Below are 54011 nucleotides of genomic sequence, written 5' to 3'. Positions count from 1 at the left end.
GCGACAGGAAGTGTTTAATGAATCCTTACAAGAGCCTGATTCAATCATTATTGGACTATGGTGCCGTGATCTACCATTCTGCCGCCCCGAGCACGCTAAAAATGCTAGATGCCGTTCACCATTTAAGGATCCGACTGGCCACTGGCGCTTTCAGAAGTCCCATTAAAAGTTTATATGTTGAATCAAATGAGTGGTCACTCTATCTTCTGAGAACATACATCAGCCAAACTTATTTTCTGAAAGTTCACTCTAATCATCAACATCCGTGTTTTAATACCGTTAACGATATGGCATGTGCTGCACTCTTTTGTAAGCGTCCCTCTGTATGACAGCCCATTTCACTGAGTGTGAGGGAGCTTAGCATTGAAATGGATGTCCCACTCCTCAACATAGCTTAATGCCTCCAGCTAAGCTGCTACCCCCTTGGAAGTGGCAGCTGATACTGTGACATATCTTTCCTACAAGTTACAAAGCACGCTCAGAGATTGAAGTCCACATGCATTTCCTGGAACTCCAGTACAAGCACTCCTGCACAGAGTTCTACACAGACGCACCGAAGTCGCACGACGAGGCGTCCTATGCAGCCGTCGGTCCATCCTTCTTGGAATTTGATGTACTGCATCCCAAAACAAGTATCTTTACGGCTGAGACCTACGTACTATTGTCTGCTGTGAAGCGTATAAGGAAATAAAAAATAAGTTATATATACGGACTCCCCAAGTGTTGTGAAGGCCTTGACGTCATTCCGTAAGCACAAAGATCCAGTAATTAATGAACTCTATTCCGTCCTGTGTAAAACGTATATATCTAACCATGTGATTATATGCTGGGTGCCTGGCCATAGGGACATCGAGGGTAACTTTCTAGTGGACCAGATGGCCATGTCAATTGCATCGCATGCTCTTAATCCTACTGCTGCAGTCCCTGTCACATATCTGAAGCCCTTCTTATGAAGGAAACTGCGAAACTAGTGGCAGCGCTTGTGGGATGTGGAAACAAATAATAAACTGCACGTAATAAAGCTGCAATTAGGTTTCTAGCCTTCTGCAACAAAGTCACGCCAAACAGATGTCCTATTCTGTCGTCTAAGAATAGGACACACATTTCGCACCCATAATGTTTTACTTACTGGAAATGAACCTCCAACTTGTGGTAAATGTGGGGAGGAGCTGACCGTCCTCCTGGAGTGTTGGAAAGCTGAATCTGAGAGAAAGAAACATTTTCTCTTAGCTTACCGGCAGCACATCCCCCTTCATCCTTTAATGTTACTTGGCCCAGAATGGCTTTTTGACACCAACGCTGTCCTAGGTTTCCTGAAAGATGTTGCGTTACATGTTATTAGCCCCACACATTCGTAGCACCTCCTCTCTCCAGAAGATGTCGCTGTGATAGTTGTTTCATATAGCACATGCCTCTAGGCGCTTGTGTTTCAAGGGCTCTGGTGAGGCAGTAATGCTTTAGGCAATTTTAGAATCTCGCATATTTTGTATATTGCATCATTCTTTCCCAATGCATTTTAGTGTTCATAGTGCACGACATTAGTCATTGCCATAATTTTATTACGCATAGATTTTATGCAATTTACACCAACTCTTTTAGGCCCCTTCACAGCCACGTCACATTAACTTGACACAACCCATCAGTCCACTACGAACTTATTAACACTAGCATGGCACTCTTTGACCATACCTGGCCCTTGCGCCATTAAACATCAAGCATTCATTCAGATTAAGACGAATCTGTTCATCTTCATTACAATGCATGTGCAGTTGAAAAGCAGGACTTGCCAGCAACTTATCTGTAGTGACAATTCAGGCTTGGCACACATTGAGATGGTTGCAATGCTGCTGAAATGTTCACATCTAGAAAACATTTTGCTGCACTGCATTTCTTAGATACAGTTAAACTTAGACATAATGAAATTATCGATATAACGAAGTAAGCTTTTTATAACCTCCATTGGGCAGCGTTTTTAGAGCCTCAATATAACGAAGTGCGTTTGTATGTGATTTCGATATAACGAACTTTCACTGCCACCGCAAAGGAATGCTGAGACTATAAATGGAAATTTCCGCCGGCACAGGTGGTCAAATGATTGAATTACTAGTGGCTGCTTGCAAATGCACCTGTCAAATCACGTGCCGCGACAAGAGCGACCGCCGAAGTGGAGCTGCATCATGTTCCGCATAAAGTCCAAGTGCGATGAGCTTGTATCGCGCCCTGCGCACTATGTGCTTTAGGCACAAGTGAAAGGGTGCGCCAGTGAGGCACAAAATATAGTGGCTTTATGAGTGCCGCCTTCCTGCTCGAGCAAAGGGGAAAATGGGTAGGGGAGCGAGCTGGCGCGCGAAGGGGACGGGTGTAAGTTGGCACGCGTCTCGGCTGTGGCTGCGCTTGGCTGTAAGCGCGGTTGAGCGCATACGCAACTGTGCATCCTGCTTTAGAGGTAATCTGTCATGCCTGCAGAAAGAGGTATGCCAAGATGGCATGGCACCATGTAAGCTGTATAACCGGCGCGATTAGGTTTTAGAAGCTGCATAATATCAGGTTTTGGTGACCCGTTGGAGCGAAATCGAGGCATGCGAAACATTCGCTCCCCGCTGCCGGTGCTTTTCCTGATAGTATCGCCTGCACTAGGATAACTCTATCAGACGTGGGAGCGGAGTGCATGCGATAGTGTGGCTGGCTTCGTGTAATTCGTACCGCCGAAGTGACGGTATCGTTGACGTACGTGGCACGAAGCCGTATGATTCATCGTCAACTCGCAAATTTACCAAAATGAATTTTCTCATTCTAGTTTACTTTTTCAATTGCCCAGTAATCCCAAAAATTTTGCGACCCCTTTCTCTGTGATAAAATTCGATCGGCAACTGCGCTGATTTGCAAAAAAGGTCAAATTTCAATGCAACGAAATTTCGATGTGACGAAGCAAATTGCCGTTCTTACCGGCTTCATTTTTTGAGGTTTAATTGTATATGTTATTGCATACGTAGCGAAGCGATACAGATTTTGTCATAACTAAAGAATGCTCAGTGTGGAAGCAGTGCATTTAACACTTGCATAAATATGTATCTAATGCAAATGCATAAACCGGTTGTTTCGCTAGCGTGAAAGCGCCGGTGGGAATTCACAGGGCACTAAATAACCAAGCATGCAGCTCAGTAAAATGTGAAATACACTAAAGGCGGGCTTCATTGTGTTTGCACTTGCACTGCGTTCTGTAGCGTTGATCAGGTGTAGTTCAGTGTTTGTCGACAGCTAGCTGTGAAACGCTATGCCTTGCAGCATATGGTGTACTTACAACTGTAAAACTGATGAAAACTATTACCTATAATTCGCACTCATGTAAGGAAACCCAGCAGAAATTTGTTTTGCCCTTTGCAGCCAAACACGAAAAAGCTACTCTGGAGGTATCCAATTCCTGACAATTTGCCTAATTCATTTGGTTCATCAAGAAACAGCAAAAGAGTGCTGCGAAAAGTTGGTTAGTAGTAAATAAAACCCAGGGAAGTTCAAAATATGCATTTTGAAAATTTTGCTACTCGTTTCAGTGCTGCCTTTCCTGCCTTAAAAAGGCAAAAATTGTGCGGATCCCAAGCACAGTGGCAATGACCTTATGAGAAGCATCTTGCAGGCAGCTGGCTATTCAGCATTGTTTAGGGTTCGGCAAAGTGTTGCCAGGTTGACCAGTATGCATGTCATTCATATTGCTACATGCTTATTGCGTGCTTATTTTGGAAGATGCGCACAGGCGCCCCGACGAAGAAGACAAACTGCTCCTGGATGTTGAGCTGCTGGCTGAACAGGCCAATGCTGCAGTTGTTTTTGTAAATATATACATTGTAAATAGTCTTCAATGTTTCATCTCTCGTTTATGTAACATATTGTTGGAGGTTCACAGGTGCGATATATGTACTAGAGTTAAAGATATGACCACAACAGCATCATGTAATTTACGCCATTTCTTTCATGACGTACCTGCCGTGACAAATATGTCATCTCATTGATGCCGTCACTTGTCATTGTTATGTATGCTTGCATAGGCCATGCCTGCTTGCCTATTCTGGTATATACCCAGTTGAAGAAACGATCGTGACGGCATTATGGCATAGGAGGCTAGATAGATGCACTCACACCGCCTGAAGTTTGTAAAGAATGCTTCGCGCATCAAAAGATTCAGGGCTGGGGATACAAAAAGACTGGGATATGGTGACTGTGGGAAATCTAGTGCTGGTGAATTCCATAGGAATGATGCGCACCAGGTGCTTCAGGTAGAGGAACAATGTGACATGCGTTTTAAACGCACAACTTTCATGATGCATCCCTTTATAGGAGGTGCGCCACATGTAGTTTCCACCTGGTGGCTTTGTGTTTGTCTCACTTTGTCTGTACCAATTTTTTGTAGCAACTTAATGTTGAAGCCACTATCTGTTTTCTTGCAATATCCCACATTTGTACACTGAAACAGCTCTGACAGGCAAATTGTCACCTCTTTCTCTTCCTGAAATACGGCAATTTTCCATTCGGCAGAGGCTGATAATCATATGGCTGGTTCACAAACAAACCACATGGTGGCGCCACCATCTGTGAAAGTTGAGGATATTTCATAAAAAATAAGGACTGTTATAAGGACTTCACCAAGACCTCATGTTTGTAGTGTATTGAAATCGAAGCATACGAGTTACAAGCCAAGTAGCAACAAGAGTAGAAAACATAAAATATTTAACAGAGCAAGATACAACATAACTATAGCAATATAACAATTAATGTATATGCAAAATCTAAATACTGCAATAGTCTAGCTCACTTGTAGTGATCCCAGTTATAATGAATATGCTCAGTTATTGTGACATAGTGCCCCTGCCACCAGAATTTTCACTGAAAGATGGGCATGAAATCTCTCCTCTCATTGCTTTGGGCTACTGGAAGAACACATTAGGTTGGTAAAACATTAGAAGGGACACCTGGTCAAAGAAAGTAGGAACATGACAAAGGCAGTGTTCCAGAAAAATCGAGAAAGGAGCAAGACAGGGGCTGAGGAAGTGGCCACTGGAATGCACCAATGAGTGTCTTAATAGGCAACAAGCAATGTCATCTGAGCGCTCCAAGTATACCTTGCAAGCCAGTCATTCCTCGCGAAAAACCCTGCCGCATTCTCATGTTCAGACCTATCAAACATTCGAGGAAATGGATACATTTTTGATAAGGTTTATTGTTGTCTGGTGTCTGCTATAGGAATTGAATTTTGAGCATCTTTTTTAAAATTTTGGCAAGCATTTATTGGCAATTATTTTCCTCTGAATATTTGGTACTTATTGGCACCTATTTTTTATGGTACCGCCCTCGTCATTTTTGGCCCTTTAAGAAATCACACATCTATAATTGCAAGGAAACAGCAAAATGGGAAAGTGTTATCGTCATGAAGGCATGGAGGCAGATTAAGTACCTAACTGATTTACTGTTTCTGTCCACCAGTTAGCATGTACTGATGATGTCTCAAGGATGTGCGGGAAGAGCAGGAAGGAATGAACGTGGCACAATTGGCTCCCTCATCCAATCCCTTTTGTTGTGATGCGGGTGGTGAGGCTCCCGGTATTTGCACACTTAAGGTTTGGGCGAGGCGGGCAAAAAGAGAGCCTGCCTGTCCAGAGAACCCATTCTCATCCTCACATTCGTGGAAGTTTATGTGTGAGAACCCAACCCATTAGGTGGGAAATGGTTTGAGAAACTGGTTAGCTACCAGAAAGTGTGTGAAGTACCATCGGTATGCTAATCTTATCTTTAAATAAGGAGACTGTAGCTAACATGCTATTCCATGTGCTAAGTGAAAGATTTGGTGCGCAATGTGAACACACATCCAGATACATTTTATTTTAATTGTACTGCCCAGTTGGCCGGTCACCCAATGTGGTTAGTGCCACAGGTTAGAAATTACTATCATTCATAGACTCTGCTAGTGCCACTGGGGCGCCATATATTCCACTGAACTACCGCTAATTCTTGCAAGCATAGGAAGCACTGGTGATGTATGGCACATGGCATGTGAAACTGTGACAAAGCCTGTAACGTTTGGTCAAGCTCATGTAGGCATTTCACAGCATGGAGTTTCATGAAGCTGAGTTATTTCTGCCTGTTGGGCATACAGTAAATTACAATCTATTTGCTCTATTTGCTACTATATATTTGGCAGTATGTGCTAGGAGTGGTTTCATTTTTGAATAAATTTAACGATCGCTTCCATTGCTTTGCTTTCCTTTGAAAATTAAGATGAAAAATTATGCGGGTCTCACACCGTGGGAACGGACATAATTAAATGAAGGTTCTTTTGCTGTTTGCCTTGATTGATAATCATTAGTGATGATGTTGACGGGGAATGTATAATTTCAGCGTTTAGTGCAAGGAGAGAGGGGCGAGTTGATGGTAAATGTTACCGTGCATTACAGCTGTTCGTACTCTCAATACACAGAATGCGCAGCGAGACGTGTTTGCTTGAGGCGTTGTGCACCATTGTTCATAACCTCCGAGATGGTTATTATTGTCATTGCCTCACATGGTACATCACATCGTGGAAGAAGTGTTAAAATAGAATTATGGGACTGCACATGCCAAAACCACAATTGGATAATAAGGTACGCCGTAGTGGCAGATTTTTGACGAATTTTGACCCCCTGGGGTTCTTTTGAGTACATAAACCTAAATACACGAGTGTTCTTGTATTTCTCCCCCGACGAAATGTGGCTGCCACGGTGAGATCGAACCTGCGACCTCGAGCAATGCCATAGCTGCAAAACTACAGAGAAGGCACAGAAGTGTTGAAGTGCGACACCTAGACTCTACGGTGCTACGATGTTGCCTAGACGCTACGGTGCTTTAATGCGGCGTTGAGTCTGCATGTTGTGCGTCACTTGCCCGCTTGACAAATTTGCATGGTGTTTATCTTTCAGAAATAGCAGAAACGTGCCGTACCGTACCTTGAACATAACTTTATTCAGTTTGTCCGCAATCGCTGCCGTGTCTAGTAGTAGCTGGAGTTACAGCAACTCTTGTAGTAGCTAGGGTGCCTCGTGGCGTCGCCACCTCTAGATAGAGGAGACATTGCTCGGGGGCATGTGCATCGAGGCACCTAATGTCCCTTGATAATTTGAAAGTACCACCCTTTGAACTCTGCCGCCACCGCGCGACCTCCTCGCCACTTACGCATCCCCTCCGCGGGAACCAGTTGTGAGTCCGTTTTTCTGCACGACGATTGATCTCCTTGCCATTGCCCTTGGAAACGTGCAGATCTTGTGTTTTGCTTGCATTTTTCTTTTCCGTTGGCGCCATTTTTCTCCTTAGCTCGGCTGGCTCGGTGCAGCGAATGTCGCACGCTGTGTTCCCCGCAGTGTTGTGCTAGCACTACACCGTGCTGTAGCGCATAACTGCAGCAGGAAGCCTGAAGATCGTTATGCAGTTTTTACGATACAACAAAGAAAGCGTGACGGATTGTGCAAGAAGCAGTGGCTACACAACTCTGGCCAAAAGAACTTTCTTCCGACAAAGAACAGTGTTGTTTGCGAGCTAAGGCGCCTTTCTTATTGCTCGTATCAAAGCATCCCCTAATGCTTCATTTTATTTTTATTCTTCTGGCCTGCTCATCAGCAGTATTGCTGCGAGAATTTGTATGTTGCATAAAATTGGGGGTGACCTTAGTACGCTGAATAATATGCAAGGACTCATCACCTTGCACGTCTTCAACTGTTTAGTAGAAAATGCAGCACTATGGGTTCTGTTTTCTGCTGGGAACAATTGTGTGCAAAGATACAGCCTATTGATTGCACTTTTCGTGATTGTCAGGATCCGTTGCCTGTTTTACTGAAAATTAAAATAGCGGCTTGTAGAGGAGCTTTTTTTCAGCTTACTTTGATGTGTGCGTCATTCACTTAGATACAATAAATGCAGGCCTTGAAAAAATAATGTCATGTACACCTGCGGTATTGCAGGTTACGAACGCTAGCTGGTCTACATTGCGTTTTTAATGTGTAAGCATTCTTTGGCGAGTACCCCAACCCCGTCCTGAGGAAAGTGTAATGCCTTTTTCTGCACAAAACATGTAATTTGCATACTTAGGACATTTGATCATTGTCATAGTGTAAATGTAGATGATTGATAGCTTTATAAGCGATAAGGGACAATTTAACCCCCCCCCCCCTTCCCTCCATAGAAGAAAGAATGCCCATAGAGATACATAGGGCTCCTTAAACAATGCACGGGGAAAAGTATAGTAGGGGTGAGCTAACTAAAATCTGGAGTTCGGTCAGCTTGAAATTTGGTAGTGGGCCAACTGAAATTTGCAGTTGGGCCAGCTTAAAATTTCGGGGTGAGCCAGCTTGAAATTTTGGGGTGGGCCAACTTAAATTTAGGGGTGTGCCAACCTAAATTTAGAGGTGGGCCAAATAGAAACCTGGGGGCGGGACAACTTAAATTTGGGTATGGGCCAACTTGAAATTTGGGGGCGGGCCAACTTAAGTTTGGGGATATGCTTACGCATACCTAGACAACTCCAGTGGAATGTCTGCATTATTTTCAGTTCTTGAATTCGTGTTGAATTGGGCTGCCATGCACTTATGAGTGGCTGACGATTATTACTTTTTCTTACGGATACAGGCAATGTGCAGGGGTGTTCACATGATGGCGCACGCTTGCTCGCACTGAAATTGCGCAACCGTCATATTCAGTTTAGCGACCACAGCGCAAGAGCTACTTTCACATTGAGAAGACAAATACACGGACGGACGATGCACTTGCGACTAATTCATTATACGACGGCACGCTGAGTATAAGACCTGCGGCACAGATGCGCGCACAGGCAAGAAGAAAAGCCAAACACAGAGGGATGTGCCACAAGCAATACTAGGCCAGATGCACAAAGTCGGGCATCTTGCCATGTGGCAGAAAAAAATGTCTGGAGTATAGAACTCGTCTCAAGCCTCCTTTTAGATCAGTATGCCGCATTCATGCGGTTTTAAGAAGAAACCGACTTCCTCGTAAACGTTACCTTCAGCATTGTCGGTGCTGTTATCACCATTTTTCAAACATTTCTACACCACTGGGACGCACAACTGGCCCAAAATCATGCGCCTCCATCGAATACTGCGGCCCCTCAGCAGGAGCCAAGGAGAAAGAGCGCGCCGTGCGCGCAGATTTCGCGCGATTTAGCGAGAACCGAGAAGGAAAGAACCTCGGGGAGGAGAGTATCTTCAATCTCGCGTCTCCTTTTGCCTCTCCCGCCCTCCCCCTATGTGTGGGAGTTGCGAGCGAAAAACGCCAAGATCTCCATGGCTGCGTCGCTTCTACCCAAAGCCCTTCCACCGCCAATTTCCTTCTTTCCTTCCCTCCTCTCTCCCTGTCGTCCTTGCTTTCCCCTTTCCCATTCCCCCGGTGTAGGGTAGCCAACCGGACATTATTCTCGTTAACCTCCCTGCCTTCTGTTTTTCTTTTTCCTCCCCGAAGCCCCCTCCCCCCCCCCCCCATAACGTTTTCGCCAGAATGCGGCGCTGGCGCGTGCATGGAGGGTGTATGGGCTGGACAAGTTTTGAAGTAAAGGAAGCCCAGAGTAAAATTGATTAGGAAGAACGACTGAGGAGAATGGAACAAAGTGAATGGGCTGGGAGAGTGTTCAGATGTTTTTACATGAAAAACATAGATTCACAATGGAGAAAAAGAACTGGGAAGCTTACCAGCAAGTATGCGACCGGTGAGAAACATGGCAACAAAGAATGTCAAGCAGAAAATCAGAGAAGCTGAGATAATCTCACGGGTGGCGGCAGTGGAATAGAAACCTGCTATGAGTAACTACTTAAGGGAAGAAAATCAGGAAAGAAACAATTTATGATAACTCGGAAGGAAGCTCATTACTTAGCGAAGCAAGATCAAGATGCCTTAGAACACGCACTTATAAATCGAGATATAAGAAGGAAGAAGGAGCATGTGCTTGCTGTGGAACAGCTAGGAAAACGATGGAGCATGTTTTATAAGAATGTGAATATATCAGCCCAGTGGTCGATTTAGGCATGCACCTCCGGCCTCCTTGAAGCCCTTGGGTTCAGTGAGAACAGCGAGAAATTAAACATGTTCGCAGTAGCGATTGGTAAGAGGCGATTGGAAGATTGATGGAAGTAGGCAAACGACAAACAATGGAGGCGTACAAAATCAAAGTTCCCAATAGGGGTTCAGAAAGTTTGGTGATGGGAATTCTTCGTGAGTTTTTCCTTTTTTTTCTTTTTATTAACACACGTAGTACATTAGGGAATAAGAGCTTGCTGGCGCAATCCACTGCCCCTTTAAAAAGAGGACGCTCATAGCATCCATCTATTTATTTTATTTATTTACAATACCCCTAAAGGCCCTCGAAGGAGGGTATTACATAGGGGGGGGGGGGGCTACAAGAAAAGCATATGTACATTCAGGTACAGCATACATAAAGAGAAAAACATTTACAAGACGTGTTTTTTTGTTTTCGTTCAACAATTCAGTGTAGTCAACATAAAGAACAAAAAAAAAAAGAAAAGTTACATAAGAACGTCAGGAGCAAGCAGCAAATCACAAAGCATAAAAATTATCAGGAAAACACACTTAATAAGAGAACAACGTTTTAGCAGTTTCTCACAGTAGTGCAAATTGTTTCCTTAAATTTGGTTATGTCAGTTTCCATGGCTATGTCTGAGGGTAAATCGTTCCAATCGATGATAGTGCGTGGTACGAAGGATTGAGCGAAAGTTAATGACCGACACAAAATGCGTTTCACTTTGTTAGGGTGATCGCGGCGAGGAAAGATAATCGGCGGTGACTGAAAGCAATCATCACGAAGTGAGGAATGGTGGAAAATTTTATGAAATAGTGATAAGCGAGAATGTTTTCGACGAAGGCTCAAGGATTGCAAACCGGCACGATTTTTTAAAGATGTAACGCTGGTGAATGTAGAATAATCTGAAAAAATAAATCGAGCAGCATGGTTCTGCAGGGCTTCAAGGTTAGAGGCTAGATATACCTGATGGGGATCCCAAATTGCCGCAGCACATTCAATTTTCGGGCGAATGATTGTGGTATATGCCTGTTTTCGTACGAGTGGTGGCGCTTGCTTGAGGGTTCGTTTAAGTATTCCAAGAGTACGGTTAGCAGCTGCCAGGGTTAAATTTATATGGTGATGCCACGTTAGGTCAGACTGGAAATGAAGGCCAAGATATTTGTAGGAAGTGGAATACTCAATCGTGCTGTTATTAATGAAGTAAGCGTTTTCAATTCGAGACTTTCGGCCGTTAAATGTCATGAACTTGGTTTTAGAGATATTAAGCGACATTAGCCATTTGGAGCACCATAAGGCAATTGCATCAAGGTCAGATTGCAAGCATTGGCGATCGATATCAGAGGAAATTGTGCGGTAAATTACGACATCATCGGCAAAGAGACGAACCCGGGACTTTACGCAAGAAGGAAGATCGTTAATATATATTAAGAAAAGTAAAGCACCTAGCACGCTGCCCTGGGGGACACCGGAAGTAACGTGGCCAAAAGAAGAATTGTAGTTGTTAGCGCAAGTGAACTGGAGCCTGGAGGAAAGAAAATCTTTAACCCATGCGAGGACGTTAGGGTGAATGTTTAGGCATGCAAGTTTGAGAAGTAATCTGTGGTGCGGAACGCAATCAAAAGCTTTGGAGAAATCAAGGAAAACTGCATCAACTTGTAAACCAGCGTCAATGGATAAGTGTAAGTCATGAACAAACCCTGCAAGTTGTGTTTCACAAGAGTAGCCCTTGCGGAAACCGTGTTGATACTGGTATATTATGTTGTGGCTTTCTAAGTATTTGGCAGTTTGGGAGTGAATGACGTGTTCCATGACCTTGCATATGGTACTTGTTAGCGAAATAGGTCTGTAGTTGCATGGGGAAGAACGGTCGCCTGACTTGAAAAAGGGTGCTACCTTGGCTATTCGCCAATCATCGGGGATAGTGCCTGTCGCGAGAGATTGTGAAAAAAGGGCCGTCAGAATACTACAGATGCCATGACGTGTATTTTTCAGTATAGTGTTATTGATACCATTATGGTCACATGTAGAAGAAATTTTCAGTTTACTTAAAAGGGAAAATATGCCCGCTTCGGTTACATCAATTTCTGGCATGTCAATGTCAGATATACAATCCTTCATAGGTGCGGTAGTAATGTCCTCGCAGGTAAAAACAGCCGTGAATGTCTCGTTTAGAAGTTCTGCGCATTGTGATTCTGGAAGTGAAATGTTGTTGCTATTATGAAGAGTGATACCAGGATGTTGTTTGGGATTCACGATGCGCCAGAATCTTCGAGGATCTATGCCTCCTCTCCCCCTTGTCTCTACCATTTTATATATCTCCCCTCTGGATGGTTGCACGTTAACAGAAAGGTAAGCGCTGCAGTTCCTGCTATGCTTTAGCGGTGCGTTGCGGATTAAGCCTTCAAGATGGCATTGTGGTTACGCCCAGGGAGCTCCAGAGGGCATTGTGCACATTTGACGCGATGCAAAGATCCGAACAAGTTTATCCCGTCGCCTGCCCTCTCCGCCACTCATGCCATCTATATACATGCTCTGAACCAAATCCACGGAGCATCGTGCTAGGAAACGATAAGCAGCAGCACAAAATTCGAAGGAAGAGCGAAAAAAGAAGGTTCGCTTTAAAATGCAGCCTTTGCCCAGAAGCATTTTTTCCCATCTAGCTACCAGTCATGAATAAGTTATGCCTGTCATTGCAGCTTAACATTGAGCCTATTCACGTAACCTTTAGCTTGGGGCCTCCTATCTAAATACATGGGAAAAGAGAAATGGTTTTTCTCGGCGACCGCTGCACCAAATTTGATGAAGTTTGTTGCATTCAACAAAAGTCAAAATCTAGTGACTGTTCGTTGCGAATTTTCAATTCAGGTCGTCAATTTCTAATAAATATTGAAAAAAATCGCACATTTCAAGAAAACGAAACTATCAAATTTACATCCCTGTGACTCAATAATGAAACATATCCCAATTATGTAAATGGCGCCTAATAGTACATCTAAAGCGTACAAAATTGATATACATGGCTCTAAAATAGGCCACTAATGTTTGAGTAGAACTGTTGTTTGCAAAATCCATGTATACAATGTAGCAATATCACGTAAAATATGAATTGACGTATCAAATTGGTCCGCTTTGGATGCTCTAATGTACGCAGTTTACAGAACCGCGATATCTATTCTAGGTGCAGAGCTACGAATTCGTAAACTTCGTGCTGCTGCTTTTGCCGAACTTACCTATTTTTGAAGATATTATTTAAAATATTCAGGCCATAAATGAAAATGACGCCTCCAACAGTCACTAGAATTTAACTGTCTCTCTCAAATGCAACAAATTTCATTGAAATCAGCCCAGTGGTTATCTCAGAAAAGTGTTTCTGCCTTTTGCATGTGTCTGAATAGACGGCATCGGAGTTGGGCTCGAGCTAATTAAAGCTTCTTCTTAAGAGGAAGCTTTAGCTCGGGCCCTAACTCCGACGCGGCCTATTCAAATACATGTAAAACGCAGAAACGTTTTTTTAGATAACCCCTGGACTGATTTTAATAAAATTTGTTGCATTTGAGAGAGACAGTTAAATTCTAGTGACTGTTGGAATCGGAATATTGATTTAGGACCTGAATTTTATTAAAAAGATTTTCAAAAATTCGAAAGTTCGAAAAAGATAGTAGCGCGAAGTTTACAAATTCATAGCTTTGCATCAAGAAGAGATATCGCGGTTCTGTCAACGGTATCCATTAGACCATTCAAAGCGGACAAATTTGATACGTCATCTTATATCTTACGTGAATTTGTTACATTGTTCACAAGGGCTCTGCAAAAGCTTTATTTACGTATTGCTAAATATTTTTAGATTCATGTGTAACATATCAATTTTCTCCGCTTTAGGTGTGCTATTAATGCAATTCACAGAATTGTGATGTCATTTTTCCTTCCTAAGTTAGAGTTGTAAACTTGATAGTTGCGTTTTTTGAAAATTTTCGATATTTGCCAATTTTTAATCAAGAATTTACAGTGTACATCAAGAATTCCAAACGAACAGTCACTAGATTTTAAGTTTTTCTTTTAAATGCAACAGACCTAATCAAATTTGGTGCAGTGGTTGCCGAGAAAAATGAGTACTCCTCTTACATGTATGCCCGCCGTGGTTGCTCAGTGGCTATGGTGTTGGGCTGCTGAGCACGAAGTCGCGGGATCGAATCCCGGCTAAGGCGGCCGCATTTCGATGGGGGCGCAATGCGAAAACACCCGTGTACTTATATTTAATTTAGGTGCACGTTAAAGAACCCCGGTGGTCGAAATTTACGGAGTCCTCCACTACGGCGTGCCTCATAATCAGAAAGTGGTTTTGGCGCGTAAAACCCCATAATTTATTTTTTTTTACATGTATTTAGATAGGAGCACCCTGGCTAAAGCTTCCTCTTAAGTCGACGCAAAGACCAATTTCCACAGCTGTACTCATAACTGGACAGTATAATAGCTCAGGGTGGTCCTTCAATGCAAGCAACACTTTATTTATTTCCTAATGTAAAGAAACGAGACAAAACATTTCCGAAGATCAGCCATCGAACTGTCGTGTGATACGTCACGTCTACGAAAGAAGAGCTAAGGTCCGGTCTAATTTGTTGTACATATTTTTATAGTTAGTGCTTGTCCAGTGTCGGCCGTGTCTTTTCCTTGCTTCCTTGAATCTTATTTCATAGTAGCGCGCCCCAATCATCCAATACGTCTACGAATTCCAATTTTGTTGCCTTTAGAAATTGACGGATCTGGTGGTGATTGAATCCATGCTACTTCACATTACAGCTGAGGTTTCAGAACACAGGACATGGCCACGTATTTTGCACAGGGGACCCGTTTATGAATCACGCAGTGTAAAAACCTTGACTTTGATAATCTGCCAAGTTCAGCAGCTTTTTAAAACTGGTACAGCGCAACACGGAAAGGAAGAAACAAGCCGAGCCGGCGCGGCTTCTTTCTGCCTTTCCATGTTGCGCTGTACATGCTTTAGAGTGCAACACCAACTCGCCCAATCCTCAACCATACTGATCAGCAGCTTTTATTATTTGCCCCTGCGAGTGTTTTTTTTGTTTAGCTTTGTTTTTTAAACTCCAGACATGTTCTCCTCCATCAAAATAGTGACTGTTTTTGCTTTGCCCCACTACAAAGTGTGTACGCGGACACTGCCTCTTCCGATTCTTTAAAGACGCCCTCCCGGGTCCCTTTTTGCTGCACCACGCATGTTATAGACTGACGACAAGAGCTTGAGCTATTTACAGGCTGTAGTTTAGCGGGCGAACAGCTGGATAAAGCTTCCTGGGCACAGCCGCCCAGCGCGCCTAGGCGAAGTCGAGATGGCTTCTGCACGTTTTGTGTCGCGGTGGCCACAGGACCGGCCAATGGGAGCGTCACGTGCTCCTCACACGACGGTCGCACGCGTCTACTTATTAGTCGGCGCTGCCTGTAAAGTGAGCTGGTATCGTGGCGTAATCCTGTAATTGCAGTAAAGCCGGCTTCGTGAAAGAAGCGCAATAGCGCAAGGTCCTGTGGACAAGCCACGCTCGCAGGTGGAGGCGCTGTGGAGAAAACGACCTGCCACCGGCCGCGGGCCTGTGAGCGGGCCTCCGCTTGCCGGGTCTGGTCCGTGGAACGTAGTACGGAGATCCCCTGCTCTAGACCACCACGAGCGATACCAGCAAGGCCATAACTCGTAACAGTGATTAACGAGCAAGCACATTTATTGTTTTCGACGCCAGTTGAGTCCGCTCCAGCGCTTTCTCGTAGTCAACCTTTACTAGGAGTCGTAGGCCGCGGCGGATAAGCTGTAGAAATGGTAGGCGTCGTGGAGTCGCAGTCGCAACGACACTCCGTGGTGCCGTCAGTAGTGGGCGTTTTTGTCGCTTCTGGTGTTGTGCTCTCGGTGGCCGGTGCTTGCGGCACTGTGAGCGTGCTGCCCCCGCACACGCCTCTGACGCAAACCTGAAGGCAAGAAATCTACATTTGGCCCGAGTTTGATGCCACCGGTGCACATCGAAATCAACCACGTCATACAATCAGTATAATTGGCGTAAGAAGCATTACGACACTTCGTCGATAGGTGAACGCCAAAACTAACTAAACAGCAATGAGATCGGACATATATGGGGGGGGGGGATTAGATCACGCAGAATTTTAATAACTCGGTTGTTTCAGATAGCGTAATTTTAGTCCTTGAGTTGGATTACTTGAAGCTATGGACATAACTCGCGCTAGAAACCGAAATCAATAATCGACTAATTGAGAGGAATTAACTAACTAACTTGATAAATAATTGCTTTATGGCACCTATTGCAAATTACGAATTGTAGCCATGAGTTTGCTGTGCACATCCAATTGGGACGACGTACTTCTGTGAGGATCGCACGGGTTTCGAGATATGTGCCGTGAAACTTGCTGTAAAAAAGGCACTATTCTATTTTTTTACAAAGCAATGTTTCATGCATTGAAGCACAAAGTAACTGGTACGCCCATGTATTTCGTCGCACACTTTGGGAATGAATGTGCTGAAGATGTAATCCTGGAAATTGGTTTTCAGTGGATAGCCTTGCGAACTCACTGACTGCATAGCGTAAGTTAGCATATTTTCATTTATTTATTTACACCTTACGGCAGGCCGTGGGGCCCAAGCAGGAGGGTCAAGGTAACACATAAAGAACATACGCGTACAAAAGGCAAAATGTGAAACTTAAGAAATGAAAGTAGATGAAAAAGAAAACTGGCCGCACGGGGGGGGGGAGGGGTGAGCACAAACCCGCGTCTTGGCGTTACGCGTGCGATGCTCTTACCAGTTGAGCTACCGCGGCGCTGTTTTCCCATCCACTTTCTGGGGTATTCGTGTTTATCTGCTAGAACTAACCCTGGGAGCGTTAGCCAGCGCACCACTTACACACACACACACACACACACACACACACACACACACACACACATACACACACACACACACACACACACACACACACACACACACACACACACACACACACACACACACACACACACACACGCACGCGCGCACGCACACGCACACGCACACACACACACACACACACACACACACACACACACACACACACACACGCACACACACACACACACACGCACGCGCTCACGCACGCACACGAACACACGCACGCACGCACGCACGCACGCACGCACGCACGCACGCACGCACGCACGCGCGCGCAGCCACGCAGCCGTCTGCAACGTATTAGGTTTGGTGTACGAGTGCTGCCTTCATTTACCACCAAGTGCCTGCGCTGCCTTAATAAGTGTTATTAAAGGACTGGTACGTACTTTCAGAAAATTCGATTACGAGCTCTCTAGCTTTGCCTATATCACTGCGATATATAGCAGTACTGCTGATTTATAGCGAATTTAACCGTAGCGAACTTATGCTGCAGTAGGCTTTTAAATGAGGTATAGTGTGCGTGTGGGCGTGTGTGCAGGCAGGCCAGTTGGTGATTCATGATTTGGGAAGTTACCGCAAGGTATATCGCCCTCTGTTTTTATTTGTCTTTATTGGTTTTTCTATTTGTTATTTTCATTTCATTACTGGGGGACATGTGTGCCTGATCTATATAAGCTAGGCGTTCGTTTCATTAAAGGGACACTAAAGTGAAAAACGATTTCTTCTGCATCAGTAAATTACCGTTCTACAACACCAAAAACACCACTCTTACAACATAAGGCGTTTCGTAAGCCAGGAAAAGCGCAAGAACGAAATACGGGTGGCGACGCCTACTTAAGTTCCCGCACCTGTGGGCTGTGACGTCTTGGATTTTGATGGCATCTTCTAGGGCCTGCTAATTAAATATAGCGGTACAGATTGACTACATTGCGTTCTAAAGGAACCAAATATTAAACATGGCAAGTTTCTGGAACCTCTATTCAGCCAACGCGGCCCAAATGCGAAAACATACTTTGGAATCCCTGACGTCACACTGACGTAGTGGCGCTGGGGTTTCGGCGCGAAATTCAAGTAGTGATACTTGGACCTTCATTTTCTCATCTAATAATCAAACAATTTTTTTAAATGACGGCCTGCAGGGTTCTCAAACAATGGTTCATTAGTTTAAACTGATTTATTGTTTCGCTTTAGTGACCCTTTAAATCATCAGTTGTCAGCCCGGCTTCGTTTTGTCCTTGCGTGCGTTCCTTGCGGTAACTTCCCAAATCCAAATCAAAATTTTGAATGAGTACTGACACTTATTTTGAAATATGCAGAAAGTCTACCACACGCTGAATTATGAATTCTGAAAACTGAATTCTGTGGTTTTACGTGCCAAAACCACGATTTGATTATGAGGCACGTCGTAGTGGGGGACTTCCGATTAATTTCAACTACCTGGGGTTCTTTAACGTGCACCCAAAGCACAGTACACGGGTGTTTATGCATTTCGCCCTCATCTAAATGCGGTCGCCGCGGCTGGGATTTGACTCCGCGACCTCGTGCGCAACAACATAGCCATTCATGGCGGGCATGAACAAGCATGAACATTGGGAAAGGCGAACTGTTTTAATTTCATACTGAAGTCAGTTTCATTAGCGTCAGCGGCATTATTGTGACGTCACGACACAAATCAATCTTTCTGACATCTACAAATTTTTTGTAGCGCAGTCACAATGTCATGGACACAGAAGGTACATCGAGACAACACGAAGCACTGGCTTTCAAGCAGAGATTTATTGCTAGTTCTCCCTGCCACTAGAAACACAGCAATTATTGGTGTCCCATGCGTTAGCAAACCCTAGATATCGTTATCACCACAAGAGCTCCAATATCTTCAAGCACCTTAAACAGCACACCTTCCAATAATTAATTTCTCGCCCCCCCCCCCCATGCAAACATAAAAAAAAGCATTTGTTCGCAATAAACTTCAGTTGTAAAAAGCGTTTTTCTGTGCGTTTCTTTTTTCAAAGTGCTCGCGTCTCTACCCGTTGGAACCATACCACACTGTTATCATGTACGAACTGGCCTAGAAAACCATCCTGCTCAACTATAGGACGGTCACCCATTACACGGGACTGAAAGAGTCTACACAATTCTCTCCATACAAATGTACATAAGGGCAAATACACTTTTAGATTAGCTCGCCTTATAGGGAGGCACGGGGTGTCCGGGAGGATGGCGTGGCCGTAAACACAGCTGGTCGTTCCCCAGAAAACCTGTCACTGCAATGTGAGCCGAGCGTGCCAGTTAAATTTTTGCGCGGAGTTCATCTAATGGGCTGACCACACCTTACGTTGTTGCGATGCCATTTATCAGCGACATTATTTCGTATACAAATCATTTTTACTGTCTTTGAAAGAATTGAATAATCTCCTGATGTTTGGGATGTAACACCCACTGCAATGTTTCGAAGGCTGAGAAAACTTATAAGACGTTGATTTGCAGCAGTTTCCTGGGTTCACTTAGCCTCTTACCTTGTCTACTGCACAGGGCATGTAGTCCAGTGCGTGTTTGTACAAGTATTTAATCGTCGTATGCGTATAACATCGTTGGCGACCATATTTATTACTGCAGTACTGTTTAAATATCGGATATTGGCACTTCACCATGCAATATTTCATACGGTCCGAATCCTGAAGGAAAAAAAAAAGAAAAGAAAGATTAAATTGTGCTTTGCGGGGAGGAGAGGCAGCGTTGCGAATTTTATCTGGTAACAGTGCTGACAAAACTTTCAAATCTCGCGAATGTAATTTCGCGAAGGTCTCATGCACTCGGCAGTTATTGAGCCTCTATCGGTGACAGAGTGCAGCCTTTATGTTGACACATCTCCCAGTAAATGACCTCGACAAAAGGAGATGCTTCACTCACCATGTCAGCGGTCACGTTGTCTTTGTCCGGAAAGACGCTTTTGCAGAACTGGTTGGGTGCTACTTCCATACCGGGGTACCTGCCCTTGTTCGTGTGTCCAGTGTTACTCACTCGCCAGCAAGCCGATCCTCGCAATCTGTAATGTATATCTCCTGTTTAGGCAACGACGGTCTCCACTTACACCAAGTGTTCTTTTTTTCTGTATTTTCCTTCTTTTTTCTTTACTATACAGAGAAAAAAATGCCTGTCGCAGATATAGCACAATTTAGTACTTGAGCTGGCTTACTCAACGAGAAGGAAACTACTTGAACAAGAGATGGAGATGCGTAATAGACTAATTAACAAATTTTCTCCAATTGCAACACACATCGACATTTGTGAGTTGCACCCGGTGACTTCGAAATTCATATCCACTAGGAATGAATTTTTCGTATGAACCTAGTTTCGAGATACGTGCCTCATACTCGCGGTAAAAATCCACTGTTGTTCCACTTCGATTTAAAGGAAGCGCCGTTTAATGCAGTAAAACACAAAAATAATGGGAACGCCAATCTACTTCGCCGCAGTCATTGCGAATGAATATTTTGACACGGGTGTCTTCCTCAGAATTAGTCCTCGGCAGATGTGCAAACTCGCCGTCTTGTGAACTGACTTGCGAACTGACCGTCTAGAATTCGTGAACATCAATATTAATAAAATAGTAATTAGGTAAAGCTTAAATAGTGAAAATTATTTAATTAGTCAGTCATGATTTTGAATATCTTGTGCAAGTAATGTCCGCCTCTCCGAGCTATGAGTTTCAAGGATTAAAATTGTGCTATCTACCACAACTATTTTTTAAAATCTATGCAAAGTGTGAAAAGGAAACACGTGGCATAAAAATAGAGCATTTGAACCAAATTATAACTTGCGCGGACTATGCTTCCCCCGCAGTGGCGAACAGCAGAATTTGTGTAACAATTGTTAATACAATATTAGTTAACAAAATTCCGCTAATCAACATCTCAAATGATGACTTAAGAGGGTATGTTGTGATTGCAGAATGCAAATAAACGACTGCCCAAATAATTATTGCTTTGCCCTTTAAATTAATGTTTCCGGACTTCAGAAGATATGCAGCATGAAGAAATGTTAACTGGAACAGCGATGCATTTCGCAGCTAACTTCTGCGCATTCTTTGCAAGAACGGCCTGCTCTATCTGATAACTTTGCTTCGGGGTGCTCGCCTATCATTCGCGAGTTTATATAATTGTAGGCTCTCTCTGTAGCGTTTAGACGACACTACTTTTTGTTTGAGAGTCAGCTTGCGTGAGCGCTTCCGGAGACAGCGAGAATGGCACATGTATCGTAATCGAATGCCAGAAAAAGCTGTATTCGCCCAAGATCTCCACTCATGCCGAATAAAATGTAACTTCATCGTCGACTACGACGCTCCCTAATGCGTATTTCGAGCGCTGCTCTACACGTGTTTTCATTTCGCTTGTCAATATTTGGTACTATGTTTATATAGGTACACGGTTTACATTAGGAAGAGAACGCTGTGAATAACTATCCGGCAACTCTGTTCTTGACGCCTTTTATGCGCGTCCCCCCACCTCCTCGTGTCCATCACCCTACTCCCCTTCTTAAAATTCTTTTTCGTTAGTCAGACTCCTCAGCATTCACCGTGTTGCTGAACGGCGCGGCGGTCCCTAACATTCCCATATTTCTGTTTCTGCGTGGAATTCGAGGCTATTCACCCACCTGCCTTCCCGTATGTTTGTTGTGGCGGTTTCTTAGCTTCGCTGGCCCAGCATCCCCTTCCTTGATATATATTTTGCCGTGCGCAAGCAAATCAGCGTTCTCTAGGTCTTTCTTTCTTGTCCCGTTTTTCGCCATGTTTTTATTCTTAACAGCGTGTAAACTAGCCTTAAGAGCAAGCCCTTCTCAAGTTTATTAATATAATGAAAGTCAGAGACAAAGGAAACAAAAGGAAGGAAAAAAAGAAAGGGGTGAGGGGACGGTGCTTATTACGAATATCCTAGACAAGCAAGTCGCAATATTCTCGAAATGCTTCCGCGCAGCGTGGTCGACGATTTGTACCAGAAAGGCCTGGTGAGGAGCAACAATGCCTTCTAGTTTTATGCACGTGCCCGTCTCCTCTTTATCTGTGTGTGGAATATTTGGCGCTGATCCCCCTCAGCAGTCATGGTTAACACGATCCAGAGTGAGGTGGAGGCTCGCCGCGAGTGAGGTCGCAATGTTCTATGCATAGGAGAGGAGATAAACCCCATGACATCCCCCCCCCCCTCCTTCGGACCGTCGCTAGCCCTTATCTTACTTTCACATTCAATATTGTCCTTTCATCCACGTCACTCACTCGGAGCCTCTCTCCTGGAACATTATGTTCCATGGGAAAGGGGGGATTCGTCAGAAAATTTCAGGGAGAGTTCGACCCTCTAACTAGAATATCAACTAGAATGTCAACTAGAATATCGGCTATCCCTGTTTGTTCTCTGATCCACACTACTTTAACCCTGTCTCTTGACGTTACACCTAACATTTTTCGTTCCATCGCTGTTTGCGTGGTACTTAACTTGTTCTCGTAATTCTTTGGCAATCTCCAAGTTTCTGCCCCACGTGTTAGGCACGAACGCCATGATTGTATACTTTTCTTTTCAACGATAGCGTTAAGCTTCCAGTGAGAATTTGGTAATGACTGCCGTACGCACTCCAAAACATTCTGTAAATTTCCTTCTCATGATCAGGGTCCCGTGTGAGTAATTAAACTAGATAAACGTATTCCTGCACATTGAATAACGCTGTACAAGACTCTACATAGCACTGCATAAACACTACACAAGAAGAAAAATGAAAGGGTCTCACATTACGAGGTTTCGAATTTGCCTCAGGCTGCATGTTGAAAAACGGTGATATTTCGTTCCGCCGTCGACGTAGCTCATGATGTGACCTTCACTCCAGAGACAGGCTAGTGATCCTGGGTCGCCTGGAATCCATGATTTGGGCTGGCTTTCATCGTGAGCGGCCCCGAGCCTTGAGGATACGTTTTGCAAACCGGTTAGACTCCACGATGAAAATGAAAGAAAAAGATAACTAGGAGGAAGCATCACGGGACATTCTCGGAATCTAGCCATCAAAAAAAAAAAAAAATGAGTAAGGGTAAAGGCACCCGAACACGTGATGGCAAAAGGTCGTCTCTGCTGCGCTGGGCTTGTCACACGTGACTCGTCGTCTGCTTGTTCGTTGCACCGCTCGGATGTTGTATCGCCCGCGGATAATTGTGCGGACGCTTCGGTGTTCGTTAGCCGTTGCAGCGGCAGCCGTGATTCTCGGCATCGCTACCGAGAACGCAAGCTCTCAAATGCGGCTGGAGAAAGCGGCTGCTACTCTAGCGGCCACTGGCACTCAAGCCTAACACGAACGAAGCACCGCGTTACTTGTATGGCAATGCTGTTCCCAGGATTGAACGCTCGATGTACGCAACAGAGCTAGAACGGCGTCAGAAGAGGCTGCCTTTCGAAGGGTGTACATCATGTATAAATAGCGGCTGACGGATCGAGAATCGCTTTAGTTTGATTCGCTGACAGCTAGCGCGCTCTTATGGTCGCCGCTTTTGAACTAGTCCTTTTCGGGCGCAAGTTTTGGGCACAGTAGTCAGTTAATTATTCTTTTTATTTAGTTACTTGAGTTGTCGTCACCTTGTTCCTGCACCGTGTGGTCATATTTATACAAATATACATGCAGCTAATTATCAAAAAGTCTATAGTGCGCGCGCCCGCCTACACGCACCCATCAGTTGCTATGGCGTTGCGCTGCTAAGCTCGAGGTCGTGAGCTCGATTCCCTACCGTGGCGGCCGCTCATGCCATGAGATGCTCGGGAAGCTTTTCCGTAATACCAGAGTCCTTCCAAAAATGGAAGGGCTCTGGTGATACACATGGACGGAAGACTTCGTTCTCGGCTGTGAACACTCAGTGATTCTCAAAGCTAATCGGTTATTTGTCCAAGAAATATGAGCGAGAGAGGCTGAACAATGGTTATGAAGCACATGTTGCTGTATTCTTACACGTGGGCCGCTTCGTGCGTCAGCGTGTGCATTCCGGTGTAGAGACCAGCGCTGTCTTCGCCAAGGGCTACGAAAAACTGGGTGCACAAGCCACCTACAAAGCCGATGCCTGCGAAAAAGCAAGTGGGTTCAAAGGTGATTTAGCTTTCGACTGATAGTGAAACTTCGTCATTGCACACCTGATGCTGAATGAAACATAAAAACGAAAATAGGCGAGTACCTAGCACCGCTAATTCTCTGTATACGATAACTTAGGTTGTGGCTCCTGCAGCGCGCGGGAATATCGTAATTTATACCGCCTAAACCTCTACATTTACGAATGTTGCCTTAATTCAACAAACCAGGATTTTTTTTTTTTTGCTAAGTTTCGGTATCGAGTACAAAGCTTCAGGCTAAATGTCTTCGGCCAACACTGCATGTCAGGCAACAAGCATCATTTGCTAGTTAAGAGCAAGGACACCAGGACGAGGGTGGATCCAACTTTATAGAAAATCCGGCAACATTTAACGACCTGGGCTCAGGTCTCCCATGCGGGGACATTGAAGACTTGCCTCGTCGCCGCCTCCCGGGCCCGCTGGACTGCCCACTCTTGTGTCTTGAAGTTGGAGCTGCGCAGAGCGGCGGCCCGCTTCGACGCATGAGCCCCCGGAGCTACTGCCATTTGAGCTGCTTTAACAGGGCACTCCCACAACGTGTGCGAGAGCGTCGCTCTAGTTGCCTGTCATAACTTGCAAAGAGCACTCGGGTAGTGCGCGGGGAAAATGTGCCGCAATCGCACCGGACTGAAGAAGGTCAGGTGGAAGTTCGGCACGCGACTCGCTTTCTTTTGAAGGCCTCCTCTTCAAATAGGAATTTTCTTAAGCGAGCCCCTGCCGCCGGATTCCTTGCCTATCCCCTTTAGTGGGTACGAGTCATAAAAGAAAGGATCCTCATCATAATAATCATCACCATTTTGAAAGCACGGTCAGAGGAGACAGACCGTTGCAAGATCTCCAGCTGCAGCGGTGTAATACACGTGAATGTAAAACAAATGAAGTCTACACCTATAGTTTGAATATGACGAGAGATGTCTGTACAAATTCCAAAGGACGCCATAAGTGGCTTGTGGTGACTTCCAGTTTTCTGCCTTGGAATTTGAGTCCCCCCCCCCCTTTGTTGAAAAAGCTTTTTTTGTGTTTTTTTCGATTATGCTTATTCTTGATGCGTTTTGCGCAATGCAATGGAAAATAGAATTTTTTTCGGGTATTTATATGTGCCATCATTAAAGCGTTAAACCAGTTTGATTTGACACTACATTTGTGTGGCAGGTTAATAAGATTACCTAACACAGTCATGCTCTTCGTGCCCGCGGTGTCTTCGGAGTATACTTCATGCCTGCGAAAAGGAGTCGTACCGAAATTAGACATTGCTTAACAACAAAGCTTTATATTAAAAAGAGAAAAATAAATAAATAGGCGAACGTACCCAGTAATCAGGTACACCATATCCGGATAACCGTACTCGTATCTTCTGCTATCGGCGTACACACGAAATTCGTCAAGAGATGATGAGCTTTCCATTAATATGCCGCTACCATTCTTATAAGTGCTGAACTGAATAAAAAGAAAGTCAGAGGTCGGTGCAAATTACAGAACACGTTAGGAATAATGAATGCAAGAAAAGTAAGTACCTGGTCTTTCTCGACTCCGACGAAGAGGAACTTCACCCTTGGCTCGCTTGTATCTATGTACCTCATGTTAACCTGCGGAATGACGGAGGACATGTGCGAATGTGAAAGTAAATTTGGAAGCTAAAGTGCTGTACTTCGGTTGTTATTTGCACTAATGAAGTCAACTTTTTTATGAGATCGCTTGAATGAGCTAAAGTGCTGAACTTCGGCTTTTATTTGCACTAATGAAGTCAACTTTCTTATGCGATCGCTTGAACGAGCTACAGTGCTGAACTTCGGCTGTTATTTGCAATAATAAAGTCAACTTTTTATGAGATCGCTTGAATGAGCTAAAGTGCTGAACTTCGGCTGTTATTTGCACTAATGAAGTCAACTTTTTATGAGATCGCTTGAATGAACCTTAAGTGCACTTTTTCGTGCACCACAACACCGTCAGATTTTCTGTAATGCACTTTCCCTCTCAGGCACGGAACTTGGCAGCAAATGGCTCTGCTCACACAGTGCTATGTCATAGGTGGGTCGTCTCGTCTTAAAGTGTACTCGCGGACGTTTGCATTAAAAATTGCAAATGAACAGCGAATCTGAGAAGCTTCACGCGCTAAATGAATGTGAAGGTGATGGACTAGCTCTGCCAAGGGGCGCGGAAAGTTGAACCACTTATGACGTTAGCTTGGCTCGCTTGCTCGGTATATTAAAATATGGAACATATTTCCATTATTTTTTTATAAGGTGATGTTTCTACGCCTAGGCTTGTTGAATCAATATATTCCTAAATGATGTTCTTTGCCGCTTCAAAGTCACAGGATCCTTTGAAGAAGCTTTTCCTTTTGCTTTTTCTGTTTAGATACACGTGACACGCAGGCATGCTCTAATTACATATTTTAAATAGCACCACTGGGGACATAGTCGGAGTAAAATAACACGGCACAAGTTCTGTGATCTTTTGTTTGGTCTCTGCATAAGGGGCACTGTCGAAGGTGGATGGTTACTAACTTGTATGTATGTATGTATGTATGTATGTATGTATGTATGTATGTATGTATGTATGTATGTATGTATGTATGTATGTATGTATGTATGTATGTATGTATGTATGTATGTATGTATGTATGTATGTATGTATGTATGTATGTATGTATGTATGTATGTATGTATGTATGTATGTATGTATGTATGTATGTATGTATGTATGTATGTATGTATGTATGTATGTATGTATGTATGTATGTATGTATGTATGTATGTATGTATGTATGTATGTATGTATGTATGTATGTATGTATGTATGCGTGTGTGTGGGAATGAAGCGGTTCGACCGTCTCAGAACCCACGAAAACGAAGAATTTTTGCGCATACACATTCTGTCGATCAATATGGCAGATTTGCTCCCTTTGATGATGGTGATGTTATATGGGGTTTTACGGCGCGAAGGCCTTGTTACCTTTAATAGCGATCTCAGCTTTGATTTTTATAGTTGCACCAGCTCTTGTCGTCCCAGAGGCAGAGTTGCCAACTTAATTTCCAAATTTATTGTAATGTTTCGAGTTAAGTGAGTTCTTCAAATAGAAAACAAGCATTAACTAAAGAATAAAAAAATTGCATCTTTAATTCACAATAAAATAATATGCTTGAGCTCGACGGACACATCATCACGACCAAAAATTATATCTATTTTTTGCAAAATAAAGGTCTCTGCTGTCGATTTCTAGTTACCACTGTTTTGCTTCAGCCGACTATACCATACATCGGCAAATTTCTAAATAACATCAGGTGACCAGAGAGCCCATGATGTGGCGGTGAGGCTAGGCCTCCCCGTCCCGATGTGGGAGCGGCCTGCGGTGCTGCTGTAAGTGCGGCACTTCTCAGGACCTCATTAAAGTTCTTTGTCTGTATGTCATCAGGTGACCGACTCCCCTGCTGTTTCTGGCTGCGTTTTCCTTAATTTGACGCTCACTGGGTTACTCTAATCGACTGTCCGTTATCTACCCTACGCATTACATAGCCTGCCCAACTAACATATCAGATACATTCGTTGGTTGTCTAATGCGCACCGCCGTATTCCTCTCTCTTTACATTGCACCGAACATCTTTCGCTCTATCACTCATTGCGCAGTTTTTAATTCCTTCTGTATGTTTCTTTGTATAATTGATTTTATTAACTTCGACAGCATAGGAAAAGTTGGCTACTGAAAGTCTCAATAACCGAAAATTGCAGCTAATTATGAGTTCAGCCCCCCCTCCCCCCCCGTTTGCAGAGGTAGCAGTGATAGTAACTATTCTTTTGAAAGATAACGGCAAGTCGGCGTCAATTACGTAATAACGCCTACCCCTATGCACTCCAACCCATTTTATTCGTCTTGATATTTTCTGCTTGCTATAGGGAGACCCTGCGAAACTTCGCGTAGGGAGAGAGAGAGAAATAAGAAGCAATAGCAGGGAAGTTAACCAAGGTATTGCCCGGTCGGCTACCCTACAAGTGGGGAAAGGGCAAAGGAAGATGGAAAGGAAGAGGGAGAAGAAGAATCATTGTGCGCTCACTCGCATAATAATGTTCACTCGCAAGCGCTCATCTTGTCCGGTTGTCTTCAAAAAGCGCATTAGCAATAAGCGTACATTTTCTGACTATCAGACTGACTATCAATCACGCACTCTTGTTTTTTTTGACACGCTCCTAGACATTACCTTGTTCCTCTACATATTCATTTTCAAAGGTACTTCTACAGGCTTCATCTGCATGGAAATGTCATTAAAGCCATTGTTTGTTCCCGATGCTGAGTCTTGGAGCAATTGTTCTTTGGGTATGTGTCAACTTTGAACGTTTCAAGTTAACGGAACGGATATAAATTGTCAGCACTTTGTACTATATCGGTTTCTTTTTCACGCGTGGTCTTAAGATGGTCATTTTCATAAAATTGACATCAACTTTCCAAGGCAATTTGGTAGAATATGTTTCGAGGTGCGAAAAGCTGCTGGTAGGTGGTGCTTCAGTAAAGCAAGTTCTGAATGTAGACTGATTGATACTCACAGAGTTGATCTGTACGCAGAGATAATTTATTAACTGAAGCGTTGTCTTGAAGTACTTAAAATGCGGGTAATCAGAGACCATGAAAATTTCTATCGTAACTTCCATGGGAACACTTTCAGCTCCGTAAGTCCTTTCGTTCACGATCCAAGCATCTACATCAAAAATTGAGAAAGAGAGTATACGAGAACTGTAATATTGTAATTGTATTGTAATTGTAATAAGAGAGTGTGCGAAAATTGTAATAAAATAGGAAACACCTAGCAGTAGGCAATTCTCGTATTCATAGGAGACCCAGAATTTTGCGCTTGCCAATGAGTGATTAAGCGGCGTAGCGCCTCCTTGTGGAAAAACACTTTAGCATATGCCACCATCCTCCTCTCCCCCATTTCCTGAGAGAACGTCTCGCTTTCAATTTAGCATTGGCACTATAGTAATTTGGCACAGCGGGAGACTCCAGTTAGCTGAGCGTTTCACGAAACTTTACATGCCTAAAGTTCAGCAGTGTAAAACAGTAATAAGAAAAGCGTACGTAGCGCACCATATTAGAAAAAAAAGACTTAATTTTTGGTTTTGTACCCAAACGTTTCCCACATTTGAACGTCGCTCTTGCTCTGGCGTCGCGTTTATTCAAGGCGTCACGTCCTTGCAGGTCTAGAGGACGTTTTAAAATTGCGCTGTACTATTGGGGACTGAGATTGTCTGTCACTGAAACTTTCTCCTTAAGGCGAAATGGGGCAAACGAAAGCTTCTTTGCCTTTTATTTAAAATGAGCGCTATGGACAGTGTTGGAAAACAACTGTGAATTCGGGCCTAGAAAAAGGGAAGAAGGGGAAAGAGAAATTAGTGACACGCTTTCTTTAAACGAGATAAATTCTGGGGATTACATGCCAAAGTCAAGATGTGATTACGAGACACACCGTAGTCGGGGACTTTTCATGAATTTTGCCCCCCCGGGGTTCTTTAACTGGCCACTAGACATATTGTTACGCATGAAGAAAACGAAGACCAGTGAACGTGCTTGCGGTCCCGAGTGGAAGAAGGAAGAAGAGAACGACGCTCAGTTGATAAACCAGCTGACCGCTCTTGCGCTCACCTTCGCGACCTAAAGTAAACGGTCCCCTTCATCCGTCAGGGTTATAAACGGTCTCCTTCGCGCGTAACAAAGTGGTGGAGGTGCGGGGTATCGCTCACAACAACGGAACCATCACTGCCGCAGCTTCGTCGAAGCCGTCGACTTGCCGGCCTCCCGCCATCAGCCGTGACCATCTTCGACATGCCAGAAGAAGGAGCCACTCCGAGGGCAGCGCCTAGCAGTCCGCTGCCATACTACCGAGTTCCACCCACCTTCGGAGGCAAAGCGGGGGAAGATGCCGACGAGTGGCTCGTCCACTACAAACGAGTGAGCAAATCCAACGGGTGGGATGCAACCGCTCAGCTCACCAACGTGGTGTTCTCCCTGACCGATACCGCCCTCGTGTGGTATGAGAACCACGAGGACGCGCTTACGACGTGGGACCATTTTGTTGACGAGTTAAAGGCGTGCTTTGGGGACTCAGTCGCCAAAAAAAAGCGTGCGGAGCAGACACTGTCGCAACGGGCGCAGCTACCAGGTGAGACATGCACAACATACATCGAAGAAGTGTTAAAGCTGTGCAAGGTGGTCAATGCTCGCATGTCGGAAGAAGATAGAGTTGGGCATTTGCTGAAAGGAGTGGCTGAGGATGTGTACAATTTTCTAATTGGAAAGGAGAGCCTCAGTTCTGTGTCCGATGTCATACGGCACTGCAGAACTTTTGAAACGCTAAAGCTGCGTCGGATTGCGCCAAAGTTTGGTCGGTTGGCAAACGTTACGACGGTTGCCAGTGTGGACACGAGTCCTTGCCTCGACCTTCCTTCGACCATCCGACAGATTGTCCGCGAGGAACTTTCCCGCCGCGAAGGGTTGTCGCATTCCACTGGTGACCACCATGGCGTGTACACGTCACGTGAGGCTATGACGGCACCACATTCGGCCCCTTGGCAACCGATGGTTACCGCAGCGGCCGTGGAGTACAGCGCAGCCCCACAGTCGAGGATGACAACACGCCCGCCGACTCCGCGCTATGACCAACGCACTCAGCGCACGCCTTCTCGACGCCCGATGTATCGTCGTGACACTCGCCACGAACCAACCCACTACACGCGGGAAAATGAAAATATCCGCTTCATCGACGAACGACCAAGGTTTAGACCTCTCCCGGTGTGTTATTCCTGTGGTGTCCCGGGTCATATATCGCGGTTTTGCAACCAGCGTATAACCACGTGGTATGGCCAGCCGTCAGAGTTTTTTCGGCCCTCCGAACGGCCACACGGTGCCCCGTGGCCAGCACACGTATCGTCTGGCGACGAGTATTGGCCGAGCAGCTCCCGGAATCGCTCCCCAGCATCTGACAGAAGTTTGACACCCCCACCGCAACGTCGTGCTCCCCGTTCTCCCTCACCGCTGCGTCGCACCGCGTCCCCTTCGTCACCGGAAAACTAGCTAGCGCGGCCGATGGAGGTGAGGTCGCTGGAGACGTGCTACTGACAGAAATACCTCCTGTGTTGATGCTGAAAAACAAAGTGCGCGTGCTTGTAGATAATGTCCCTGTGATGGCTCTGGTGGACACAGGCGCAACAATTTCGGTCATGAGTGTCTCGTTTAAACACGTGTTAGGGCGAAAGGTTTTGTTTAAATGGGACGAAGATTCAAAGTTCTGTGGAGTGAGTGGTGAGCCGTTGCGACCTATTGGTGTGTGTAGTGCTGACGTATTTTTGGGAGGCCATGTTATTACGACAGAGTTCGTAATTATTCCTCGGTCGACCCATGATGTTATTCTCGGCATGGACTTCTTGCGGGAGTGTGGTGCTACTGTCGACTGCCGCACCGGAAAAGTATTCTTAAGTGGTAGGATTCCATCAGGACTCCTGGAGAACCCTGTAGATCGCGAAACTACACTGTGTGTTTGTGGTGATACGGTCATACCTGCATCATCTACCGTTTGCGTTCCCGTTGTCTGTTGCGGCGCCGATTCCGACTGCTTCGAAGCTACCGTAGAACCGATGCACTTTAACTGTATGAAGAACTTTTTTCATTAAGTATGCTCAACCAACTCGCCCACATCAAGCTTCTGCTGTATGAAGAAGAATGTTTTGGTTCCACATTGTGTGGTGTCGATCAAAGGCGGACGCACTGGCTTATGGACCGTAAACTGTTCTAAGGAGCCCGTTATACTATCTGACGGCATGAAATTAGCCTTCGCTAGGGAACACGCGTCCTTATCAGTGGCTCAACTTACAGATGTGCCGGAAGAACCTGACGGCCACAGTTCGGAAACGGCCCTTTTGTCGATGGTCAATAAATCGCTCAGCACGAGTGAACGCCGAACGTTAGTGGGTGTGCTTTCGAAGCACGTTTCGGTATTCGACTTTGCGCAGAAGGACAATATACCTGCAATCCCTGCGTCTCGAACGCGCCATACCATCAACACGGGTTCGGCAAATCCGATTAGACAAAAGCCATATCGTGTTTCACCATCAGAGCGCCAGATTATCAACGAACAAGTGCACGAAATGATGAAAAAGGGAGTCGTACAAGAGTCAGCAAGTCCGTGGGCAGCTCCAGTGATTCTTGTTAAAAAAAAAGATGGATCTTGGAGATTTTGCGTCGACTATCGCCGTTTGAATGCTGTAACAAAAAAGGACGTGTACCCACTCCCACGTATTGATGACGCAATAGACTGCCTTCATTCCGCCTCTTACTTTTCCTCAGTAGATTTACGATCCGGCTATTGGCAAATTCCGATGCATCCTGACGACAAGGAGAAGACTGCCTTTGTAACCCCTGACGGGCTCTTCGAATTTAATGTGATGCCATTTGGATTGTGCAACGCTCCGGCAACTTTCGAGAGATTTATGGACACTGTATTGCGTGGCTTGAAGTGGAACATCTGCATGTGCTATCTCGACGACGTCGTCATCTTTGGCCGCACCTTCAGCGAACACAACTCGCGTCTGGATATTGTCCTGAACTGCATCAGAAACGCTGGTCTAGTTTTAAACTCTAAGAAATGCCACTTCGGAGACCGCCAAACCCTTGTGCTTGGGCACCTCGTCGACAAGGATGGCGTCCGCCCTGATCCCCAGAAAACAGCAGCCGTTGAAGCGTTCAGTGCACCGCGCTGTGTCAAGGAGCTCCGTAGTTTTCTGGGGCTTTGTTCCTATTTCCGCCGATTTATTCCTAAATTCGCCGACGTTGCGTATCCGCTGACATGCCTGCTACGAAAGGACACCCCCTTTGAGTGGACTCCGGAGTGCGACTCTTCTTTTCGTCAGTTGAAGTTCCTGCTGACGTCACGACCGGTTCTTCAACACTTCAGTCCTTCAGCTCCGACAGAACTCCATACGGATGCCAGTGGCATAGGTATTGGTGCCGTCCTAGTTTAACGCTGCGGTGACCGCGAACACGTGATCGCATATGCAAGCCGCTCATTAAGTAGGCCCGAGCAGAATTACACTGTGACGGAACAAGAATGCCTCGCGGTAATATTTGCGGTTCAGCGGTTTCGTTCTTACCTGTATGGACGCCCCTTTACAGTGGTCACCGACCACCACTCGTTGTGTTGGCTTGTGAATCTTCGTGACCCTTGTGGCCGCCTTGCGCGCTGGGCGCTCCGACTGCAAGAATACAGCTTCACCGTCTCTTATAAGAGTGGTCGACGACACGCTGATGCGGACTGTCTCTCGCGTATGCCACTTAGCACTACGGACTGTGACGCCGACGACTTCGATCACCTCGTGGCTTCTGTGTCGCCGCGTTTTCCAGACTTCGACTGCTTCAAAACCGAACAGCGAAAAGACGATAAATTAACACCGCTCTTCACCGCTACGACCGCCTCGACGACAGCAAACCATTTCTGTGTACGTGATGGACTCCTCTATAAGAAGAACTTTTCCAGCACTGGCGCACGTTTTCTCCTAGTGGTGCCGGAGAGCCTTCGCACAGCAATTCTGCGTGCTATGCACGACGACCCTACGTCTGGCCATCTGGGTTCGGCGAGGACGCTTTACCGGATTCAGGAACGCTTTTATTGGCCTGGAATGCGACAATCTGTTGAGACGTATGTGGCCAGCTGCATGCAGTGTCAGCGCCACAAACGGCCATCTACTGCTCCGGCAGGTCTTCTGCAGCCGATCCCGCCTCCAAGCACGCCTTTCCAACAAGTGGGCATTGACTTCGTAGGCCCATTTCCCAAATCAGCCAAGGGAAACCGCTGGATAGTTGTTTGCGTCGACTACCTCACACGCTACTGCGAGACGGCGGCCGTGCCCTCCGCAACTGCCACTGACGTTTCAACATTCCTGCTGCAATATGTGATCCTGCGACATGGTCCGCCCCGCGTGATCATCAGCGACCGTGGACGACAATTCACAGCGGACGTCGTAGAGGAGCTGCTTCGTTTGTGTGATTCCCACTTGCGTCACTCGACACCATACCATCCACAGACGAATGGGCTTACGGAGCGTACCAACCGAACTATTGTAAACATGCTATCTATGTACGTTTCATCCGACCACAAGAACTGGGATGACGTACTGCCTTTTATCACGTACGCATTCAACACCGCCAAGCACGAGACCACCGGCTATAGCCCTTTCTTACTGCTGTACGCACGGCCACCCCGGTACACAATCGACACTGTTTTCCCCTTCTGCAGTCACGAAAATTCCACTGTCGCCGAGACTCTCTGCCTCGCCGAAGAAGCTCGTCGTATTGCTCGTTTGCGCACTTTGGCATCGCAGGACAGATCAAAAGTACGCTACGACATTCGCCACCGTCCGGTAACCTATCGCCCTGGTGATTTAGTCTGGCTGTGGACTCCAGTACGGAAACGCGGGTTATGCCAAAAGCTTTTGGCCACCTACGATGGACCGTTTGTGATTATTAGCAGACTCACGGAAGTCACGTATAACATAGCTCGCCTCACGGCGAGTGGTAGAAGAGCTGCCAAGACACAAGTGGTCCATGTCGCCCGCTTGAAATTGTTCACGTCAAGACACATGGATTGACTCGCCCGGCGGGCTTCGTCTGCGACGAGAGGAATGTTACGCATGAAGAAAACGAAGACCAGTGAACGTGCTTGCGGTCCCGAGTGGAAGAAGGAAGAAGAGAACGACGCTCAGTTGATAAACCAGCTGACCGCTCTTGCGCTCACCTTCGCGACCTAAAGTAAACGGTCCCCTTCATCCGTCAGGGTTATAAACGGTCTCCTTCGCGCGTAACAATATAACTAAATGAGCATTTTTTGCTTGAACGGGAAAATTTAATAACGATTACCGGTTCGGTATGAAACGGTTGAAACATAGTGTGACAACGTGTGCTAATAGATTGCGCGATTCTTCAAATAACTACATCATTCGGCGCACCTCATTTGCAGATCTAATTACGACTCACGAGTTGCGTTGTGTGCCAGAATGGGGATAGATGACGGTTGTGCAGGGGTCCACAGTTACCTTGACATAGACAGACGCCTGCGCTTCTTAGGTATAGGCCGTGGCATTTGTGCTCCGCAGTGGAAAATTGTTTCATGGTCCCCGAAATCAACATTTCTTCTGACGCTACCGTTTCGACCATTCTGGGAACTCGTTAGTAAAACTAAACTATATAAGCATGGAGAGAAGAAAATACGATGTCCTCGAGAAGAGGAAATCAACAAGTTCAGTTGCACGGCCTTTTGTAACCATAACACTGCGGCCGCTAATGGATGTCGTCACTTTCTCAGTGAACAAAATCTTTTGTTGCGTGCCATGGTTTAACGCATGTTTGGCGCCTGGCAGAGGTAAGTTGCCTAGCGATGTTCGAGATACATAAAATGTTTGCGGGGCACGACAGGCTTGACTTTGACTTCATTTTCCACTTTGACTTTCTTAGGCAGCACAATATATTTTCAGATGCGTAAGGAAGATCGACATGAGGTTCAGAGCAAGTCGTCCTTCTGCATCGTTCAGAAGCGTCGATGTCCTCGCCAGCTTCTAAAAGCAGGAAAGTGAGCGCAATGTACAAGACTAGCTTTTCTTTCTTTGCTACAGGCTAGAAGTTTGGAATAGTCGTTTATGTAATAGAATCCAAACGACACCACAGATCGAATGTCACAGTTCGTTCACAAGCAGTACCTGAATGTACCTAAATACTTGAAGCAAGAGGAAATTTAACTGACTGCTGCGATCAAACTAACGAGTGTGGAAGCTACGCACATCCTACGCAGACGTAAAGGGATCCTGACTTTCTCTCTCTTTATTTACGCACATAAAATCCCCCGCTTGTGTGTGCCACCAAACAGTAAACTGCATGTTATAATGAAAAAAGGACCACGCCTTGAAGGGATCCGGCCGCTTTCCGACATCTCCTTTTTGAGAAAAGTAGTTGAAATTGCGGCGACAGCGCCACTCGAAAATGTTGTCAAAGCGGTGCGCACCGTGCTTCGCCTGAGTACATACAGAAAAAGAAAGCCGACCCAGCATGGAAAAGCGCGGCTGCCGTTTGCGTTGTCGGCATCGCAACGTCCTGAATCCTCAAACATGCTAAATGTTCAGTCACCGCAACTTCTCCCTCTTTTTTTCTTCTCCACTGCTCACATATGCAGGGCGTCCCACATAACTTGAGCCAAGAATTCAAAAAATGAAAGACACGTCGTAAGCGAATTGAACCGAACGCATACTATTCGCAATAGCCTAGTAAATCAATGTTTTGTTTCCCCCATAACTCACTAATTCATTGGGTTTAATTATCCAATTTTTAATTATTAGCTGAGGACCCCAAGTATGATATGCGGATTTGTAGAGCACCTTGAGAAACCACCGATCCAGGTGCTTACGATACGTCTCACGTAGTCCCTTTTTCCCGGATTGCAAAGAAAGCCCGCGAAGTATGAAAAACGCCACGGAGCGCTTGCGCAGTGGTATCGTGCTGCTCTCAAGCCTGCGTTCTCAAGCGTGCGTTCTCAAGCGTGCGTTCTCAAGCGTGCGTTCTAGGAAAGCCTGCAAGTATACTTGCAGGCTTTCCTAGAATACTGATCTCATGAAACCGCGCCTCGCAACCACACTCAGTAATATGGGCGGCCGAAATGCGCACACTTGGCGTCCTTCTTCCCAGCTTTTAGAGCACGCTCCCTGGTATGGTAGGCCGTCTATACTCAGCCGATCTGTTTGCTTATGAAACGCGCTAGCAATGTAATTCACTTGTTTAGCTACCTTTTCCACTCGGTGCCACCTCAATGTCGAGCATTTCCTTCTTCTCAATTTTGTGTATCATGTGCGGAATGAGGCCTTGGTCAGATCTCTCCATTTCGGGCATCGGCTCGATCCTGTGGTACGGCCCGACCACACCTTCCTGCAAGAGGCAACGCGTAAGATAGCATTGTGTTACGTGTCACTGAAAGGAAATTGCGCCATTTAAGCAAGGTACATTTTTCCTTATGACAGACGTACTGTCGCATGTTGTTCTAGCTTATTACGAATCGCCCTGTGCCGGGCAAGCGCTTTCAAGGCTGGCACGTGGAGTTTTACAGTTGCACGGCATTCAACGACATAACAGTAGTATGGAATGAAAAACATTGTGCACATTTAACGCATGTGTTCAAGCCTATATGTGAAGGGATGCTTTCGCGAATCGAATAAATAAATGCTGTACAATTAGCGGAGAGGCGTAAAATTCTGTTTATTTTCATTACTATGCAGCGTGTAAGCTCAGGAAGTAGTTACGTTTATGCGCCTCATAACTTCTATGTTCCTGGTGTCACATTTCCACTTACAGTTAAAAACATTTTAGGCTTCTTTCTATACCTCTTGTGCTACATTCAAATATCTATTCTGAATGATTCCTGAATCAAGTCCTGCAGCATTCGAACGACGGCACATTTAGCAATAAATGATGTGATTCAGTGAAGCAGTTAGCCTTCTTTTACTTCTACGGTGCATCGCACCACAATACAGCCAGACTGTGACTGCTTAACAAGCGGCCCTTGTTGCATGTAACAACTGTACTGGTGTGAGTTGTTCTCATGAACTGTTGATGAATCCTATATTAAAGTGGTATAGTGCGGCCCAGGATGATTGTTCAATAAACTTCAATCCAACAACGGAACCGGAAGCGTTCATCAGAATATTTAGGGACGTTGTCTCTCCTGACAAAATTAATGATTCAAGTTGCTCTAAGTTAAGTGATACGTAGCGCGAACGGGACACGCCGCTAAGTCAACACAGAAGACGCCTTTGTCAACAGATAATTCTTTCTTGTAGTCTTGCGTCCCTTCTTTAGGGTTACATTCAACACAGTCCAATGCCAACTAGCCCACCAGTCTGTGCTTTCGTTGTTCTTTGTTGCTTCGAAGCTGCCGTGTAATAATTTGAGGCTACGAAGCCATATATGTGTAGTGTTCTAATAATACTACTGTAGTACCACCGACAGGAGAATCAGTCTTAAGATACGGCATAACTATTTATTGTCGAGTGCATGCTTATAAGGCAAACATAATGAACCGCATATTGCAAAGAATTTGCTTCCAGCATTTCCTATAGGTGGTATTCAATGTCATGTTGAGGAGGCCTCCCTCAGCGTGAATAATTTCGACATTCTTTTTGTAGAAAAGCAATTCTTATTATACATTCTGTGTAAACATTATTTTCATGTAGTTCTAAATATGTTAACATTAAAGCAAATTCTCGGCGTCACATAGAAAAAAATATTATTCAGCGTGTGTACACCGAGTAGGAAGAAGAAAAAAAAAGCGCTCATTTCATGTACCCTCTTCCTTCAAAAGAATTGTACCGAACGCAAAGCTATGCCTCCATTAGACAGCTAAAACGGTTCATAAGATCATGTGTTGTAGAGTGCGAATCAAACACGCTCTTTTCTTCAAACGAGTTTTGGTGTCCGCAATGCTGCTTTGTTATATCAACAATAGTGTCGCTCTGCTTTGTTTGTTGTTGATTTATCTGTGAGTTAGCATTTAGTATTTCGGGCATTTCATGACGTCTGCATACTTTGCAGTTTAATGATATAGTGCTGTATGTGTTATCGTATAATTTAATAAGTGCACTGTGCTCCCATATTAATGTTCGGAGTATTGTGCATCAGTTCTGAATGAACGAGCAGACTGCCCAGCATAGCTCGCAAGCATCTGTGGTTAATTGCGCTGTTTATTGAATTATAAACGTATCGCGTAATCATCATCATCGTCATCATTATTATTATTATTAATAACACGACACAAAATGGCACCTCCAATTTAGTATTGTTAGCCAACGAGCGTGATGTTCGATTTATGCCGACACGATGGCTAATTAAACCATAAATCTCGGCTTACATAGTTTCGCTCACTAAGACGCATCACGACACAGCAAGACACCGATTTACCGTGACAGACAGACCGTGGACCACTAATTTTCAATAAATTATTGGGGCACTGGCCGACAAGAGCCACGCAACAGTGCGCTTTAATAACATTATAAACGATTTTCTGGTAGACAGCGGAATTACTGATCGTTATTAACGCATGTAAAAAAAAAAACCTTTCGTATATAAGATCATTCTTTATTTTTACTGTCAGTGTGTACATGTGCTATTATTGTGGTTCACTTCTCAGCCTTGAGTGTTTATTTGATGTGTGATAATGTTCGCATTATAGGGATATGTGAAATTACATAAGGAGACTTTCCCAGCCACCTAGTTTGAACTAACCCCAATGACGGACCTCGTGTTAGAACAGTAGTTGAGGCGTCAACATGCGGGCTGCTGACACCATTCCTGCTGCCTTCGCTCCCTCGCACCGTCCAAGCTTTGAAAACGCGCGTGTGTCAGGTTTAAGTACTACTAGCTGGAACGTGGCCATCTTGGTTAGGACAAGTTAGTCTTAGGGGAAAGCCTGCTTACGGAACTTCCCACATACTCTATTGCTTTGAGAATGTATTTGTAATGTCGTGCTGTTACTTTGACTCGTATGTGATAACGCAACTTGTTGTAAGTATGTTGTGCATTATATGTTGTATGCTGCAAATTCATATATTCACATATATGCCACATATATGTGCCATATATACCACATATTCAAGAGCCAAGAAATAGCCGGTGCCGTATTCGCATTACATTTCCTTATATCATGTCAATAAAGAGAAGACGCTTGCGTGTACCCTCAAGAATTCTATCTCGAGCGTTGGTAGCCTCGTTTTTTTAAGCCTTCAACTTAAGCGATCATTAACTTATTTTCTGTTGAATCGGCAGAACGCATGACGTTGGGCCCAAGAAAGAAAACTTTACTTGCATGAATTGTTTCAAGAATGTTTTCAAATTTAGTCTAACTTATCTTGACACATTTCTTTTGACGTAAAGCAACCTTTGGCGTGCCTAGCTTTCCATTTGATGTCGGCAACATCAGTACTTGTTTTCTGGAAAATTTCGTGTAATATCTCATGTCAAAACGCTTGGATCTGCTCTTCGTACACCAATTTTCCCAGTAGAAAAGGGATTGCCTTCGGAGCTGAGCACTTCATCCTCTGGCAACATAGCGGAAACGTAATTGTAGCCCAGCGTTTGTGCATGGCTTGTTTATTTATTGTGCACCATTTAAAGACCAACTGTAACGAAATTTTCGGCTTCGTAAAACATCTAGCTTATCACAGATATAGTGAAGCCTCCGTGCAAAATTGCGCGTTGGAGATGCGAGTGCCTCTGTCAGAGAAGGCCTACGAATGTTGACTTTCTTGATACCGAAACTGGAAAAAAAAAATCCCGAGCCATTCCACTCTGTGAAGGTGGATGAACAGCGAAGCTGTGTAGCAGACGACAAAGAGGGAACATAGAACTTTGAACAAAGGTACGAACACATTTACTGTCTTGACCGGTAGTCATCGTGACGAAAGATACGCACCCGCATTTATTTTTACACATCCGCGTTCATTCGTGTTATACATTCGTTATATACATTCATGTTTTCATTTCGCGATATACTGAGGCAAAGAATTTGAGACCGAAATCATCGCACGGACTGGCAGTGGGCCAGTGCCGTCAGCGTCTTGTCAGAGGGAGGGGCAGTGTGGGGACGCTGGGAGCAGTGTGGGAGGGCGAGCAGTGGCACGGGCCATTGCTGATGATGATAGTGTTTGCTCACAGATTTGTTGAAGGACACGAAAAAATGTACTGCACTCTTGCCATAAACAGCTTCACTGTAAAGAAAAAAGAAGAGCGGCTACTACTGCTCGCCGTGAGTAGCGCAGCCATCATGAGTTACGCATCAATCAGGGCTGACCTTTGAGATTCAGCGCTGCCCACGGCTCTCAGAAAAAATCTAGGAGGCGACGTTCTGAGACTTACGTCATATCCGTTAGCTGCCAGGTGTTTATACGTTGTCTGCTTGGATACTGTTTAATGGCTGCTGATAAGAACATGCGACAATCATAAGCCCTGCACATTTTCCAAGACTGATTCAGTAGTATAACCAGGGGTTTCTTCCAATGCACAATCTAAAAAAAAACTCTTATTCATGCCCTTGCCATTTCGGCAGATAGGCCACGTGGCTAGGTAGACAATACGAGCAAGAAAAATTCCTAGGATAATTTTGCTGATTACTGAAAATGCGCTAATGCGCTTTCTTGGCTATTTACTTTCGGGCAAATGTAGTGTTTCATTGCTTTTTCAAACGCTGCTTGCTTTAAGAATATCGACTTGATGCGATTTAGTAACGAAGAACCGACAAAGTGCAATGGAAGCGCGGAAATAGTTGTACAGGCGTTATTATTAGAAGAAAAGAATTGGCACTCACAACTTCGACTCCGCTGTCTCTTCTTGTCACGTGCACGGTCGCAAACTGCTTTTCATCTTCGTGGAGATTTTGTTCGATGTCTTCTCCGTTGAACTGCGAAAATGGTGATGGATGATAACTGAACATTACTTTTTACGACGTTCAACGTACTTCTGTGACTAATATTAACAAACCTACATGCAGTGTATAACACTTAAAAAAGCTCTGTGAACTTTATGGAGCCTCCGAGCATGATGTACATCCGGACACACATTGATATGCCAGTCGTAATGTTCAATGGAGAGAAAAAAGCAGACAGACTAATATTGAGTTGACGTCATTATTTTCTTCCCAGATCAGTCGATAGAGCTGAAATGCTTGTCACAATATTCTGTTACGTTAAAGTTACAATGTGTTATTGATAACAATTTCTAAGCTCGCTTACGGTAATGCTGGTTGCGGTACCCCGTGGTTGAATACTGTAGAGTGTTTATCTTTTTAATGTAAGAAATTATCACTTTTGTTTGAAAAGTTTGCCGATGGTGCGCTAAAGAAAGAAGCTTTGGAAAGTTCTAAACACCGACGTATGTAATATCACTTACTAACACAAAAGTGAAACACTGAAAAGCATTAGCGTGGCAACCTAAACCGTGCCTTACTTGAAGCAAGAGGTTGAAACGTAATCTTGACATTTCATTTAGACAAATAGTGCTGGTAATTGTATTACTGTCGCTGAGATCAATAATGTGAGTGTGAGTACATTGACTTTGGTGCATGGTTTCAATCTCACTGCTGCCAAAGTCGATGTGGTATTAAGTCAAGGCATTCGAGTATTCTTCTTGGCACATTTCAGTGTACATAACCTTGTTGAAGAGCAAGTATCGTTTTCATAATATTAAGAGCACTATGAGAACTGCTTTTTCTATTGACATGCGGTTCATTTTAGTGTTATAAGTTCAAGCCCGTGCGGCCTACATTCTTTTTTTTTTGCTTACGTTCTTAAAATACCCTGTACGATAATTATATACTGGCTTACGTTGGGACACAGGTTTTTATACAGGAACATGCATTATTATGAATACAGAGCATATGCACGGGGGCATACGGGGTAATGGAGTTAGCATGCTATCGCAAGAACGAATTGAGGCGCTGTTTTACCATTATGTTTAGTATTCGCGCTTCATGAATTAATAATGAAAGCACTTACAAAATGCGTTACTTCGTGCCCGTCTTCGTGTTCCAGGACGCGGAAGTTGCGGGCTGCCACCGACGCCTTTCTGAGATTCAGCGTCAGTTGATCGTGCAAGTGCAGCACCATTCGTCCGTCAGCTGATCGCTCCTCGAGTAGACGAGGGTAAACCAGCCTAGGTGGTTGTATTCCTGTCAAATGCGAGTTGTCAAATGCCGAGGTTGAGAGGTTGAGAAAACTGTACTGTCACAAAATCTGACAGCATTTTGGTCTCAAAATAAGCGAGTTAAATGTCACAATGTGCTGCACGATGGAAAACTCCCTTCTTGCAAACTGTTGGTCCCGTGGTACGTGTGGAACGTTGGCGCCTGTCTTGGCTCGCAATGAATGTGTGAGCTCCCGCGCTGGACGCACACAGAGACCAGCCACGCACGATGGAAGCGTTGAAGCACACATACGTTGTTAAGGTACTTGACATCAAGCCCGTAGACAGGATTTCTTTCCTGGGGTGGGGGGTGGGGGGGGGGAGGGGGCTAACGTTCCATTATTTTATGTTAAGTCTTTCGTGCTTGGTGCATTATAATACAGCTATTACCGTGAGCAGGCCCTTGGTCTGCCTGAAGGTGCCTACAATAGGTGGCATCTACGGAAGCGGGAGAGGGGGGCTCGAGGGCCCTTTGCCGGCTTCGAAGCTTTCGGGGGGAGGGGGTGCAAAGCTCCTCTCGGCTAACCCCTCCTCCCCTAATGTGTCATTACCAGTGCTCTGTTGCCGACATCGCCTGGTGCTTCTTTTGAGTTGCCTCTATAATTTCACTTAAAATTTTATTGGGGCTAAAAGCTTGCTTTATCGTTGTTGGCGTGGAAGGGCACGGCTTTTAATTCATAATTTCGCTTTATTTCTCAAATTCTGACGATAGGAGGACAAGTGCATTAAAGTACCAGCGGCCGGCTACTTCATCCGTATTTTCTCAGTTAAGCATTTTTTAAAATTTCCACTGTGAACATCATGCACAGACACAATATATGTAAATATATACGAAGGGCAAAATGTATTTTATTTTTAAGGAGAAGGAGCTTGCCAACTAACAATTACTTCTCATGGTATTAATAGCCTATATCTAGAGAGTGAACATCTTGCTGTATGTTCACCTCGCTTCAAATAGATTTGCGTGCTTTGTTGACTCTGCAAAAAAAAAAAAAACTTCACTGACCCCTTTGGGAGTTTTTTATCAACGGCGTGTGAAATGCACGGGGATGACATGTGTCTTAGTATTGCTTCTTTTTCCATTAGGTAGTGCTAACCACTCAGAAAAAGAAAGTTCTTCTAATAATTAACATTTATTGGGAATGGAAACATGGACAAGTGCATGCAGAGGTCATAAATATGGATAATTCACTCAGTAACTGAAATGAGGCGAAACCGAATTCCCTCGAAATCAGAACAAATGCCAATCATGCGCAGCAACTCTTATACGCGGACTCATAGTGGAAAAAAAAAGAAAGCAAAAGGGACTACAGTTTCGCTGGAAAGGCGAAGCAGCATTAGGGATAGCTAAGTGTAAGACAATTACACGAAGGAAGATTGCAACACCGAGAGACGCCAGTCTGACCGGGCTTCAGCCTGGTCAGGCTCCCTCCCAACACTAACCTCCCCCCCCCCCCTTCGCCCTTCTGGCTACGCCTGTGCTTTACGTGTTCCTACATGAATTGTGAGTGAGGGAAGTTACGAATGGAAGGACATGGTGCATACGGTGGTAAATTTACATGTGCATAACACTGTAAATACATGCAACATGTAAGTAGCATACACTGCTTATGCAAAATTATTTTTTATTAAGAAAATGAGGCGTGGAGCAGGTAAGTTACAATACTTTATGATAACAGAACAGACAACAGGCCCAGTTGATTGACTTGCAACTGGGCCTGTTGATTTACTTGCAGAAAGACGAGAACGAAGATTGAAGACTGACGAGGTGCTTACTCACAACTTAGCAAATTTATTGAAAGGAAGCAAATATATGCACGCAAAAACGGAGTAGGAGGGTTGCAAAGATCACGGGTTAAAGCTTTCGAAGGCAAGGTAATAAATAAAAGCCTAACTATCAAGAAAGCTAAATTTCTTGTCATGTAGCAAGACCGAGGGGTGGCTGACGCATTTATCTCCTCTTTTCTTTATGTGGTAGGCCTCTGCCATTTCGTGGGTTAGGTGGTTGTTGCTCTTGAAGATAGTCTAAGTATCCTTCAATACAGGATAGCAACCACATTCCATACAGTGGGTGGCCAGATGTGTCGCTCCGATTGAATTTAATGCCACCAGGTGTTTTGTTATGGATAATTCAGAGCGTGAACTACTGGGACACAAGCTAAGGCACAAGAAATGACAGGACACGGCGCTACTTGCAACTGAAAGTTTACTTTTGGTTTTATGTCGCTTGATGACATTTGATTACATAGGACATGTCTGGGTAATGAAGTCTTTAACCTTTCGAATAACCTTTCATTTACAAGTAGTGCAGTGTCCGGTCTTTTCTTGTGCCTTAGCTTGTGTCCCCGCAGTTCGCACTCTCAATTTAGCCATGCTTTTATACCAACTCGCCCACTTTTCAGTTTTGTGTTCTCTTGAAAGAGCGTAGGTCTCTTAGTCGCACGTTGATGCAGCGCCCTGACTAGCCTACGTAAACCTTACCGCACCTAAACGGTATCATATTCATTATGCCCATCGTACAGTCTACAAATCATTAGCTGTGCTTAATATGTTACACGGCGATGGCTTCCTGCTAATATGCGAACAAATTGTCTGAAGTTTGTTTTTATTTTGCTGAAGGAAGAACCTCAACCTTATACCTAGTGCCTATATGTTTTAATTCATGCGATTCGCATATGTTTTTAGTTCTTGCATCGTACGAATTAAAACATATAGGCACTGGTGTAAGGTTGAGGTTCTCTTTTCAGCAAAAAACAAATTCAGACAATTTGTTCGTGTATTAGCAGGAAGCCATCGCAGTGCAACATTTAACACACCCAAAAATTTGGGATTCTTGACACGCGTGCGCAACGTTCCTACTCCCACCTACTACTTCCAACCTTCCTACTGCAACCTTCCTACTTTCAGTTGCGTGCATATATTTGTTTTACAATACAGTTTTTCAGCTGTGAGTAAGCGCTTCGTCCTGTCTTCTCTATTCGTTCTCGTCTTTGTGCACTTCTACAGTTTCAAGATGCAATACTTTAGGAAGCAGCCAAAATGCCAATGCAATGCAAAGAAAAGCCTATGCGACTCTGTGCAATGGCTAAATCCAAATGTCAAGTGCCATCTGTCGACTTGCCGCAAAGCGTCGTCCGCCATCTTGGTGACGGCGCGGCAAATTTTGGAAAACGGCCTGCCTGACAGCTAGCATATCTACATAGATAGCTGTTGCTTCCACCCTCCATCTGTTCTGTTCTCCCATTGCTGTTTGCTGCTTTAAGCGAAGCTCGAGATCCATGGAAACGTCTGCAACACGTAGGGTTGTTTGTTTTCAGCAGTGGGTGCAACAGATTGAGAAAAAAGTGAAATACGCTGGTTAAATCACCGACGCAGATGACTTTGCACACCGCGTGCTGCTGCAACTTGTTTGATCCTGTATTTGCTGCAACTAGTGCAATATTCACCACTCTCCTAACCCGGCTATCTATGGTTTCATCGCGCTAGTTCGGTCCCACTGATGCCCTCTCCACATCTGTCCGCTTCTCGCCTTTTTTCAGCCACTCGCATAAAAATAAACTTCTCAAGAAAGGCAATGCTATTCTGTTTGAAAGCAAACAAACTGACCTCTTATAAACAATGCGAGCATTTGATTGGGCTGTTCGAACAACGTTGCGGGTCACATCAACGACCGATGCTGTCGTCGGCATTTATGTATGTTTGGCATCAGGTGATTGGAATAAACTTGGAATAGAATAATTTTTCGTTATTTCCATCCATACGGCCCTTTGTTGCATGGTGCGGCGAACGGAAGAGCACACGGAACAAAGTCCTGACATTTCCTGTTGCCCTTCTTTTTCATAGGACACGGTTATGCGACCTGACCCAACGCCTCACAAAGAGCAAAATCCCCGTGCACTTCGATCCATGACGTCATGCTACCTTGGCCGACTGCCATAGAATCTCGAGTAAGCCGCGGGTATTTTTGCGTTAACGCTTCCATCACGCCGGGCTTGGCGATGGAACTTGCGGTCCAAGTGGCATGACGACATAAAGCAGAGTGCACAGGCCTGCTATCTAGGAGGCGTTGCCTGGTCTTGCACAATTTCAGCTCGCACACTCGAGACGAGAACCCAACGCGAATAGTACAACCCCAGTTTCTCATTAGTTGTGTGCATGAGGCTAACAGCTTCTACGCGAACAGCATTATAGTACCAGAGCCAGTAACGTCACTCGGCATACCGGCACCCGGGGCAGCTGGTAAGCCTGTCACCCCCCTCGCTTCCCTCTTCTGTCGGCAATTCCTCCTATTAACGCACATTTTGTACAGTGAATGTGAAATAATGTAAAAGTGCAACGCGCCTATTTCTGCCTGTAATTCGGGATTTATCTCTGCCAGTATTTCGCCAAGTAGTATTTTGACTTTTAATGAACTACAAACAAATAAATTTGCTGTGTTCTTTGTGACTTTATTGCTGAATTTAGCATTTGCAGCAGTTTCAAGAACTGAATGCAGCACTAATGAGCGCTGGCGCTTGAACACCTTGCTTCATATATTTGCGTAGGAGTTAAATAACTCGAAACCCGTTCTTCAACTCCTGTGCCATAAGGTCCAGGATTCATGACGCTTATTGCACGAAACAACAACTAAATTAAAGCTCGCACCACCCACGCTGTTCTGTCGGCAACTTCCCTACTCCAAGCCATTCTCTTCGTTCACCTACCCCTGGCGCAGATCTTCGCCCCATTCGGCTACGAGCCGCGAAGAAGAGACCGCAGCAAAATCGTCGTTCAGCGACCTGCACCCGGGGACCGCCACGGGTGCAGATCACTGAGCCCGCAAATGGCTGCCCCGCCGAGGGATGCAGCCATTTGTGCGCCCATGTGCACAAGGATGATTGGCGGACGGCGCGCACTCTTCCTTCAGTTGTGCTTCGGTGACGTGGTCCGCTGTTCGCATTTCATGTGACCTTGTCACCATGCGAATGAGCAAGCGCCCGTTGTCAATCGCGCGAGTATAGCTTCCGTAGCTCTATAGGCTCGATAAGCGCCGAGAATGCGTACACTGGGAGGGGGGGGGTTGTGCCGGTCCTGGCCGGAATTACAGGGGCGTATTCGCGGGCAGTGCGACATTTTTGAACATGCGTGTTCTCGGTGGCCCGCGCCATGAAATGCATGGGGGGAATGTCCCGAATAGCCACCCGGCCGACTCCGGTCCCGGAGCGAGACTTTCGCGGTAGAGCGCCTGACTTGTAAGTGGAAGTTAAAGCGGGAACTGGCCTCGATCGTTTTATCGTAAAGTCAAATATACCTGGTAGCGAAGCTTCATAGAAGCCCACCCCTTCGAAACATGGCGGTTCATCTACGTTTCTTGGAGCTTAGTGCCATCTGTGTGACGAGGGTATACATCCAGAGGAAGAAAAAGGAATGATGTGACGCCACATCCGTTAAAAACAGAAGTGACGTCATTTTCGTTCTCAAGGCGCGAAATTTGTTTTGGCGGCCTGCCATTAAAGCTGCATCTTGAAATGCCTCGCAATTCGACTCGACGGGCGTTTCGAGCTTTCAGCGCGGAAAGCGATACAGCAAAGGTCAGCCGTACGGGTATGGAAATCGCACGCCTGCGCGAACGTCGTTTCTTCGCAGGCCCACGAAATCTTTGGGTGTGAAGCGGTGGTAGTGTCGTCGGGCGCCAAGCCCGTCGGCCAGCGCAGCCACGCGAGAACAGCTAAACAATTATCTGGCGGTCGTAACTCACTCTTTTTGACTGAACAAGTTAAGCAACGATGAAATCACCCGCGCCACGAGAAGTTAGACAATCGATGATAAGCAACAAAACACAACGGGTGAGGGGGGTGTATAGGTGAACTGCAGGTGAACAGGTGAACTTTACGAGCGTGCCTCTCTGCACACTTCAAGAGCTGCATTGCATTCTAAGTGCTAGCGGCGTCAATGGCCTCTTTTATAGCGGGCGCTGGGAAGCCGGTACCTCTTGCTAATGGTAGACTAAAACAGAGTTGTCTTTTGTTTTCTCGCAAGCGTATAAAAACTGATTAGGTATCTTATTTTCCTTAAATGAATCAAACTGTGGCTAACATAAATCAGAAAATGACAACCATTCCACTCTGTGAAGATGGAATGGCAGCGAAAGCTGACGACAGTCAAAGCTATATACTTAGCTCTACTATTTGCTCATTATCTGACTTCTGTCTTTGATTAATTCAATTTTCTGTTGCACATTGTACTACTGTTGTTTGAGCTATTCTGTTTCATTTTTCGCTTTTATGTTCTTTGTGTAACATAAGTGCACCAATGTTAAGGCGTAAAGCTGTTCTTGGGCACTTTCGGAAAATAAATAATTGAAATAAATGATGTGAAAGCTTTCAAGCGAAAAGCAAAGTGCTTTCGTTGCATTCTATCTTCACAGAGTGAAGTGGTTGTCATTTTTTTGCGTTGCGAGTCTGGCGTGGTTGCTCGTTCGGAGGTGCCCGGGCTCGCGATTGTCGTTTTCGTTCAGCATCGCGGGAACGTTCTTCGTCGGTGGTCGCATCGCGCCGGCACTGTTTACATTCTCGTTGCTGTTCCTTCCGGCACTCCTCGTACGCATGTTGCTCTTCGGGTGTACGAACTATACGTGTCCGCTCCATCGATGAAGCAGCTGTATTTAGCGCCGATACCTCTCCTGCTTATATACTGTGATGACCTTGACGTCACGCTATTGTTCACGGCGAGCGTTCTAATCTGTTCCGCATTTTGACATCTGCGCCGCCGCACTGCACCCGTATGGGTTTGTTAGAAATCGCTAAGTCCTTTTCTGTTGCCGGACGCCGAAAAAAACTATGGAAGTTTAGTCCATATACAGCTTTCGCTATAAAAAAAGAGCGCTTTTTCTTTCTCGTTGTTTTTTCTCTCCTGACATAGTCGCGCTTCAATCGCTGCTTCCATAACAATCCTTGCTGATGTTTCTGACAATTGGTTCTGAACCGCTTTTCTCCCGAAGCTTCGCGGCTTATTTGGATTGACTTTTGTAGAATCGTGTCGCCTATAGCGTTCCAGCACATGCTGGATTAATACTCAGACATGTTATTCTGATGGCGTTACACACACCATGTTATTGCTGCACGTCACACATGCCATATGTCATCCCTGGGGGTACACACTGAAGTCATCGAGGCCAATATATTGTTGTACCGCCAACATGCAGGGCGTCTACATGAAGCCGAACAAAAGCGGGCCGAGTAGGCTTGTCGGGCTGGAATACGCCTGTCGTGTTCATGTAAACGCTAGCCAGTCGGGCTGAACTAAAGTCCCGAGGTTTTCTGCTCTAAAGAAAGCGAAAAATATCTAGGGACTTTAGGCTGAACGAGCGTCGAGTCGGGCTGAGTTATCCCGACTACATGGGTAGGTTGAACCAGTCCGACCTGTTTGCAGCGTCCGTGTAAATGCGAACGGGTCGGGTCCGCCAGCGCGACCTGCGCGCTAACACATTTACGTCGTGATTCATGTTCCGGTATCGGGAATAGTATCAGGACAAGGCAAAGACAAGCATTGTGCAGTGCAACTTCATCGTAGCGATAAGACCCTTGAAGTCATACTTCAAGTAGAGCTGAAGTAGGTGCTTCATGTAACGGAAGGGAATGCTCAAAAACGTTGAAAGTGGCGGTGAGCCTTCACTTCACACTCGGCGAGTGACAGTGAGTCATTGGGTAATAGAGGGTTTGCTGTGGCGTCATCGAGGTCGCGACGTGTTCTTCTGGAAAGTCGGCAAGCGGCGTAAAGAAGAAGCGTGACAGAACGACAGCACGAAAGGTCCGTCCTACGCTGAGCCACCAATTGATAACAGTCCTAATGCGGTGAAATGCGGGCACCGTGAGATAGCAGAGCAATTTACGCTCTATAATGTGTTGCACCGACATCATCGTGGTTGATATGTTTGGTTATTAACATGGTGAAAAGCTGCGTTCGTGACGTCAAGTGTGAGCTATCTATATACTAGTACTCCAGCATCAAGCCATTAAGCTGTTACAAGCATTCTTAGCCTCAACGTCTGTACACAAGTCACTAAGGCCACGCATACTTCTTTTTATTTTTTAGTTCATGATTCCTGGGTTCCCTTTGTAGCATTGCAATACAAAGTCAGCTGAATAGCATTGGTATTGTTGCCCAGAATAGCACATTGTGGAGCTTAGCGAGCCATACGTGATAGGGGGAGAGGTCCGAAAAACATAGAAAAGAATGAAAGAAAAGCACAAAGGATAAGCAGAACACGAAATCCGGTTTGTTACCCTATACTGGGGAACTTGCAGGGGGAGGTAGGAAAATGAGGAGGAAATAGAGGGAGACACAGACAAATCGTATGCACTATATCACAGCACATGATTACAACACCCGTTAATGCTAGAGTAGTTTGTTCTGGTTTCTTGCCCTTGAATCATGTAACGATGCCTCAGTCGCCCTCTGCTGCGACGATTTATGTGGTTTGTTCTGGCAGTTGTCTGTTACCCAAGCGAGTCACCGCAATTGCGGGCGGTCGTCTCCACGCACTTGCTCGAGGGTGGTCAGATAGAACGTGTTCGTGGGCGTCTTCGCGATCACAGTCGCCACACACATTATTGTAGGTCTATAGACTTTTGCATAATGCCGACCACGCCGTGCGCGGATTCCCGCCCCCGTCGTGAAGGATAGACACGCGAGCGAGCACACGACAACAAATAGGAAAGCAAATTAGGAAGCTCGGCAGGCTGATATATCCTGTGTACTGGTGTAGCAATCCAGCGAGATCATGATCTAGCACGGCCGAAGTGGCCTCGCTAACGCTGCAGTATTGGACCACGGGATCAGGTAAGCTTGTCGCGACCAGCGTTGCTCGGTATATCATCATTGGCTCAAGAAAAATTACTTCTGTCGCCTACACAGCGATAGGCACACTGACGCAGCTCATTACGATAGTGCGCCGTAGCTAATTACTGTGAAAAACGCTGTGTACATTCCTTCAGCTATACTGTGTGACCGATGAACCAAGGCTGCTGCACCTTAACTGTTAGGATTAGTGTAAAGTACGAACGCGCGGCTGGCTCGTCCACGAAACGGCCGTGTTTGCGAGTGGAGTCTGTGCATTGAAGGCCATGGATTTTGTGCGCTTATATAGAGGGTGTCCCTGCTGACTTTAGCCAGAGTTTAAAAATATGCCGATGCACTCTGAGATGACGCGGCCAAATGCGTGTTGCTGACTTTTGTATGGAGTAAGTCACACATTATCTTGTATTCTGCTTAATTGCAGAATTAGTCAAGATTGGTTAACCAACTTCAGAAGCAACTAAGTTAGGCGAAAAATTCCAATTATAAAGTTGTAGAGCGCTTTGCAAAGCGTCCGATTAAACAGTTTCTAACTTTCTATCTATTACGCATTAGTATTTTCCCGCTTACTGCAGGTGCCCACGAAATACAGAAAAAAAATACCACGTGACATGTCCGCTTGCGCGTCGTGGTTAATTAATCTTCATTGATTACTCAATTTAGCAGAATAAAAAAATACTGTGACTTGCTACATAGAATAGTCAGCAACACGCGTTTGGTCACGTCGTCTTAGAATGCATAGGCATACTTTGAAACTCTGGCTAAATTAGGTGGGACACCTTGTATACATATACCACACGGCCTGAACGGTGCGCGTAGACTTACTGCCTTGCATTGCGGCACGCAGCTGCATGTCGGAATGTCGAATTTCAGTGCAGGAACGCCAGAGAAACAGCTCAAAACATGTATGCACGTGGCGGGGCTGGTGGCCAGCTCTCTCGTGTAGATCCCTCACAATGGCGGCCAAAAACCAGCGTCGCCTGACTGCATCACGGGGTTGTCTGCATCATGCAAGCCCCTTATGCCAATACACAAAGCTTCGTAAAGGCTACTACTCAGTTATAGCCAACGAAACAGGATAGCCTCTCGTCGGCACAGCCCGGATGGCGCAAGCGAAAGAAATAAAGAAAAGCCTGTTTCGCTCAGTGAACACACACACGCACACGCACACACACGCGCGCGCGAGATGAAATGCTTCAGTTCGAAAACGTATTGACGGTGTACAGCAGCGCTTCTTACCTTTAGACGAAATGACGAGGACTGAAACTATGATGATGCGAATCATTGTGACGAAGAGCTTGACCGAGCCGTTCACAGGCGGCTGGTCCGTTTTATATAGAGATTAGACGAGTTTCGAGTGACAAGTGATTGGCATTTGATCGCCCGCTGAACTTTCTCGCAAATGTTTCCTGGATAAAAAATTGTGAAAATGCAACACAACCGAGATCAATATGACACTTTCACGAGTGTTTTCTGGTTTATTGTTTATTTTCATATAGACATTTATTTCTTGACGATGTTCTCTCTTGTTACGAGCTGCGTAGTTTTCGTGGAAATAAGTCGCCAGACATCGTTAATAGGAAGCTTTACCTCAGGCCCAACTCAGGCGCGGCCTATTCAAATACATGTAAAACGCAGAAACCCTTTTGTGAGATAACTCCTGGATATATTTCAATGAAATTTGCTGCATTTGAGAGAGAAAGTTAAATTCTAGTGACTGTTGCAAGAAGAATTTCGATTTAGGGCCTGAATTTTGTTAAAAGAACTTTTTAAAACTCGAAAGTACGAAAAAAATAGAAAGATGTTTTCAAATTATTAGCTCTGCATCAAGAAGAGATACCACGGTTCTGTAAACAGTATCTATTAGATCATTTAAACTGGACGAATTCTGTATGCAAATTTATATCTTACGTGAATTTGTTACGTTGCGCACGAAGGTTCTACAAAAATCGTATTTCCATATTACGAAATCTTTTTCGCATTCATGTCTAACATATAAGTTTTGTCCGCTTTAAATGTACTATGAGATGCAATTCACAAAATTATGTCGTTTTTCGTTGCTGAGTTACAGAGTTTCAAACTTGATAGCTTCGTTTTCTGAAAATTTCAGATGTTTGCAAATTTTTAATAAAAAATTGACGACATAAATAAAGAATTCGAAACAAACAGTCAGCAGACTTTAAGCTTTTGTATTGAATGCAACAAACCTCATCAAATTTGGTACAGTGGTTGGCGAGAAAAATGAATGCTCTTTTTACATGTATTTAGACAGGAGCACCTGAGCTAAAGCTTCCTCTT

At 45.1% G+C, this 54011-nt stretch overlaps 1 protein-coding gene across 2 annotated transcripts; it reads right to left on the bottom strand.

The window, feature by feature from the left end:
- Positions 1-15784: 15784 nt before the first annotated feature.
- Positions 15785-53071, bottom strand: LOC142564797 (venom metalloproteinase BumaMPs1-like). 2 transcript variants are annotated; one of them, XM_075675958.1, is made up of 13 exons: positions 52953-53071; positions 42692-42864; positions 41506-41598; positions 36941-37079; positions 28673-28824; positions 25648-25719; positions 25443-25570; positions 25300-25352; positions 23979-24087; positions 22779-22946; positions 19914-20049; positions 19520-19678; positions 15785-16033 (listed from the first exon to the last, which is right to left on the bottom strand). In XM_075675958.1, exons 1-13 carry the CDS (start codon positions 52996-52998, stop codon positions 15839-15841), a joined length of 1623 nt encoding a protein of 540 aa, XP_075532073.1. In that variant the 5' UTR covers positions 52999-53071; the 3' UTR covers positions 15785-15838. The 2 variants fall into 2 exon arrangements, with proteins under 2 accessions (XP_075532073.1, XP_075532075.1); XM_075675960.1 differs by lacking the exon at positions 19520-19678.
- Positions 53072-54011: the final 940 nt, after the last annotated feature.

Source organism: Dermacentor variabilis, chromosome 11 (genome assembly GCF_050947875.1).
Source record: "Dermacentor variabilis isolate Ectoservices chromosome 11, ASM5094787v1, whole genome shotgun sequence".
NCBI classification, from domain to species: Eukaryota; Metazoa; Arthropoda; class Arachnida; order Ixodida; family Ixodidae; genus Dermacentor; species Dermacentor variabilis.
This window is presented reverse-complemented; position numbering and strand designations above follow the sequence as displayed.

Excerpts from the sequence above, each read along its gene's own strand:
- LOC142564797 (XM_075675958.1), bottom strand. The coding sequence starts at position 52,998 with ATGATTCGCATCATCATAGTTTCAGTCCTCGTCATTTCGTCTAAAG. Across the intron at positions 41,599-42,691 it reads GGCACGAAGTAACGCATTTT|TTCAACGGAGAAGACATCGA; the intron begins GTAAGTGCTTTC and ends CCATTTTCGCAG. Across the intron at positions 16,034-19,519 it reads TGCCCTGTGCAGTAGACAAG|GTTTGCGTCAGAGGCGTGTG; the intron begins GTAAGAGGCTAA and ends TCTTGCCTTCAG.